A 72,089-nucleotide genomic window follows, 5' to 3' on the forward strand; every position below is an offset into this window, starting at 1 on the left:
GTCCCAAAAAATAAACCTATGGTTGGCATTTCATGTCCATTGTTCCCTCTCATGTAGTCACCTAGTTCATGGATCTGGCTGATTTTTTCCCTCATCTCGTAGAATCGATGATGGAACCTGTTGGACGGAGTAGATTTCTCGTATACAACTGATGGGCCACATGGAGCTTGGGTGTTTTATGCCTACCGTAGACTTCTTGCAGAGGATTCCGCTCCGAAACAATCCTTCTACCCTTAGATTTCCTCTTTCGGTTTCCGCCCATTGTAACGGTTTAACGGTTTAGGGCGTGTTTGGTCCGTAGAATAAAATGCTATTGAATTGCATGTTTTGAAATACAATGGTATTTTAGACATTCAATTACATGTTTGTGATAAAATTCTTGCTGAGGGAAACACTACATTAACTAAAATCCTATTTGGTAGATCATAGAATTATAATCGATCCAAATCACAACAATGATCCGTGTAAATGATCTTATATGGGTGGATGGCATAAATAAATGCATGCATCAATGTGGAGGCCACATGTGCAATGAATTTCAAAATCCTTGGAAATCTCACATCCAACCAAAAGCAATTCCATAAAACAAATGCAATTAGGTGCATCCAACTATTATAATAGGTTAGCCAAACCATATGGATATCACCAAACACAAAAATAGTCAAATCCACCCATGAGGTGGGCCACACATACATTTTGGATTAGATCGATGATGTTAGTTGTTTTCTACAGCGTGGCCCACACAATGACCAATCATTTTACTTCTACGGTGGGGATCTGTTTGTTATCCCAACTAGTACTTGCATGCTCTGTAACAAATACAACTTATATTTTAAAATCTAGCCATACTGACTCGAAAAAATTCAAGTAATTAAAAAAAAATGTAGTTTTAACTTATTGACTATATAATTATGTATTTAAAAGTTTAAATAACTTATTAATTATAATAAATATATTTAAAATTTATTTTTCCTGTCTGGGGGTGCACCCTGTGAACCATGTCATCAACCAACAATCACGGGAGTAGGTTCATTAGGACAGTTAACGGTCCTCAGGCCTATTCAAGTTTTTATATTTGCTAGGTTCAAGCTTCATCCATTGACTTCCTTAAGGCACATGTGCGTTGAATTTAGACCGTTGGATTGTTTTTACCTAAAATTTCAAATTTTTTTTTTTTACAGGCGGTATTCAATTGCATCATTGGGGGATCAACACTCGTATGGACTTACCTAATGAATGATCAAAATCTTTGACATGTGTGCATTGTATACCTGGATCTTAGACATGCTTTCCACACCCTCACCTAGGGCTCCTTCACTCATTCATGGCCCTACATTATATTTATACCATTATGCCTTTTGTTTCCTAATTAAAAATATGAAAATAATTTTAGAATAAAAGTCTAATTTAACGTGTTAAAATTGTTAATCTTGCGGAATAAAAGGAAGAATGGTCTACCACAGGTTATCTTAAGTACTTTCTCTATGGTCAAGGTGGCAAACTACCATATTAGATGTATTTCTATGAAATTTCTCTCAAGTCAGAAATAAATGCATACACTAAATAATACTAGTGGTGCTTGAAAGGAAGGAGTTGCACCTCAAAAATTACACCAATTGTCATTACATGAGAGGTGATTCAAAGCCAAAACTCCATGGGCCCCACCATAATGTGTTATATCCACTCTGTTTATTCAATAGTTCATATCATTTTAGTGAATGGCCCAAAAATAAGGCAGATTCAAAGCTCAAGTAGACCACATTGCAGAAAACAGTGGGGATCAATTGAACGAGTACCATTTAAATGTTCTTTCTGTGGTGTGTCCACTTCGGCTCTGGATCTATCTCATTTTTGGAATAATGTTTTGTGGATAAAACACCGACATTATGGTGGGATCCACCAAGTCTATCTCAATTTTGGAACCTAAAAGGTGTCGCTGTCAACATTATACAGTCTCATTTCTAACCTAAATACTTATGGTAAGTAATTAATGCTGGAAAGGGTTAAATACATGACATTTTTTATGAAATGCATCATTTCAAATAGAAGTCCTTGGGATGCATGACCTCTCCACTTGAGAATACCAATCTCTCTCTCTCTCTCTCTCTCTCTCTCTCTCTCTCTCTCTCTCTCTCTCTCTTTGTTAGCTTGTTAGTACACCCCACTGTGAGATCACACTTCACTGTTAGCCACCCTCACTAGGGATCGATACCAAGACCTCAGTGTTGAAACGAGGTATCTTTCACTCAATCTACCACTTGAGCTATGGATCAGGGTGTAGAAGTGTGCATCTCTCTGCCGAGAACTCAAGTTCCAGTGGACCGAGCGTTATTTGGAAGCCTTTAGCAACTTTAAGCTCCATAGAAGGGATGCGGATTACATACCAACACTGCCAATAGCGACTCACTATTAGACTGTTCTCTGGCTTCAACAATAATGTTTGTGTTTTATCAACCACGATCCATCCATTTTTCCATCTCATTTTACACACCAAAAATGAGATAGATCCAAATCTTATAAGAGAGACCACACCACAAGAAACATTGACGATTGAACATCCACCAATAAAAACTTACTGGGGTCTAGGAAAGTTTTGTATTATGTTGATATTTGTATTTTCCCTTCATCTAGGTCTGGATGACCAAATCAAAAGGTTGAATGGTAAATAAACATTACAATGGGCCCTTGCAAGTTATTAATGACAACATTCAATTACCAGTGGTGTGGTACACCTAAGATTTGGATCTGACTCATTTTTTGTATCATGCCTTGAAATAATAATCCAAAATGGATGAATGTCATAAATAAAACACACATCATGGTGGGGCCCAAGAGGTACCGTCCAATGACAACCTGACTGGCAGTATTAAAATGCAATCCACGTCACCACGGAAGACCTAAGGAGTCCTTCGCATTTATAGACTCTTTACTTACAAACTCATAAGTTTTGTAGGAATATGGGCTCCAGTGTGCCGGTGGTCCGTGGGTTCTGGTAAACCCTTAACAGCTAAAATTCCCTAAAAAGGATGAATTTTGAAAATGAATTCTTAAGGTAAAGAATACTATACATATAAAAATTTCTTTTGTTACAATCAACATTCATAAAACTTAGGTAAATGATTTTATGCATGGAAAGAACCTATGATTATTTAAATAGGAGAAGGCAACATTATAAATATGGATAACTATAATAATTATCTTTTCGAACACTTGATGTAGACCGGGCCGTGAACACTTTCATGTCCAAGATGGATCAGAGAAGGCCCGATCAGAAGCAGAAGCCATCAAAACCGTTAGAACCTTAAAACAGACAGATCTCACAAATTGGAATGACTTACTTAATGAACCATATCTGATTTTGGGGTAGGACAAGCTACTTTAGCCAACCAACCCGACTATGCGTGGTTACCCATGCCTAATTTGCGAGATTCCATCCCATCAACGGTCAAATTCCCTGTTTAGTTCCATTTTTATTATAAATAGTAAATTTTAGTTTGATTATAACTCTTCATCTGTTGGTCTTTAGGAGTTGTGTCTAACATGAAAAGTGTTTAGAAAAATTAGAAGAATAACGTGGTTAAACCACATAGGACACTTACTATAAAAAGTAAATTTATTATTTATAGCAAGTTTCGAATTTTAGGGAGTTTTAGTTATAGTCAGCTTCTGATTTCTCTCCCATATTACTTGGTATGAACTCGTTTATTTGATGAATCAATCAAAATTTGAATTTATTTGAATTTATTTTTATTTTTTTGTTTTCTTTCCTCGTAGATTCAAGAAGTCTTTGTAAGGAGTCCAGAGAAGCTCCTTAGATTCAGAGTAGTTATTCTCGAGGAAGACGGTGATCGTCCTCATTACGTTCATCCCTGCGTCAACACTTTAGTGGAAAAATAAGGTGTTATTTGAGGCTTGAGTGTAAAACTTAATTGTATAATTGAGAATGATCACACTATGCGTCGAAGATGGAGATCAACTTGATTAAATAATAAAAAAAATAAAATAGTGTGCGTAATTGGAAAGCCATTGCAAAGTGGGTTATCGAGATCTTCTACACCTTAAACCCTTTAGAGAAAATTAATTAAATAAAGCAGCTTCACATGTGTATAGATTTAGATGCTTAACCCTGTATAAATAATTACAAGCGAGATGAGTTTGTAACTATTGAAGCTCCTCTTCCTCAAAGGCCATTGTACATGAATTCGAGTTTGATCACAACTCTAGTGGAGTCCACCAATATATCTGATCACAATATTCAACCTTAAGTAGATCTAAATTGTTAATTAATTAAGCCTACCTTATAGAACTCTTACAACAAGTAGAAACTTCATGTTTATTAGACAATGTTCATCTTGTACATGTGCAAGAAAATCATGACCACCGATGAGGCTAAAAATTACTTTGTAGAATATAGTAATTTTTTTTTAAAATTCCAAATGAAAAAAAATTCCAAATGACCATTGTTCTCTATTAAGAAATTTGATTTATTTTCCCCATGCCCTAAAATAAACTGCAAACATTCAATAAAGGAAACATTAATAAGATAATAAGACCAACTTACTCTTATATCCATTTTTTCATGCCCTGGGTCATGTGACCTAGTTGCCGTCCATTCAATATCGCTATACATTGTCGATGGTGCAGACCACCTACCTAATGACAATCAGTGGTCATAGATGGCTCACCTACAATCACTAGTGAATTGACAATTGTAGAAAGGATGGCTCACCTACAATCGCAATTGATGCTTTTTTCTATAAATGATATTATTCACTTCAAAATATTCAAATGTTTTCAAAACTAGGATCGATATTGTTATGGAAGTCTCCATCCTTTTGCTAAAGTATAAATTACATATGCACAGCTGTACATTTACAACTATAAATATTATAGATAGTTATAAGTTATATTTACATAGGTGGTTCACTTGTTCTATATACTCGGTGCCATTCTCAGTGAAATAAATATAATACATTTCTCTAAAATGTAAACGAAGGTGCCGATGCCAATATTCATAGTTAATTTATGTGTTTTTCATATCTATTTTTTCTTTTCTCTATAAATTTAAAATTTACTTCATTTTTTTTTTGCTCATCCTATATAAAAATATTTTAAAAAGCTGAAAAACTTGGACATTCCTTAATCCAGGGTAGCCGACCTAATGGGTGGAATGCCTTAGTTTGTTGGCTGGGAAATAGCATGATGGGACCCACCCAACAGACAGTTGGGAATTATCACACAATTAGGGCTCCATAGAGCTCACCATGATATTTGTGTTTTATTGAAGTTGTCCATTTATTTTGAATGATCATTTTAAGGCATGAGCCAATGCGTAGATATAAGGCCCCAGTAGACTCTACATAGGAAGCAATGGTGACAATGACTTTTAGGGCTTACCATTGATGTCTACTTCTCATCCAACCTATTCACAAGTTTATATAGGTTTGGATGAGTGGAAAACATAAGTATCCACTTGATCTAAAACTTCTGTGGCCCTCAAAAGGTTTTCAGCTATACCCATTTAATCTCACTATTTCTAGTGGTGTGGTTCACTTGAGCATTTGATCAGGATCATTTTTTTCGATAGTCACCTAAAATGATTTTTAAAAATGGATGGACAACAACGATTAAAAAAAAAATAAAATACATACATCCCCTATACAATAAGCAATATATAAATTTTAAATGGCCCATACCCAACATGGTCCGGCTTTTAGGTTGGGATGAGGACATTATGGGTGGGCCCATCTCAGTCCAAGCCCCTTTGGCTGGGGCTCGAGCGAGGTCCTTTATTCATGAGCTGGAATTGAGCAGGCCTCGCCGGGCCTTGACCCGTTCCATTCGCCAACCTAGTTATTGTTGAGCCACACGTGTGAAAATGACATGCTTGCTCCGCAACGTTTACTAGCTCGCTCGATGATCTCTGCACCAAATATCGCCATAATATCAGGAGAAATATACTAAACGATATAATTGCATCATTGTGAGATTCTCCAAATCTAGATAGATTTTAAAATATCGCGTCTCTCTTTATATTAACTTAAAAAATAAAAATTAGAATTTTTTTAATAAAAATGTATATTAATTTTTATTTATTTATTTCTGCTGATATTTTCCAATAATACTCTAAAAAATATAATAATTTGAAAATCTCCCGATAAATTGACGAGAACGAGATTTGTGACATTACGGTTTTTGTCGACATACCACGGTAGCATATGGTCCGGCTCTAGGTTAGTTTTGCTGACGAAGAGCCACGTGGAATCTCATCAGATCCACGCAATTCATCCAGTACACTTTTTCCCCATAGAATCCAAAATATTATGATGACCCAAGACTCAGGTGGGCCACACCATATAAACAGTTGGGATGAATGGGTGCCATTAGTTGTACAGGTCCCACCATGGTATTCATTTTCCATCCAATCCATTCATTTGAAACTCCTGAATTTAGAGTCTTAGGCATATTTTCATGGTGTGGCCCACTTGATTTTGAATCACCCTGATTTTTGAGATTAAAGCCAATTCAAGGGGTGGTATAGCTGATGGACGGGTTGGATTTCACACGCGTTAAGCCTTTCATCGACTCTAGAGCCAGTAACCCTGGCACGTGCCTAGGCGAGGTAAGCAAGCGTTTTCTCCCTGAGAGTTACTGAAAAAAGCGTTTTCCTTTTTTAGAACTCCGAATGCGAGAAAATGGGACGAGTAATAAAAAATAGGGGCAAATTCGTAATTTTACGAACGGCTCGACTTGAAATTTGAACGGCTTCATTTAACCCGCTCAAGCGCGCGGTTGGGAGTGGGCCCCAGTGTGCTAAAGCGGAGAAAATTGGGAATCCCGGGCAGGACTGCCCGCTGCCCGTGCTGCCCGTTGAGTGGATGAAAGAGCGTTCCTTACTCTATAAATAGAAGAGCCGTCCTATGAAACGCAGTTTGCCGCTTTGGCTACTGAAAGCCGGGTGCGAAGGTTAAGCTTCTTCTCTTTTCCTTCTCCCCTCTTTCTCTTTATTTTTTTCTTTATTTTTTTTCTCCAAATGGAGATATACAAAAAGAAATTCTGTCCATTTTTATTATTTGATGTAATTCAAGACCTGATGCATAATTCGATTTTTATTTTTTATTTTTTTATTTTTATTTTGTAATTAGTGTTGGAAAATCGCTGAGTTGACTCGACTCGTGAATCGCTCGAGTCATCACCGACGTTTAATCAATACTTGTAATTGATTTTCTTTTAGATCGGCTACGTGACTCGGGCGAGTCATTGGAAACTCGGTGTATTTATATTTTATTTTTTAAATAATTTAATTATATAGATCTCACTCTCTCATTATGATTATATATTTCCATTTTCATTGGTAGCCTTTTACTTTATTTCGTTTATTTATTTATTTTTGGCGAGTCATGTAACGATCTGACTCGCCCGAGTCTTGTTATTTGACTCGATCCAGTCGTTTTTCTTTCCTGCTGGACCGTAGCCTTTCCCGTCCGTCGCGTATCTGTCGTGATGAACGGACACAATCAGGGATTTCCGTCAGATCTGGTAAAATGCCTTCCCGTTCTCTTGCCGAAAGAGAAGATGTTGGTTACAGATCTCTCGGTTGCAGATCTCGACACTCATCATCTGTGCGTGTAGAGGAGGGTCTGGCAGCTTGATAGTTGATAGAGACTCGCAGAATATGTTTCTCTCACTGCATCACTATGTGATGATCCAGACCGTTCATCTAGAAGTTCCTACGCCAAATTGCTGGTTTCGAAAAAAAAAAAAACCTACTGATCTGATCTCCTCGCCATCTACAGGACGGTGATGTAGGGACTGCTTTTCTGAGCCTTAGCTTTATATTGTATGGATGGTTTTATCTCTAAAAGCATAAACGAGTTGTCTATCGAAGAGATGGGCCTCAGATGGACGGTCTAGATCGTCACGCGGTGGGGCAGGAGAGAGCATCTATTCTAGATCCGACTTTATAAAAGTGTGTCAGATTTAGAATATTTTCTTTTCTTTTTTTAATTTTATTTTTAAATTAAAAGAAAGTGGAATAAGATTCTAATCCCGCGTGTGGTCCACGCGCTTAGAACCGTTCAAGTGGCAGTCCCACTCTACGTGGGCCATGGAATGGTCAAGATGTTTCTTGACAGAGGGTTTTTTTTTTTTTAAATTCCCTGCCTATCCTTGCTTCTTGAAGATTCCGAGCATCGTTTGCGTGTCGCAGTCGTAGCTGAAATCAGACTATTTGTACAAACTCGCGGGTTGATTTCAGCTATCCAGACCATTGATCTGATGGTGTCCACACTAGATAAGAGCCGTGCCCTAAAGTTCCCCCATAAATCCTAACCATCCAATTTTTTTCGCCATTTATGAGTTCGAATGGTTAACGATGTCTCTAGAGGGGATTTTTGGGTTGTGGTCCATCGATAGTGTCTTCCATCAGATCGTCAACCGTCCGGATCACTGAGCCATGTGTCCCACCGATAAAAACTGAAAGCCCGAGGACTGGTCAAGGCTCGTAGAATTCCACCTGTGAATGCATCGGCGCAGTACAAAGTGGATTCTGGCGATCTCAGCCGTTGGTTTGATGAGCTTCTCGGTGGATGTATCATGCTCCGAAAACCTCCCAGATCGGATAATCCCCACCATCCTATACTGACCTTTCGTGTACGGCCACTTCTGTCTTGCCGTCATGTCAAGCAATTATATAGAGTATGCAGCTCTTTTCAAAGGTGGCCCACACCATCAGGATCAACGGTCAACTGGTGGCGATTGTCCAAAGGGTTTCAGTGTCACAGTAAATGGAAGTTAGGGGATGCGAGGCCTTCTTTTTTCAAAAGTGTCAAAAGTTTCTCAGTCGAGAGCTTCTCTAACCATATATGTGGGGCAATCACATCCTATCATGTTATAAATTGAATGGTCTGTTGGTTGGGATCCTCCAAATCTCACTATAGAATTGATGTGGTGGAATTTAATCGGGCCACGTGCTGCTGCTGTCAGAGATGTTTATCTCTGGAGTTTCGTACCCTGACCAGGGGAGAATTTGAATGTGATCGGGCCATGTGCGGTTGTTAGAGACGATGGCATAACATAAAAGGTAGAATTCGAATTTGATTGTCATCTCTTACAATAGCACATGTGATCCAATCAAATACGTCAACAATATGCTTTCTATAGATGGTGGGTCCCACCTTCTACGTGGAGTAGCCACTCCACGTATTAAAAGGTGGGTTGAAATGGCTGTTTCCACTCATCAGCTGCATTTTATGCCACTCCACGTATTAAAAGGTGGGTTGAAATGGCTGTTTCCACTCATCAGCTGCATTTTATCTTTCATCTTGATAAAAATGAATGCGGATTCTCTCCCTGCCTTAAGCATGAAAATCTTGCTTTCTTGCTTCATAATTGTCAGCACTGCTGCATTGAATGTAGCGTGTGGTGTGGTCCAATTAGATTGCTTGTGGCAAGCAGAGGATCCAGATTCAATGAAAATATATTACAGCAAATGTTCAAATTCAATACATGAAAATGGTTCTTCTACTTCCACCTTTCAAGAAAAAAAAAGAGGTTCTTCCACTCCAGTAGATTTCTGAGTCTCTCCTCTGTCTACGCCATGGTTCACCAGATGAACGGTCTGGATTACTAAACCATGGGCCTTGCTTGCAGAAAGATACCATTTTCTCAGTGTATTTCATTCCACCACTTTCTCATTGGAATTTGCCTTCATGTGCAGGACATATATCCTTGTATCTCTTTCCTTCCAGCAGCTACCTCATGGCTTCTCCCTTTGTTGTTGCTGCTGCACAAGCATGCAAGGACCGCAACAAGAACAATGCTTCGTTCCGCAGCATGAAGCGATCCTGGTCATCGAATGAGTCATCATATGGCTCCAGCGCTGCGACGAAATCCTGCGTCTGTGCTCCTGCCACGCACGCCGGATCTTTCAAATGCAGGCTCCACAGGGTAAATTCTCAAGGCCCTTCATCTCCTCCGGCTCCACAGCCCGCTGTCTCGTCGTCTTCCACAAGGACTGTCGAGGCGCAATAAAATGGACAATGAAAATGTTACTATCGCAAGAATGCCCTTTGTATTTCTCTACTATATGAAAATCTCCCTCTGATATAGTATGTGGAGGAGACTTTTCTTCTTCTTCTTGCTTTCTCTTCTTTTTCCTCTACTACCCCTCTTTTCCTTGGGCTTGTTACTTTTTTGCCTTTTGAGTCCTTGGTTTGCTGTCTGTAACCGGAAAGTGTGAGTGGCAGTCAGTGTAATTGAAGTATATGGATGTGTGCTGTTTTGGAAGATCCTTTAGCATTTGAAGAATAGTCATGGGAATGGGCATTAGGTGTTCTCCCTTCAAACAATGCACCTGCTGTTTCATTAAATTGTATGCATACAACGAACCCATGGTGCATTTTAGATGGCAATGTGACTACAATGTTGTTGAATTGTATATATAAAATGAACCCATGGCCATTTTCGGTGGGATCTGAAACTCATATGTTTGTGCAAAAGCTAATAGATATTCAGATATTTTGATGGCTTGAGCGCATAGCACATTCTAATTTCCTATTAATCAATTGATGGTTAAATGGTTGGTTTGGCGGGAATTTTATTCTGTAAATATGATTTTTGTGGCAATGGATGCAATTGAGAATCTTACCACTCCTTTTACTTTACTCTTGGTTGTTTCAGGTGTGGAATTAAGTTTGATTTTGATGGTATGTTCCCGTATGTGCAAATGTTGTGCGAAGATTCGAGGCGTTTTTCAAAATTTCACCCAAAAATTTGGTACGTGTGTGCTACTTTATTCATCATTGATGTCTAACTTTAATGTATGACATGCATAAAAAATCTAGAATTCTTGTTCACCATAATTATCTATTTGAGGTATTATACAATGCGTGCTGGTGAAGCATTTTTCATTATGATCATGATTTTAGTTTTAACAAGTGGGGCCTTTGGTTTATTGCCCCAAAGTCATGCTATGATGCGTCTCACCATGGATAGGTCGTGTGCAAAAATCTTCCAAATTGAAAGGAGTCCTAACTATAGAATATTTCCTACATGCTCAATCAGCTGGGTTTTGGTTTCAGTTGTGCATGAGCTCGGCCCATTTCTTGGTGATTACGAATGAATTTCCCTAAGGTTTCTTTATAAGTAGTCAAGGGTTGTAGAAAGGGGATCACTTTTTCTCTCTTTCTTTTTTGTCATAGTTTTGAGGCCCTTAGTAGAAACATTGGACCAGCCAAAATATCAAGGTTTAATTGTTGTCTTGGAGTTTGAGTGGAGCATGCCTACTTTTGGATCTTTGCCCTAGTTTACTAACAACATGCTTCTCATTTGTGAGGTGGATCAATTGTGCAACAAGGAGAAGAGATTTAGGGAAAATGTTTTGTTAGGAGCAAATGACTCCCTAACCTATTTTATTGAAAGAGTTTTTACAAAAAAGGGTTTGGTGTCTTGAGGGTGCACCAAAATGAACATGTATCTCTCTCCCTCTCTAACAGTGACACAGAGAGCCCAGACAAGTCATGAAGAGGGTGAGAGAGATGTTGGGAGAGTGCCCTATGCTCTGAAAACTTTGGAGATCCTCGATTGATGCTGAGCCCTTGCTCGATTGAGGAGGCCAACTCCAGGGAAAATAGTCCACTCAAGAAGCTAGTAAAGTCGAAGAGTTGGGTTGGAGTTGGAGATATATGACCATCCCTTTTGCAATAAAAGGGTGTTTGGTCTCTCCTTTCTTTCTCACATCACAATCAAAGCTCAGATTGCATTCTGCTCCACACATTTCCAATATATCTGTATTATCAACTCGTGCATATATATATATATATATATATTTCGTCTCCTTTTTCATTTCAATCGCCTACTTGGAGTTATTTGACTTTGCGAAGTAAGGCTAAGATCTTTTTTATTCTTGCCTACCCGACCCCATGCGGGTTATGCAAAGCATAACAAGATATATAAATGTCAAAATTTTGATGAATCCCTTGAAAATCATTGAATCCTGTAAAATAGAGACCGTACGCTGTGCATGGGCAGAAGAGGTTGCCCAACCCCTTCCTCTTCTGACACCGACCCCTTCCTCTTCCGACACCGAGGCCCTTAGAATCGATGATTTCGGATCAACTGTTGGAGTCATTTGAGTTGGAGAATTTCATGATTCCCTGACCTGTAAGTGATTCTTCGGTTTCTAGCCAGTCGCAGATCTGGAAATTTATTTGGCTAGTGTTGACTCCAAAAATTGAACGCATTTTTACACCTGAGTCAATTCCACACCCATTTGCGCAATTGATAACTAGAAGTGAAAGCGATCGTCGATCACTTGCATGGCGGGAGCGTTCACAGAATTATATGCCTCTAAGGTCCCTTAGAGTTTTGTTTCCAAATGAATTTGGGGAGAATACCAGTCTTCAGTGTGATACATGCTAGTTGTCAAAACATTCTCGAACTACTTATCCAATTAGTCAAAAAATGAAGGTATTGCTTCCTTTTGTTTTGTTTGTTCTGATTTGTGTAGCCTCTCACCAATTACTTTTGTTTCTAGATTTAGTTACTTAATTTTGTTTATGTAGGTTTTCTGGTGTTTTAAGTTATCGTCTAGGCGAAAGATGACATGTAGAAAAGTTATTTGTTGGGGATTCATATATGTGAATGGGAACTTGGGAAGTGACTTCCTTTTCCAGGGCTTTTGGTTTCAGGCCTTGTAGATTTCTATCGACTTACCTAGCCCCCCCCTTTGATGAACAAGTCGACAAAACAATAGTGGGACAGAGTGGTGGAAATCTGGTTAAAGACTCTATGACTTGTACCGACTCTTTCAGGCTTGATGTCGAGTTAGGACTTGCCTGAGTTGGTACTGAATTGGCCGGACTTGCCTATAGGGAGGATGACACTTTGTGGCTGGTCTATTTAGCAACCCTCATAGTATAGGTCTTCTAGTAGGGTTGTCAATTGGTCAGGTCCTAGAGTACCATATTTGGGCCAACGAGGTTTAGGGTGGGCCAGGTCTGGGTCCTTTTGAGTCCTCGTCTTGTTTTGAGGGACCTAGACCCAGATCACGATCTGGTCTAGGTATCCTTCGAGTACTTGTTTTCAAGTCAGATCAACTAAATAAGGGCATTTTACATGATTAGGCACACTCTATGGATGGATTAGATTGCACACACATGAGCCACTTTGACACACGTTGCATCATCCTTGTATTGTATTTTATTCTCCAAATAGGCATATACCTAGTCGAAAATCCAAGTCTATTCTTCCTCCTGGCTTAAGATAAAGTAATAAGTGGAAAAATGTGAAAAAGAAACCAAAAAAACAGAAAAGAAAAAAGAAAAATTGATCCATTGATGTGTCTTGACCTGTTACAAGCTTACAGGGGGTTTAATGGAAATGATATGGGTTGTTACATCCGCAATTGCACCTGAGATAGTGACACACCCCCATCACGTCTAGGCAGACCGATATGTATACAGTGTTGGTTTTGATGTCATACTGGATTATTATTATTTTTTTAAAATTTTTTATAATCTTGGTTGGGAATTTTCAAACGTGAGGAATTTTGGTGTGTAAGGCATCACTGTGAACCCATAATATCATCATCTTGAATGACTATACCATGGCCCCAGTTGTGCAAATTCAAAGCCTGAAAGCGTATTGTGCAAACATCCAGCCCAAGCATTCTATAATACCTTTATCCATATATGCTCTATTCTTTTCTTTTCTTTTGTGTGGTATTTCGAATTTATTTGTTATGTGTTTATGCCAAGTAGTAGGATTCAATATTGCAATGTGGATTCGGACTTGTTTTTGGCATGGGTTTTGTTCACATCCATGGAAGGTTGTTTTATGATGCATGGTTGTAGGTTTATGCATTGATTTTGGTGCAATCTTGACTGTTTGTTTGGCTTTCAATTTTGGTGGTTGTTCTCTAAAAAATGTCAAGGAAATGTAGATACCATTGAGGGCTGTGATAAGCCTAGAGTAGCTTTGGTGGTGAGACTTCAGGAACCTCTTCAAGGCTTTAGATAGTCCTGAATTTAGTGAATATATTAGCATGAATATGATCAGGACTATCTAATAGTTCTGGGTATGTAGGGACTCATATGGAGTTAGGTTGATATATATAAAAAAGGTTATGGTAGAAAACTATTTCACTTTTTTTTTTTTTTTTTTTTCTGTTTCTGTTTCTCTACGTCAGATCATATTTATCAAAGTGATTTTTTGATTGCTGGTGAAATTTTTGTTTAAAAAGTGAAAATGAATTCTAACCGTAGTTGCCTGGTCCTCCTAACCAGTTGATGCTCCTGCTTCGAATCACACTTTAGACTCACTCTCTAGCTCCTGCTTCCTAGCTGTTTATACTTTTTAATTTTTTTAAGTTGATGATCCATGTGACGCTTAGCTACAGTCCAACAATCCATTAAGGTAATGGTTGCACATTACAAACGACAAATACATGCCTGTAAACTTGTTCCTCAGCTTGAACATGTGTTAAGGATTAACTTCTCTAAGTCTAAAGACATGCTTAACAGCAACTTCTGTAGACGAGGATAGGGCCTTAACCTCACTGATGATAAAGCACCCTTTCTAAGGGACAACATGTGCTGGAAGCAACCACTGACTTTCAACTTCAACCACTTGTGTGGGGGAGAAGACAATCTATTTAATGTTTTTAGGCTTCCTATTTTGGTCCATTAAGGACAAGGCACCGATTCCTCAAAAAGTCCAAGAGAGTGATGCCTTTGAACTCTTTGGAAACAAGACCCCAACCATTCAGGGTTAACTTAATATTTACCTATTGTGACCATTACGGTGCAATGGATTATCAAAGATTCTCCTTTTGCACACCATTTAGATGCTATTTGTAATTACATGGGGAGTATCCTTAAAAGAATTGTGTCCCTACCATCCCTGGATTAGCTCCCTAATATTCAGTAGGATCACTCAATTATCGACTCCAACCTCCAATGTTAGGAAAAGATTATAAATTGTCTCTGTCACCCTCTGGCATAAGAAGCTGGTATTATGTATCGATATGTTCCTTTCTTGAGACAGTCCATTACCTTATTTTTCTGTTGTTGTCAGGTCAGTCCATTACCTTATGTTTCCGTTTTTGTCAGGTCCAACAAAAAGATTTGGGACAACCATAGGAAATTGTTGGAAGGGGATATTTGCCGAAATTCCTTGGCAACAACCTTGCCATTTCCAATTTGAAATGTTACTTTTTGTTACACAGCTTTTGCCACCCCTCCGCTGACATCTTCAAACTTGGATATGACTTTCCAAATAAAAGGGCTTCCTAACTCTCTTCAGCCCCTCTGAACCCTCCCCCCTTTCCTTTTGGCCTTGTTTCTGAGTAATGACTTTCTCGATAAAGCCCCTTGATCCCTTTTGAAGCACCACCATCATTTAGAAGAAAAGAACTTAATTCATTTTAAGGGTTCTATCAATTCCACTGCCTCCTTCCAATTTGGGTTTTGGAGTGTCCTTTTCAGTTAATCATGAAAATTTTGGCCGCCTTCCACAAGAAATCCTGCTGAAGCTCTTGATTGGAATTTGAAACAAGACAAGTAATACCTAGGAAGGTTGTGGTGGATGAAAATAATATGACCTTTGAGAGATTTGAAGCTGCTAATCTCTTTTCAAATCTTTAAGACCCTTGTAGTTAGCTCTGATGCATCTGGGCCACTCATCCGTCAAGTGGGTCCTTTCCAAGGTGCTAACCTCTTCTCAAACCCTTAAAGACTCTCCTCTTCTCTAATCTTTAAGCCCTTTGGCTCAGCTCAATGGTTTTAAATATCATCTGATACAACTTGGTATCATCCAATTTGTATTGGTTTTGATTTGAAAGGAAAATAGTCACCAGACTGGTACAGGAATGAAACTGGATTGTAATTGATTTGTCACTTGTGTGGGACTGAAATGAATGAATTGGGGTAAGACAAACCGGTTCCAGTCTTTAAGTGAGTCACACTTCGAAATTGGGCAGATATGTCAGATGGGTCCCACGAGGTGGACAATTGAAGATCAAGCCATCGATTTTATTTCATGCACATATTAGGCCCCATTTGAGGATCCTGGTCAAAAGATATAATAAATCCAACCATCCATAATTAAGATTTGGACCATCCTACTGTCTAAATTGGTGCAAGTAAGGTTTTGCATAAGATCAAGGTTCTGGTGATACATCTGGACCTAAATCAGTGTTCTGATTGTACTCTGGGTCCATAGTCCATGGACATTATTGTTTAATTAGTTGCTAGAGTTACTCATTACATGTTGAGCCAGTTAACCTTAGTATTGCATCACTTATTTATAGGTCACTTTTTCGAGCATTAAAAGCTTTTCGAATCACACGAAATTGGTCCCTTTTCATTATGTCGTCTTCAGGGGAAAGAAAGAAAAAAGAAAAAAAACTGATGACTATAGAAGCAAAAAAGGGTAGGTTAGAAATCATGTGCTCAATACAACAAAAACTCCTCTTGCCAGGAAATGTTAAAAGCCCTCTTGGGTATGTGAAGAAAAGAACTGCACGACTTTGTCTAATTTATGACTTGTTACACATCTTTCAGAAACATCTTGGTCGATAGACTCCATGCAATACAACCATTTCTCTTTTCCAATCAAGAACTTTTTTCTACCCTTCTCAACTACCAATCGATATTATCATAATACCCTTAAAAAAACTCGAATATTGTCGTACCTCAATTACAAACTCAAATCAAACCAACAAATTCAAAGAATCTACTAAACTCATGAGTCAAATAAACCAGAATAATCCAAGTAGCCCTTTTTCGTTAATGACCAACTGTAGACACCTCACCTAAAACGAGGACAAGCCACTCTTGAGCTTTAGCTTGACTTCAATAAATTATCTCCAATTAATTTAGAAATCATTGAAAATCCAAACGGATTGAACTAGGAGTATACTCAGCACGTCCCGGAGACAACCAATGGACCCGATCATCTAGCACCAAATCTACTAGTGATTCGATCACGATCGTGCATTCGAACTCTAAAACCCCAGAAACTCTCTGTACGTGACAACTGATGTGCGAAAAATGATAAAATGAACTCTCTCTACCCTTGAATCACTTTCTGTACTTCTTAGTCTTCCCAAATAATGTTGTATTGAGGCGTGAGAGGTCATATCTTCAAGATTGAGGAAAGTACGGTTTTCTTTGTCCACAAAGTGGCCATGATATTATTGAAAGCAAATTCTGACTGATAAAGATGATTTATGATTCATTGGAAATGTGGTAAAATGATCTTCCTAATGAATTTAAGTTTTCTCCAATTGAAAATGTGGTTAATGATCTTCCTAATGAATTTAAGTTTTCTCCAATTCGGGTTATGATGAGGAAGATCCGGCCTGTTTATCAAAACCACGCATTATAGAGCGACTAAAGCCTTAAAAACTTTGGCTGCACTTTAAACTAGTCAAACGAGGTTTGATTGAAGTGATTTTAGTTGCATTGAAAAGCTTATGAAGTGACATTTCCAATGATCCTAAGATCATCGAAAACAAACCACCGGTCAAATTGTAGACAGCCGATTTCATAGACTGGACGATTGTACTTTTAGTAGGTCAAACGGGGTCCGATGGAAGTGATTCTAGTCTTGTTAAGAAACTTATTTGATTATTTTTCCAATGAGACTAAGATTACCGAAAATGGATGGATAACCTACAAGATACAAACATGTAAAAAAGATATATATATATATATATATATATATATATATGTATGTATGTATGTATGTATCTAAAGAGAAAACTATTTTGCCTTACATCGCGCAGAGCGAAGTGGCCTCAGGTTAGCAAATAAAGTAAAAATGTAGTGAATAAAATGAAATGTCAACCAGCCTTGCTTCGTAGGATTTAAGATCCTGGGCAGACAAATAAAAGAAGAAAAAATGGAAGATGGATGATAATGCAGAATAAGATGTAAGAAAATGTAGATATAGTTGATGTACTTAGAATGTGTGGAGTGGAATGCGAATTAAATAGAGATAAGCAAACTCTTAGCTTCAATGACTTCTTTAATTGACCGTTTTTGCCTCCTATGTTGGGCAACGTGTTGGCACATTGGAAATCTTTATGACACCTCGAGCAGCACCTCCGGGTGAACTCTAACTCTTGGACCCTCCTTGTATTTTTCTCTCTATTTGCTCTCGTTTTTTTTTTTTCTCTCTCACTATTCGTTTCTCTTTCGTTTTCTCCTTCTCTGTCTCACTTCCCTTGTTCCTCTCTGTATCTATATATTTTCCTTCGCTCATCGGGTTCCTTACATAAGCGTTGGTAGTCGAATTCTGTTGCCGGCCGCAACTCATCGAGTTGCGTTGTGGGCATTCATAGTTTAAAACGTAAGATATAATATATAATATTATATATATATATATATATATATATATATATATATATATATATATATATATATATATATATATATAGTTAAAAAGTGATCATTACTTATATATATATATGTAAGTAATCATTACTTTTTACTATATATAAAAAACGTAATGATTAATTATTATTATTTTTTTTTGCAAATTGTTTAAATGCTTGTATCTTGGTTGTTATCCATCTATTTTCAGTAATCTTAGTCTTGTTGGAAAGATAATCAAATAAACTTCTTAATAAGACTAGATTCATTTCGATTGGACCCCGTTTGACTTGCCGAAAGTACGACCGTCCATTATATGAAATTAGTTATTTATAACGGGAATAAGATTATAAAAAATATATGGATAATGAAAAAGATACAAGCATTTAAACAATTTGCAAAAAAAAGAAAATTCATTAATTAGTATGTTATATATATAAATTTATTATAAAATAAATATATAAAGGTAATGATTATTTTTAAACTTTTATATATAATATATAATATATTATATTTTACATTTTAAACTACGGGCGCTCACAATGCAACCCGAGGCGTTGCGACTGTTGGCAGCAGAATTTGGCTGCCAACGCTTTTATAAGGAACCTAAGAGACAAAGGAATAGATATAGATACAGAGATGAGTAAGTAAAGTAAGTAAGAGAGGAAGAAAACGACGAGAATGAAACAAAGAGTGAGAGAAAAAAACAGAGTAGAAATCGAGAAAAATATAGGGATGATCCGAGGGTTGGAGTTCTCTGTGAACGCCTCCCACATGTGAGCGCGGCGGCGGTGCCCTCACTAGACTTGGTATTGATTACTTAGTGTAGTCAAAGTATGTAATTGACTCGAGTGTGAAAATGCATTTGATTCAGAGTCGTCATTAGTTAAATGAAGATTAAAATCCATGACTGGCTAGAAATCGTAGAATCGCTTAGGGGTCGGGGAATATCTCGATTTCCTAACTCAAATGACTTCTGCGATTGGTCTGTGGTCGTAGATTCTGAGTAAGAGCCTCGACGATAGAAAAGGAAGGGATTAAGCACCCTTTTCCGCTTGCACAATGTGCATTCTCTATTTCATAAAATTTTGCAATTTTTGGGGATTCAACAAAATTTTGGCATTGTTATCTTTGGTCTTGCTTCGTATAACACACAAGGGCCAGACATGCGAAAATAAGATAAAATTATTTAGCCTTACATTGTAGAGCCAAGTAGCCTCAGGTAGGCAAATGAAGTAAAAATGCGGTGAGTATGAGGAGAATGTAGTGGGTGTATGAGGAGAATGTAGCAATGCAATAATGTAAAGAACTCCACAAAGTTAGTCATTCGATCGATCGAGGGTTGAATGGAGATAGAACTTCGACGTTAGTCTACGCGAGAGGCAATGATCAGAACTCTGAGACCTTATACCTTACCTCATAAAGATATTATGTAGAATCAACTAAGGACCTTGATTGAGATGTGAGCATAGAAGGGAGAATCTCTACCCTACTCTTGGTACTTCTCACTAGTGTGTATCAGGGTATCCCAAATCGGTTACGTATCGGCCGTAACGGCTGATACGTAACGGTAACGGTGGGACCCGTTACGCGATATGTGGTCGAAACGGCCGTTACGGAATTCTGTGATCGTAACGGCCGTTACGAACCCGTAACGGCTGTGACGGGCCCTTAAAAAAAAAAAAACTTTCCTTTTTTCCCTTTCTTTTCTTCTTCTTCTTCTCCTTCTTCTTCTTCTTCTCGAGCAGCTGCGGCTACGGCTGCGGCTGCAGCTGCTTCTTCCTGTTCTTCTTCTTCTTCTCTCTCACTCTCTCTCTCTCTCTCAATCTCTTCTTTCCCCCTTTCCCTCTTTTTTTCTTTTCTCTTCTTTCCCTCTTTTTTTTCTGTTCGTTTCCCTCTCTCCCCATTTTTTTTTTAAATACTGCTGTAGGTACGTGTCACGCAAAGACGAGCGCTGACACTCCTCGAGCTCCGAGTTGTACGAACGGTTCAAAGGAGATCAAAGTTATATGGGCTCCACAGTGATGTATTTATTACATCTACACCGTTCATCTATTTTCAGAGATCATTTTAGAGCACCACCCAAAAAATGAATTATATCCAGAGATCATCTGGACCACACCAAAAATAGCAACAGAGATAATGATTTTCACGGTTAAATAATTCGTAGGGCGCACGGTGATGTTTATTTTCCATCCAATCTGATCAGACCCGAGTGGGCCCCACTATGATGTATATTTTTTTATCCATATCGCTCATCCATTTTGCCACATCATTTTAGGTCAGGATTCAAAAAATTAGTAATATCCAAATCTTAGGTGGACCACGCCATAGGAAAAGGTGGTTATAGAATGCTCACCATTAAAATTTTCTTAAAGTCCACTGTAATGTTTATTTTCAATCTAACCTATTAATTGGGTCACATTGACGTGGATGAAGGGAAAACACACATGTCAGCTTGATCTAAAACTTTTCTAGCCCCTAATAAATTTTTAACGGTGAACATTTAATTATTGTTGTTTTTTATGGTGCAATCCACCTGAGCTTTGGATGTGCCTCATTTTTGGGCTCATGCCCTAAAATTATTTGGCAAAATGAATGGATGTTGTGGATATAACACATTCATCACGGGTGGGGCCCAAAAAACTTTGACATGTGTGCTGCACTTTACATCTGAGTCCCTCCTAATTCAAGCCTTAAAAAATTGTACACGAGACATATATTAACTTAAAATTTGACAATTAAATTATGGACTGCAATTGCTAACTCACAATGCCAAAATCAAATTACTTAAATAGTTTTAATTGTTAATTTGTGAGCTTTTATTTTTTAAAATAGGGCCTTTTGATTTTTTTTTTTTTTTATGATTCACTATCCAATAAATGTCCACCAATTTATAAGTGGGATAATGACAATAAATGACATGAATTTGAGGCTGATTTGGAGAATAGATTGGTCCTCCAAGTCAGCCCCAAATTGGTAACGCCATCTACCTGAATTTAATTTCATTTTTTTTAAAGAACTATTGGGAGAAATGATATCAAGTTGTTAAGTATATAAATTACATATTTAAAAAAATTAAATATATGAATTTTGTAGTCAAATTCAAGTTAACTGGTTAAAAAATTAATCAGATAGTCCGATACAACTTCTTACCAAAGAGTGGACCGTTACACCACCATAAACATGTTCCAATTTATAAATGAATGCATATTTGGAATGCTTAGAATATTCCGGATTTAATCAATATTTTTTCATATTTTTTTGGCAAAAAAAAAAAATTGTGCCGTTACGGGCCGTTACGCCTCCGTATCGTTGTTATGCCCCCGTATCCGTATCGGTTTCGGAGGGCACCGTTATGCCAACCGATACCGATACGGGACACCTTGCTGTGTATGGAAGGTTGAGGGCCTGATTAGGCTAAAGATGGGTGTGGCTATTATGTAGGAGAAAAAGAAAATGAGTATGAGTTGGTGGGAGACCTAAGAAAGGAAGAGGCTTTTCACCAAAATTTCAAGGTTTGGTGTAAATGAGAGGGAAGAGGTTGTTTTAATGATTGAGTTGGATGGTAATTTAGTTATTTGTGGCAGGATAAAGATACACATGTCACATTCCTATTAGCTTTTGAATGCTCTTGGATGCATGGCATTCTCTCATTGGTTTGTTAGAATGGTGTGCTTGGTAATTTTCGAGATTTTTATAGATAAAGGTGTAGAAATGATATTTTGTATTTTTAAAGGAAAAAAGCAATGAGAAGGATACATAAGGGTAGGTGAATGATAAATAAAATGAAAAGAAAAGGGAAAAATAACCTTTTAAAGATTTTTAAAGAAATTATAAAGAAGATGGTTTGATAGGTAGGTGAATGATAAATGAAAATGGGAAAGAGACGTCATAATGATGCTGAAGTGAAAAGAGGAAATTTCATTTTTGCATCTTCTACAACCTCATTGCTGACACTTGGGATGGCTTAATAATATGTAGGGGACACATGATGGATGGCTTTTGATGGTAGGATGTTGTCTTGGTCAGGAGATCTAATTTGTGTGGGTTAGATGTCCTAAAGGCTAAGGATGTTTGTGAGGAATCATTCTTGATTTGATCCGGTCCAACCAAAAGTTTGTGACTTGGTTGCTAGGTGGGTTGTATACAGTTCCCCCACTTTGGCAATGGTCGTGTGCAACCAAATGCTAAAGCATTGGACACCCCATTGTTCATTTCTTGCATTGTGTATTGGTAAAATTTGGTTTAAGCATTTGTGTTGGTTTTACGTTCAATGAAATGTGGCTAATGGACCTCCATGGATTGAATGGGTGAGGTAGATGCCTTGTGCATCGTGCGACCCTGCAGAGATTCGTCTAACATTCATTGGGTATAAAAGGGCTCAGTGAACACTCATTTCATTCTACGATTGTGTGGGGACTCATCTACGAGCCCAAGCAGGCAATGATTAGTTGTAATGCGAGTTTTCTTTCGTTGTTGGAACTTTTGATTTGAGCACTTTGCCAGCATAATCATCCATCGGGAGAAGTGAATTATTGGACTGAATCGAAGTATTTGAATTACTTGAATACAAGATTTCTAAACATTGTGAGGTGCAATTGACGAACACTACCAATTCAAATAGCAATCACACTTGCTTACTTGAAAATTTAGAAAAATTCCAGTTGGAAAGATCGAATTTGGGTTGATGCTGTGCCATCGCTTACCGAGTATGGGAGTCTTGGTGGCTCGGACAATGATCAAAGACCTCCAGGTGTTGTGCCATCGCTCACCCAGTATGGGAGACTTGGTGCCTCAGACAATGTTGTGCCATCGCTCACCAAGTATTGGTGCCTTGGACTGTGTTGTGCCATCGCTCATCGAGTATGGGAGACTTGGTGCCTCGGACAATGATCAAAGACCTCCACTTGTCCCCAGCATACCTGTAGGCCATCCTAAGTGTCAACAATAGGGTTGTAACAAGAGCATAAATGGAATTTGTGTTTTTTCCCCTTTTCCCTTTTTTCCCTTTTTCATATCATTACCTTATCACAACCTTTAAAAGACTATTTTCTTTTTCATTCACTTACCCTCATACATCCTTGTCATTGTTTTTCCTTATCTGTTTAAGAGCATTCAAGATCTAATAGGAATGTGGCATGTGCATTTTCAATCTTAATACTCACAAATAACCAAAATGCCATCTAGCTCAACTATAAAAGGGCTATCCCTTCTCATTTTCATTAAGTATTGAAAATTTGGTGAGAAGATTTCTCTTTTTCTTATGTTCCCCACTATGTTTTACCTATTTTCCATTTCCTGTGACACAGTCATACCAATCTTTAGCATAGCCACTAGCTCAACTATTCCATTCCCATTTACAAATTGAGAAGGATTAAGAGTTTGAGGTGAGTTATCACCCATTCTTCGTTGTACTAAGAACTTGCTCCTTCAACCCCATTTGCCTAAGGCTCACCCCTGTAACTATTGGGCTTATGCACTTCACTCATTGAAGAAGATTGCCTCTATAGGGGTCTTTGCCCACATGGAAGTGCGGCAGAGGTTGAAGAGATTGAACATGGGAATAAGAAGCAAGCTCGCCTTCCTTTTTTTTTTATTTTTTTTATTTTTTTTTTATTTTTATCATTTTGATAGAGGGGGATGGAGAAAACAGGCTCCAATTTTCCAGTTGAAAAGATGGGTTCCCTTTTCATCTAGATAGAGAGTGAAGAGCTAAAATCTTCTTTCATCCTGTAGAGAAAGCGTTGAGATTCTTCCTTCTTCGTTTACATCTCGAATTGAGGCCCTTTATTGATTGTATAGGATATCTTTATGGAGTGGGGTAGGAGATCTAGGAGCTCCAATCATCTTTTTTTGCATGGATTGTTGAAGTTCTTTCTCCATTTGCATCTATAACCCTTGATTGATTTGGTGGCTTGCTTTAGGAAATTTCTTTATATTTCTTTGTTATATTGCTACATTTTTTTCTCATACATTCCTTTTTACATTATTTTATTTTATGTATTTATTTGTCTTGAGCTATAAATCATAATATTGATCTAAAATCGCAACAAACATGAATCCTGTAAGTAGCAATTGTACATGTATATGGGTAGAGGCGCCTCACACCTTCCTTTGTAATTGAGGTTCTTGTTGGAATTTGTGGACATTAGACCAAGTGTAGTTTTTTGATAAAAATCATTAATGTTGTTGCTTGTGTTACCTTGGTTATATGGTTTTTAGCTTGTTGTAGATTTTGAGATTTTTGGCTAGTAGAGACTCCGTTTTCCTTTATCATCTCTATTGATGTTTTGCTGACAGATTTGCCAGTTTGTTTCTTGGACTCACAACTCCACTGGAGATGGGGGCAGAAATTAAAATTCTGCTTGCCATGCTTGACTTGAAAACACGAGATTTAAGACTTCTTAGGAAATATTACTCTAGACCGTAAATCAGGGCAACCATCAAGCACTATCATTCCTCCATGCACTATCATTCTCGCATATCATGTCATGTAGGAGCATTTGGGCTCATAAGGGAGCACCTCTGGTCTTGTCGTCAGGAAGGCCTCTTGGAAGGCACCGCTCTAAGCTTGCACCAAATATCTGTCTGTTTGGGCCAAGAGCTATATAACTTAGGGAATTCGTTGAAGTAGGGAATTCGTTGAAGTTGAGAATCCTTAGTTGCATGCATACTCACATGCCTCTTGGTATTGTCAATTGGAAGCAATAAATTAACTTATTGGCAAAAGGAAACTGCTAAAGTGTGTATCACCACCATTGGGTCTAAAGGTGGTCCGCACATTCGTCGTTTTCAAAGGACCAAGATCACCATATGAAGCCCAATACTTAACGCGCTCACAAGCTACCATGTTAAACCAAGAGAATGAACTTACGTTGAACTTGGCTCACAAGACCACACAACCAAATCGCACCTCAATAGCTCCCCTCCCTTGCTGACATGAGCCAAAACATCAAAAGGCTAGAGGATATGACAATAATTCTTCCAAGCTGAGACCACACCTCTAAGCAGTAGCACGCAAATCCAATTGTCGAGTGCTCCTCTTAGTGGTCTCATTCAAATGCCTCCACTTCTCAACCTCTTGTCCACTTCCACCCAAAATGAGGAAGTAGATCACTATGAATATGAAGAGATTTAAATGGCAATTTAAGGGGTGAAGAGGCCCCAATCCACTTCCTCAAAAATTGAGTGACTTTGAGATTAATTTCAAGAGCAAGTCTGGGAGTTGGGAGATGTAAATAACTTGCAAAAGCAACAAGGGGTAAATCTCCCACCTGCAAAGTTTTGTAACTCGTGTCCTTTTCCAAACTCTTGGGTACCCAAAAAATTCAAGGTACCAGATAGAAATATGATGGTGAGGTTGGCCAACAACTCACCTTAGAGCCTTCTGTGGGGAACCGCACATGTTAGCAGTTGATGAATGGGGCATTGATTCACTTTTTCCAAAAGAGTTTACAAGGACACTAACTGAATGGTACCCATTACTTGACTATCACAAAATTAAGACTTGGGAACTGTTACCTTGAGCCTTTGTTGACCAGTATTCAAACCACCTGAATAGGCACCTAAAAGAGTGGATTTTGATTATGAGACTTTTCCAGCATACATCAGATGTATGAGTGCCATGGTTGCTTGGATGAAAACATTGATAGAGGAGGAGCAAATCTCTATGGTAGTGCACCTCACGATTCCCAACATTGTGGGGTACCTCAGCTCCCATCCCTATGGGAATTTTGTTACGCTCATCTGCACTGGAGTCCAAGTCAAAGTAGGAATCATGACTAGCACTGTAGCCCCATAGCCACACTAGGTCAATCCAATGAGAAAGAGAAGAGTTGACGGATAACTCATTGGAAATGGTATTGGAATGGGAATGGACCCTCTCAACATTCAACTGAGGTAAATGCTATAATCTCGACAACCCAATTTGCTTTGCCCCACAATATTGTTAGCAGCATGCAGGAACAAACCACTAGTATCAAAATCAAACAAGGCAAGCGATGATGGGCAGAGAGCGTAGGGTGTTGAGTTGTTGACACTGCATTGCCTAACCCCATAGCGAGTTCTTGGCCATGTTGATCCAAAGACATGCCACTGCCCTGTTATAGCCTACGCCTTCGTTGGATCCCCTACTCAAAAAGTTATGGGAGAATTTTCCGCCTATCATGAATCCCATAGATAGACAACGAAATGATGTTTTAGCTTAAAACACACAATCCCGTATCTAATTAAATGAGGAAAAAAGTATGATCACCCCTTCGACAACTGACAATATGCTGCAGAACCCCTTGCTGCAACATCGGGGAGGTTCGAGCTCTTTGGGCAACCCTACTATCGATGTGATTGAAGCTGAGCCTGCCCACATAAATCCATCTAAATTCATTTTTCACCCGTCCATCCATAAACACCGTCTCTTCTAGTTCCACCTTGGTATTGCCCTGGGAATTCCCATCTTCTTGCAAGGGGCATCTTGGGTTGTTGTGACACCTAATCAGCACACCACTCTCCAAGGAGGAAGTGTATCTTCTCTCCCCACACCACATGCCCTAGCTTTGTTAGGGCTCCATCCCATGCAGCCTATAATCCTTCAAGGGAGAGACTTCATCTCTTCTCATGTTGCATACCATATCTTTGTTTTGCTAGGCTCATTGCCCATTGTGATTTGGGGGGCTAGGCTCATTGTTCATGCCCTAAAGCCGTGACTGTCCAATTTTGCATTTTCATATGAAGACATACTGAGAAGGATGAGACTAAATTTGATGCTAATGGTGAAATTTAGATATTTGGACCTTGTGAAAGTAAGGAACCATGGCATATATGTTTGGAACAGATTCCATTTTGCGAGATTTGAAAAAGCACTACCTAGTTGAAAGATTCTATCCATCTGTTGTTTCTCAATACATTTCTTTAGACAAGGACTGTTTTTTCCCTTTCTTGATGGTAAACCTTTCTCAGAATATGGAATGTGAATCAAACCATGTTTGAATTGAGGATGACTTCCAACTGCTTCACATTAGCATTCCCGTCAACATTATGAAAGGTTGCAAAATATTTTCGTTCATGGATGCCTTCTCCATGTATAACCAAATCAAGATGGAGGATTGAGGGAACACATCTTTTGTCACCGCATGTGGAATTTGCTGCTGCTGACTTGTTGCATTTAGGCTGGAGAATGCCGAATCTACATATTAGCGAGCCTTGCCAGATTTATCCCCGACGTGATGAACAAGTAGATGGAAGTGTATGTGGGGACAACATGATTGTCAAATTTCGAAGTATCAAGGGACACTTCAAAAGTATAAAGAAGCTCTTTGATCAATTAGAAAGGTACAGAAGCTCTGTTTGTTCCATAGATGCAGGATTGAGTTGCTTGTGCTCTGAATATAGGGTTTGCAGACCAAAAAAAGTTGGTTCGGGCATCTTTGGACAGTTTTGCATTCGGTTTATCATTCGTAATTTATTATGCTAAAGTTGCAAATACACCAAACATTTAGAGAGGAATGCAAGTTAACATCACTTAGATAAGGCTGTGGAGGCTATTCATGTCTTCATGGTGCAGGATGTTTTCTGAAGGCATCGTGAGGGCTGCACTTGCAGGCCAAACTCCAACTGCTCCTGGTGTTCTTCTAGGATGGGTAGCATCTTAGGCAGCCTGCACATGTACCCTGGCTCATCGAACAACCCCCCATCCTCATGCATCCAATAGCTTGCTCTTCCTCGAAGGTTTGCTTGCTAGCCTGCATTTCACCATGCATCTTTTTTTGTAGCTACATCTTCAGCATTGTCATCATCAAGAAGAAAATCAACATTGTTAGAATCTATTCTTTCGATTCTTGTAATCTGCTTATTCATCTTCTTTTCTTCTATTTGTCATTTCTTGTAACATGTTGATTGCACTATTTGAGTATTACTTCCGTACAAACATTTTCTCATTCAATCTCATCACTGCACTTGAATAAACTTACCACAATAGTCACACTTCACCTTGTGTTTATAATCCCCAACTTTCTCCCCATGCTGCCACCCAATGTCTTCTGGGCACTATTTGATAGGAGGCAGTTTTGTAAACAACCAAAGGCTTTTACGAAGGTGATCATCGATTAACACATGTAAAATTAGCATGGTAATGATCGTTTTAGATTACAGCTCAGAAGACAATATATCATTAAAAAATGTTGCTGATTTGTTACAATGGTATGCATGATGAACTGATACAATTCCAGATTTGAACCGATTTATTGGGTAAACCATGGTGGATTGGCCCATCTTGAATGGCCGGTTTGTATCTGGGATCTGGGACATGTTAGTTTATCATATTATGAGATCTAAATCTATAAGTCGTGAAAAAAAAAAAGAGACTGTTCACCACTATTCAATCCATGTGTCAGTTGTCACAATAATTCACATACAACAATAGGACCGTTACATTACAAATCACAGGGTAATCCTATGCCAACTTGAATTCTCATAAGCATGGCAAGCTGATTCATTTTGAGACTTGAACTGATTTATTAGGTATCCATAAGTGGATGGGGTCATCTTGGATGATCTATTCTGATCCAGAATCTGCACATATATGAATCTGAGTATAAATGTCTAATAGTTTTTTTTTTTTTTAAAACAAATAATTACTTACTTTTGGAAGAGGTAATTAGAGAAAAAATATATAACATGAAAAAAACCAAATAAATGTTTTCAATTTTATTTTTAAGTCTTTTTATAGGAATGCTGGTAGATCATTGTTCGGGCCAAATACATGGATTTACCATCTTTTATTGCCAAAGAATTGATAAAAAGAAGCGAAATGAAGGTTCTGGGAAAAAAAAAAAAACCACCATTTGAATGCTCGTCTGATCAGTGTGGCTCATTGGGAATTGTACGTATTGAGTTGAGTTGGGGATGGTTAAAATGGTAAATAGTCAACTATACAAATTCAACCAACAAATGGCCACTAATAAGAGGTTAGGACTGTCCAATCAATCTGATTTTGGGAATGAATTAACAACGGAGAGCGGACCATTGAGTGTATGTGTGAGAACCATCTCACTCTGCTAGTCCCCAGTTTCAATAACATGATACAATGCATGAATCACATGGGAATTGTGTGGCATGTGGTATGCCCGCATCTTTGCACAGATGCATGAGTTTTCAGTTCTGAAAAGTGGAGCCATGGTTTGGTAACGCAGACCATTGCTCTGTTGTGAGCCCACAATCGTGGGCTATTCCTAACAAATATCCTTGACAGGGAGCCCACAATCATGGGCTATTCCTAACAAATATCCTTGACAAGACAACCTTAACCTTTAGATTTGTGGCCTACAGATGGGCAGTTCAGAAGAGATGCAACGAATGTCCATGTTCAGCTGGAAAAAAAGGGTCCTAATAGTGGTTACTCGGATTTTCCAATCTAGGAGATTTTTGGGCATCCTCCATCAATGGTGGGAATCAATTAATTAATGGCGACCATGGACCCCACTTGCTAGAACTGAAAACCCTTGTATACCATGCAAAGATTGGCCACTTAACATATAATTCTTCAGAAGAGATACAACAAAGGTCCACAGTCAACTGTATACCGTGCTATCTTGTATTTTCCAATCTAGAAGATTTTCTTTTGGCATCCTCCAATGGGAATCAATAAATCCAATGTCAACCATGGGCCCCACTTGCTGGACATGAATACCCATGTATATTGTGCAAATATGGGCCACTTTAGTGTGTAATTCTTCTACCATGTGAACCAACATTTAAACTTCTTCGATTACAAATATACAAGTGGCTGAGCCTATTTGAAGCTTTGAATTTGTCTGTGGTAATTTAGGAAATGTCAATGGTCTTCGAAACTCTTTCTTTGGTTTCATTGCACAGATAACACAGGAGCTCATTAGTTAGAAGTGGTCCCAAACCTTATGCCCTCTCATTTCTTTCGGTTCTGCTGTTATGTAATCCAACCAGCTTTACTTTTCCCATTGATATTGCATCTACCATGTGAATTTGTCCTCTATCACAGTAGTACACTTCCATTTGGGCCCATATCTGAATTCCATTGTAGTTAAAAATACAGTTGTGGAGAACATTCTGACTCCAAAAAGAATTTTTATAGACACAGTTACAACTATGATATCACACATTGCAACTGACTCAGCTTTGGCAATTTCCTGAACCCACAGAACTCGCATTTCACTACAAATTCAGTATAGAGCTGCCATTGAGAAAAGTGTTGGCAGAAGTGGGAAAAGTAAGGAAAGATGAAGGTGAAATCAGACTCTGTTTCCCAGCTTTGCAAGAGAAGATCTTCAATACCAGATAGGTGGATTCGTTGCTTATGCTAATGTCATGCTTTACCACATTGTATTGGCAGCCGTTGAAAGCAAATCCATGACCATTCACCAATGAAAACAGCCGAGGTCTGAGGGAGCAACATGCACATCCCCTCTATTCATGTAACAGAGAACCAGGCAACTGCACGAATTGACAATCAACCAGTAATTTTCTAACAAGGTGAGGGGTTGCAGACAACGAAGGACCATGATCACAGATGAAATGGCAGATGTTCTTGCATCGGTTAGTTTGTAATATGAATGGGTGCAATGGGAGACTGGACAATCTGACGTGATTTTTACCACATTGTCTTCACACTAATCAGTCTCATCCATCTAATGCAGAAAGACAATTTTCCTGTGGCTGTGGTTCCTTTTTTTTTTTTTTGCATGTTCATTAGAAACTACAGCAATGGGAGATGACAATATCTGGGCATTTGTGTATGTCAGGTAAGTAAAGGGTCCTTTCTTGTGAATAGACTGTAATCCTGGCAGAACTCGATGGGGATGAGAAGATGGTTTGTGTAAGATGATATGATTTTCTTATTTTAACTGAAGAGAACTCGAGTCCATTGGGTGGCGAAATGCTGCACTGGCCCATTGATTTTCGGTTCACTAGTCATGTTTGATCCAGTAATCAAGGCTCATGGTCCTGCTGTGGGGTCAAAATTTGTAGTGCCGTTAATAAATTGGCTGTGCCTGGATGTAGGTTTTGCAAAATTTTAATTTAAACATGACAACGGTGTTAATGGGCTGTCTTTGCCTGCCTGATTGAGTGGATGGACCCACATGGTCTTTGAATGGGGTCATCAAGATGGGAGTGGCCCACTTTTTTACATGGCTCAGAGGTGCCACACACATTGGCATGTCTTGAAGTTGTACATGTGAGTGGGCTTAGCAAAAACTGTCATATTGTCAGTGGGCCAACTAGGTCTCGTTGAGCGGAAAGCTTAAGACCTTGGGATGGTTTAAGCGATGTTGGATCGTGGGCCCATGTGGACTATAGATCGTTAGTTTTCACATATCAATCCCATTTCTAGATTAGGCATGCATTTGGATGTAGTCTAGTTATAAAATCGCTACATTATGATTATTAGGAGGCATTGCTTAGTTTTTTCTTCGTAATTCTTTAATCTGTGGATGTGGTATCGAACACTTTCTTTAGTTGGAAGGCTCCATGAAGATGCCCTGGCCTGAAAATGGGCCACACATTACATGGATCACTTGTAAATGTAAACCGTTGGGCACTTCTTAAATTTTTTTTTTTCAAATTCTTTTACCAGTACATGAGTAGCTCCGCAAAAGACTGGATCGGCCTAAATATTGGGAATTTCCTAAGCTTGCAAAACCCATTTTTTCAACAATGTAACCAGCACCATTAATTAGGGCAGATCCGGACCTGCAAATAGAAAGTGAATGCTATGCAAGAATGTATCAGATTCTTCTTTTGTCTTCCCCTACAAAAAAGAGCAACCTCAGCTTGACCAAGAGATGCAAGTGCCTGCTCTTGGTGAGACCATTGGTGCCCTGATTAGCTTAGCTCCGACCACGGATAATTTGATATTAGAGAAGCCTTTCAACTCGAAGAAGGGAGAATTGGAAGAATCGTGCATTCCAAGGCTACTCAAAACCTCTTTTAACCAAATCTCTTTTGGAACTAGTGGAAGCACATAGAGAGGAATTAAACAAAGTAGTTATGATCTTACAAGCAAATTCAACATAGGACCCTGAATTTATGTGGAAAAACCTTTGCAGGAAAAAATTATGGCACAAAGCAATAATGCAATATAAATAACAAAGTTACAAGAGATGAAACCTTACTGATTCAAAGACCTAAGAGAAAAATCCTAACTTTTTCTCTCTCCAAAATCCTCTCAAACCCTTAAGCACGTCTTGAATTAACCCTAATCCCAATTACACCCATATATTTAAGCAAAACTGGAAATAAAAACAAATCATGTAAAAATGTGCAAAACTGTGCGATCCGTCGACCCGTCGAGTCGACCAGTCAAAACGCTTCAATTGGTTGGGTCGACCAATCAACTAGAGTTTTTGACTTGTTAAAAACTCCAAAAAATTGTCTAGAGAGTTTTGCCAAAAAAATTAAATATTTTCAATAACTTTCTACTTGTCAATTAGTCAATGATCCCTATTTCAACATAGATTTGAAGCATTCAATTTTCAACAATCTCTACTATAACTTTAATATTTATGCTGCAATACGCCTTATTTGATCCTTCATCTCTATTTATTATTCATTATAGCTCCATAACATCATTTCTCTTGCACACTACGTCTTCACTCTATCTTTGCCAGACCTAGAGAAATCGCACTTCTTTTCATGAACCACATTTGTAAACATATTAACCAAATTCATGCTTATGTGGATATTTTCAAGAGTCACGCCTCATTTCTCAAGCACCTGTTGAATAAAATGATGACGCATGTCAATATGTTTAGTTTTAGAATAGTAAACTAAGTTTTTTGCCAAATCAATCGCTCTTTCGTTATCACAATTAATCGGCACGACCTCCTACCGAAGCCCCCACTGATTTATTATACCCTTTAGACAAACTGCTTCATTGAATGCTTCTGTCATTGCCATATATTCAGCTTCAATTGTGGAAAGAGCCACCACAGACTGAAGCTTTGACATCTAACTGGTCACTTCACCTGCTAATACAAATAAGTAGCTGAAAGTTGACGTTCTATTATTCACACTGCTCGTGTAATCTAAATCCACATAGCTTATTAAATTGTCTCTTGATTTTTCAAATACCAAGACATAGTCCTCCATACCTTGAATAATTCGAAGTAACTGTTTCACTACCTCCTAGTGTTACTTGCAAGGGTTAGACATGTATTTGCTAACAGCACCCACCACATGTGAAATATCTGGTCTTGTATATTAAGCTGCTAACCGCACTCGAATAAGGGACATGAGAAATAAATTGTTTTTCTTCATCCATTTCACTATACTACTAAGAAAAAAGTCGAAAATGAGCTGCATGAAGAACGTTGACGGGCTTTGCCTTATCCATCTCATATTTCACCAATACCTTCTCAAGGATTCAGCTTAAGATAACCATATTATGTTATTCTTCTTGTCTATATGTATGTCAATGCCGAAAACCCTCTTTGCAGCCTCTAAATATTTCATCTTAAATGTCCTTGATAGCTGAGCCTTGAGTATGTTAATCTCAGACATGTTATCATTGGCAATAAACATGTTATCAACATACAATACCAAGATAACGAACTTCCCATCACTTAGTGTCTTGAAATAGACATAATGATCATACTCACTCCTGGTAAATTCCTAACTCATCATGAAATAATCAAATTTCTTATACCAAGGCCTAAGTGACTGTTTTCAAGCTGTACAACGACTTCTTTAACCTACAAACCTTGTTCTCTGCTCCTTGTATTTCAAATCATTTCGGTTGCTTCATGTAAATCTATTATTTTAATTTCCTATGGAGGAAAACAGTCTTCATATCTATCTATTCCAACTCGAGATTGTACTAAGCAACCAACGCCAATACTAATCTGACAGATATTTGCTTCACCGCATGCGCGGAGATCTCAATGAAGTTGACACATTTTCTCTGAGCATATCCTTTCGCTACCAACTTTATCTTGTACCTATCATGTTTCTTTCTGAAAATCTACTGGCACCTGATCGCTTTACGGCCTACAGGAAGCTCTACAATCTTCCGTGTCTTCTTCTTGTACAAAGAGTTCATCTCGTCCTGCATCGCTATTTTCCACTTTTCGGCATCTACGTTGTTAATAGAGCCAGACACAAACCAAGCCAACTGTAAAGCTCTACTCAGATTGGTTTGAAAAGGCTCAGCTTGGATTGGTTCGAATAGAAGTTCAAACTAAATCAAGTCTCGGTGTTAAGATCATTTAAAAAACAAACCAAGCTCAAATCAGGGCAGTATCGGCTGAGCTCATCTTGATATAGCTCAGTTTGATTCGGCTTCATTTAGCTTGTAGATTGTATGTACATTGTTTCCTATCTTGTGATCAACTTGAGCGTTTGATATGATTCGATTTTGGGATCATGTCCTAAAATAATATGTAAAAATGGATGGATGCGTGTGGATAATACATATACATGACGACGTGGATAATACATAATACCTATACATGAATGCACATTGTTTCTTGTGGTTTGGTCCACTTGAGCTTTAGATATGATTTGATTTCAGTTCATGTCCTAAAATGATATGTAAAAATGGATGGACGATGTGGATAATACATAAACATGATGGTGGGCCCACAAAGTTTACAAAGTATGCTAAAGCAGGATTCGAATAGCCTTTTTCTCTCTCCAAAACCGTCTCAAACCCTTAAACACGTCTAGCATTAACCCTGATCCCAATTACACTCATATATTTAAGCAAAATCGGACACTACAAGAAAATGGGGCTTTAGCCTCGATTCAAAACTATGGCTAAAAAGGTTAAAAACTGAGGCTAAAGCCTTTAGCCTCAGTTATCCAAACCGAGGTTGAAACCCCCGTGGCTAAAGGCTTTAGCCTAGCAACTGAGGCTAAAATGACTTTTATAGCCTTAGTTCTTCAAGTGAGGCTAAAAGAACCCCTTTAGCTTTAGTTTTCTTGAAATGAGGCTAAATCAAAATTTTAGCCTCCATTGTTTCCAACTGAGACTAAATCCAAATTTTAGCCTTAGTTGCCTTCAATTGAAGCTAAATCTATTTTTAACCTCGGTTCTCAACAATTGAGGCTAAAGTCTTTAACCACGGGAGTTGTAGTCTCAGTTTAGGTAATTGAGGCAAAACTGAGACTAAAGATAGAGTTAGTCGTGTTTCTTTCATTGTACCTGCCTGACAAACATCCTGAATCATTAGCTCCCATGATTTGATTAATTAAAAAACCAAGCATTACAATTGTCATTAACAATGCTCAATTCTCCAAAAAATGAAAGTAGTCCATAGCAATTGAGTAAAAATCATCAAACAAAGATCCAAAATTGAGTTTCATAAAACGTTTGGTACATTGACTTAATATCACCAAAAAAAAATCTATTGCAATGTATTATATTTTGTCATTAAAGGATTTGTCGCAGGCTAGAAAAGAAACATCTACTGGTGATTATGAAATGGGCCATATTTAGAACATTACCACCAGCACAAAACGCATTTCCTTTCCTCTGCAACCATTTGAAACACAACAATTAAAAACATGCCAGACAAAATTTTAGCAAAGAAAAAAAAAAAATTCTAGTCATTTTCCTAACTTAACATTATGATATTAATGGTATGTGATGAAGAATTTAACCATCAAAAATGAAAAAGCATTCAAAACTATTCATCAACATGCCCCAATAACAACAAAAACAACAAGAACTATAAAAAATGTTAACAATTGTTTTGTGGAATTGATGGTGCTTTGCCATCCAAATAACACAAAAGCTCACATCATGACCAGCCATAGGTTGAGAACTCTGTTTTTTGGTTGGCGGCCCAAGCATGGAAACATGAAATCCTCCATCCATGGGTTATACCCTAATGACCTGAGCAATATTAAACATAACTTCCAAGTATAAAGAAGAATGGAAAATGAAATCCACACTCTTCTTCTTCACTCTATCAAAGAGAAAACTCAATAGGCAGGAATTCATTACAAATTCTTAATTTTTTTTTTAGAATTTTCAATTATTTGAAATTTCTCAATTTTTTAAAAATTTCCAATTTTTTTCAAGATTCTCCAAATTCAAAATTCTTATTTTTTTTTTTTCAAAAATTTCAAAATTCTTAATTTTTTTAAAATTCTCAGTTTTTTAAAAAATTCATACTTTTTCATAATTATCATTTTTTTAATCTTAATTTTTCAAAAAAAAGTTAATTCTTAATTTTTTAAAAGTTCTCAAATTTTTAAAAAATTCTTAGTTCTTAGAAAATTCAAAATTCAAATCTTTTTCAAAACTCTCAAATTTTTTTTTTAAAATTCTCAATTTTTTCACAATTGTATCAATTTTTTCAAAAATTCTTAGTTCTTAGAAAATTCAAAATTCAAATCTTTTTCAAAACTCTTAACTTTTTTTCAAAATTCTAAATTTTTTCACAATTGTCTCAATTTTTTTTCAAAATTCTCAATTTTTTCACAATTGTCAAAAATTTTAAAAATTATTGAGTCTTTCAATATTCTCAATTTTTTTCAATATTCTTAAATATAGACTTTTAGCCTCGGTTCCTATGCAATGGATGCTAAAAAGTAGACTTTTGGCCTCGATTCCTATGCAAGTGAGGCTAAAATGTAGACTTTTAGCCTCGGTTCCTATGCAACTGAGGCTAAAAAGTAGACTTTTGGCCTCGGTTGCATAAGGCTAAAAAGTAGACTTTTGGCCTCGGTTCTTATGCAACTGAGGCTAAAAAGTAGACTTTTAGCCTTGGTTCTTATGCAACTGAGGCTAAAAAGTAGACTTTTCGCTTGGGTTCTATGCAACTGAGGCTAAAAAGTAGACTGTTCGCCTTGGTTCCTATGTAACTGAGGCTAAAAAGTAGACTTTTTAGCCTTAGTTTCTTAGCAACAGAGGCTAAAAAACACATTTAGCCTCTAATTTTTCAATTGAGGCTAAAAAATTATGGCTAAAGGTCTATTTTCTTGTAGTGGGAAATAGATACAAATCTCACAAAATTGTGCAACCTGTCGATTAGTCACGTCGACCGGTTGAAATGCTTCAATCGGTCGGGTCGACCTGTTGACCAAAGTTTCCGACCCGTCGAAAACTCCAAAAATTGTTCAGAGAGTTTTCCCAAAAAATCAAATGTTTTTGATAACCTTCAACATGTTGACTGGTCGATGGCCCTTGTTTTAGCATAGATTTGAGGCATCCGATTCTCAATAATCTCACTATCATGGATTGGAATATCCAAAGTAAATTGGCCAATATGGGTGTATAGTATCTGTATCAGCTCGATATGATAAGCAATACGGAGTTATATCGACCTTACTTAGAAATGGGCAACGTCGGCATGCTTGAATTTGAAAAATCTTCTAAAAAAATTTCTCTATTTATTCCAAGTCATTTTTAAACCATGGAAGAAGTTTAGAAAATCATTTTAGACTAGGTCTAGGCCAATTTCCAGGACCAAAACAAAAAATTTTGAGTGCAATTTGTTGAATGAATATGGAGCATGCCCTTATGGAAAAAAATTACCAAAAGAGTAAATCATCACTTTTTCTTTTTTCTTTTTTTTTTTTTTAATGATGGGCGCCAAATTATATTGTATTTGTGTTCAATTAGATCCCATTTGGCTGACTTTAAACAGGTCAAACTCATGGAGAGCATTCTCATAAAAAAAAAAAAGGTCTAATAAAACATTATATGCATGTATAAAAAAAAATAAAATGATAGATTTTTAAATCTCTTCAGTGCCCTTGTATTTTTCTTAATTATTTAGTTTAAAACAATCCAATTAATACAAGCCCATTCAATTCGATATGCGAGCTGGTACTAATTCATGATGCCCGCATCATATTGTTTTTCAACTGGGCCATTACAACCTTTGATACTGATATCAGAACCATGCCACTGACAAAAAACAAGAAGCCAAATCTTAGGGCATTAGCCAACCTTAATACCATAGTTAATCACCTCCTCTTTTGACAAGAATATTGATCTAATTGGCTCTAGATGAGGAGACTGGTCCCAAAGGAGACATATGCAGCAATGCAGCTACTAGTTGAACTCTGTAAGAAAAGGGACCATCCGTATAATCTTCATCCAACCAGCTCTCTTCTTATCCAAGGAACATCAATTAATGAGAGTTCAATTTTCTCATACATAATATTGAAATGAGAAGGAATGTAAAATGGGATTTTCTTTCCCAAATGGAAGGACAATTGTGCTTTTGGCTCACCCACTTAAGGTTAAATTACAGATTTAAGGATGCGGTTGAGGTCCACATGTTTTAACATGGGACCCATTGATTCACCCTAAGGCTAGCTAGTAGTGGCTGAGACGGTCCATCAAGTGGTTCCCTAATTGGGCCTAACACACAAAAAAAAAAGGATGTTTAATTGAAGTTTTTTAACCATTGAGCTTTTGTTTTAACTAATAAAATTATTTTATTGTACTTGATGGATATTTGGGTGTTGAGCTCTTGTGGTATATCTCTTAGGCCCGCATTAGCTTATGGGCAAGACTGAATAGCACTTGGCAGTGGAGGGATTTAGTTAGTGCATAGATAAGGTAACTTTACAAACTTATTTTAGTCAAAATCCAGCCCTATTTTCAGTGCAAAATGTGAAAGTTATCTGCTCAAAATTTTCCTATGAAATTATTCAAGTCTATAATGTTCTAAATTAGATAGTGTTCTAGCATCAATAATATGGAACTTTCTCAAAAAACTTGCATGGAACCAACCATGCAAAGCTGGGTGTTTCTTTTCTTTCTTTCTTCTTTCTTCCTCTTCTTCCTACTTTCTTTTCCTTTTTTTCCCCCCTTTTTCTTTTTTGCTAATATTATGCAAAGCTGAGTATGAAACATCAGTACAGTAAAACAGTGTTCAATTCTGCTTTTTATGAAAGGTGAAGATATCAGTCAAGATATCCATCAATGAGGGTGTTGCCAAGTGGCTTGAATGATGCAGCCTTGTTTGGTAGACGCATAAACTGAGTTTATCCCATTTTAGTTAACAATAATTATGTACTAGATATCAGCATCCCTAACACATAACTACCATTAATTAAAATGAGATACACTCATTTTTCTGCGTTGACCAAACAAAGCCTAAGATTTCCAGTGGAAGGTTTTGCAGAGTTCAGTATAGATTTGAGATAAGCCCAACAATTTTATTTTATTTCATTCAAAAAATGGACATGCATTGAGTATGAAGGCCTCTTGATCCAATCCACACTTCTCTTGATTTTAATGGTTCTATTGGCAAGAGATTCATATATGGAATTTTCTTAACTGGAGTTATCATGATTTGCCTTCCAATCTTCAGCATTGTTTGGAGACACTAATGTTTTTCTAGTCTCCTCACAAATGCACTCCCTTCTCCAACCACACAAATATCACCAGCATGGCAGGTATGTAGGTTTAAATCACTGCAGAAACCAGCCATAGAGCCACTGGAACTGAGCAAGGCTACAAAAAACAGCCTCGTACATGACAGATTTCAAAACCATCACAAAAAACAGCCTCACACATGACAGATTTCACATTATTTTTTTTTCTTTCAAAAAATGGATATGCATTGAGTATGAAGGCCTCTTGATCCAATCCACACTTCTCTTAATTTTAATGGTTCTATTGGCAAGAGATTCACATATGGAATTTTCTTAACTGGAGTTATCATGATTTGCCTTCCAATCTTCAGCATTGTTTGGAGACACTAATGTTTTTCTAGTCTCCTCACAAATGCACTCCCTTCTCCAACCACACAAATATCACCAGCATGGCAGGTATGTAGGTTTAAATCACTGCAGAAACCAGCCATAGAGCCACTGGAACTGAAAGGCTACAAAAAACAGCCTCATACATGACAGATTTCAAAACCATCACATCCACATAGAATTACCTCTACTAGAAATAAAATTTCATTCTCTTTGAGTAGATGCTAGACTGCAAGTAAACTAGAAAACTTGAGATAATAACTCACAGAATTACCACTAGTAAATAAAAAGCATAAATAAAGCACACAAACATTTTCTCAGTTTTAGGCTGCATCTGGATATAATATTGAATTGAGTTGGGATAAACTCCTCAAATGGAATGCAAATGACCAAATTGCAGTTACCTCTTGTGAGTCTTCTGTTGATCTCATTCCTTCTTATTTTTTTCATAGCTTCCTTCATATGGGGATTAAACAACTCTTCATCCTTTATCATTCTGCTTGCTATGGCGACTCGACGAGGCTATATGAGAAAGGGTAGATGTCCAAAATAGGTTCTTCAAATGGATATGCACAAACCTCCTTCAACATTCCAGTAGCAAGATTGTACAACAAAATACTTCCTTTATACATTAAATACACAATCCCAAAATCATCGTTAAAAGCACGAGGTGAAAAGAATTTGGAATGCCCCATGAACATCTTCCTCAACGTTGGAGCCATAAGGATAGCACTATGCTTCAGCTGCCACTCAAAGATATGTTGATCGCGATTATAGTTTCGATCTTCCATGTGGAGGACCCATATGTTAATTCCATGTTCATCGCATTCACAATAGTGCAAAAACCCTTCTGAGTCCCAAATGCACATCTTGTATGTGTACCTATACGTTTTATGCGTTGGAAGTTTGATGAGCTTACAGTAATCATCCTCTAAATGGTAGATCAATATGTAATTCCCCCATATCCAATGAATAGCTCCTTTCAAAGAAACAGAGTGGGCATGGGGCACATTATAAATGTAAGAAAAACGTGGAATTTCCAGCTCTATTTCTTTCCATTGGCAAGTTTGAGAAGAATAGATCTCCATATCAAAACTGTCAATACGACCATTGTAAAAGAAGCGTATTACTTTGTAATTCTTCCCATTAGAAGCCAAGGAGGCGTGAGCCGTCAACATGCCAAAGCGAGAATGGGGAAGCTGCAGTGTATGCTTGGTAGTGGGATTATATACATATAACCTCTCTAACCAACCCTTTTTAAGGAGAAGCAAGCCATTGCGAGAATCAAGAATCAAACACTTCTTCTCTGAAGAGAAGCCAAGGGAGTGATTGAGAAAGGCGCTTCCCTCCTTATCAACTCGAAAAAAAGTCGTTTGGATAGTGTTATCGAATCGAGAAATGCATTGGCAAAGAAACCCTACATCCGTTGTTTTTGGCAATACACGGTAAGAAATTAGAGCATACCATCCTTTGGATACACACTTGAATCTGGAAAGAGTCTTCTTCGGAAAGCGTGAGAGTATGTCCACCAAAATGTCTTCACAGAAAATGCCATCTTCCATCTCTTCCTCTATCTAGCAAGGAGAAGAGGGTTTGTACAAATGCAAAGACGGGAATCTATTACTGAAAGGAGAAGGAGAAATAAAAACCTGGAAATGGAAATCCCAAATCGTGATTTCCTAAAGCCTGCAGAAATGTGAATCAAAAACACCTTTTCTAGGCATTGGATCTGAGATGGATGGAGAGAACCAGCAACTTATTTTTCTTGTATTTCTTTATTTCATGCGATGGAGGAATCGGTTCCAGGCAGGGTTTGATTGAGAAAAGAAAAGTTAACAATGGAATGAATCCAGCAAGCCGTAAACGCCTAACTCGCGTTGCAGCGAATCTTTAAGAAGGCAAGACGTTTTGGAAGTGGGAAACTGACTGTACTGACCTCGCAGGTTGGGCAAATTACCTAGAAAGCTACGAGATTCCATATATCCTAAGAGTAGCCTTATGCTAAGCTTTTGAAAATTACTTGGACCAAAATGCCTTTGTCCTTGTTTTAGTAGTTGGTTGTACCATTTTCTAGGGAATAAGAAGTTATGTCATATTTAATATCAATAAATTGTTGTGTACGGGACCTTTATTTTGTGCATGGGCAAAGACGAAACTCGTGGGGCTCGCATTGATGTATGTGTATAATCCATCTCGCCCATCCTTTTTACTGTGTCATTTTAGTTCTAAGGCCCAAATATCAACCTTATCTAGAGCTCGTATGGGCCACATAATAGAAAATAATGGTGGCAATGAAACCCACTGTTAAAACTTTTCAGGCTCACTATGATGTTTGTTTGAAGTGGACATTACCCAAGTCAGGACTTTTTAGGTCCACGACGAGCAAGTTGACAAGGTAGATGGAACGGATCACCCCATTGTAGGCCTTACGCTATTGTACCAATGGTTGTCCTCTCATTTGGTAGTAAAAGAAGTAAACATGTAACTACCGTGACCTATATCACATGAGAACAACAACCCATATAACGTGATAACTACGACCCATGCAACCACGACCCATATAACATGACAACTACGACCCATGACAATTACGACTCTTATCACATTACAACCACGACGTATATAATATGACAACCACAACCCATATCACACGAAAACCACAACCCATTTAACATAAGAACCACGACCCATATCACACGAAAACCACGACTCATAAAACATGAGAACCACGACCCATATAACACGAGAACCATGATCCATATAACATGAAAACCAGAGCTATCCTGTGGTGTGTTCCACCTTAGATTTATATCCATCTCATTTTTATTTTTGGGATCAAGCCATAAAATGATCTGTAAAACACAGATGAACGGTATTCTGACTAGAGAAGTGAGAGTGCAACTTTAGAAAACGATCGTGGTTGTCATGTTATAGGGGTAGGGGTTTTCTTGTAAATGGGTCGTGGTTTGCATGAGTTGTAGTTTTCATGTTGCAAGGGTCATGATTTGCATGAGTTGTAGTTTCCATGTTGCAAGGGTCATGAATGTCATGAGGTATGGGTCGTGGTTGTCATGTTATATGGGTCGTGGCTGTTGCATGTTCACCACCACCCATATAACATGACAACTATAACCCATGATAACCACGACCCATATAACATGACAACCACGAGCTATAACTCTTATCAGGTTATATGGGTCGTGGTTGTCATGCACAGAGTTTTTGATCAGGCTAAAACAAGACATTCTCAACAGAGTTATTCAGCTCGCTGGGTGCCCATTGAAGAAAATTGTTATTAATATTATATTGTTAATTGAGTCGTGGTTGTCATGTTATATGAGTCGTGGTTGTTACTACATATGAGTCGTGGTTTCCCATGGAGTCGTCATTGTTATGTTATATGGGTCGTAGTTTTCAAGGGTTGTTGTTTTCATTTTAGGGCCAAGGCCTATAAAATGAAGACTACGACCCATATAACACGACAACCACGACCCTTATCTCATGACAACCACGACCCATGACAACTATGACCCGTATCACATTACAACCACGACCCCTACCACATTACAACAACCTGATGCGACTTATGCTACTATACAGATATCGTTTGCACGACTATGGTATGACTTGCACTAACTTGGTGACTACATGGTATAAACATACATAAGATCCTTACTATCCATCAGATGAAACAATCTATTTATACTGTGGATACTAAATTTCATTCAAATATAAATCTTAAATGGACCATAGCGTGGAGAATGAAGTAGAATTCTGAGTAAAATTTTCAATCTCAATTGTTTCCCATGGAATAGCCCGCCTGACGTTTTTCAAATATGAGATGACTATTGATAGACTGCAGGAGCAGAAAATGTAGGCTATATGGGTCGTGGTTGTCAGGTTATATAGATTGTTGTTGTTATGTTATATGGGTTATGGTTGTCATGCTAAATGGGTTGTGGTTGTGATCTTATATGGGTCGTGTTTGTCATTTCCTGCTCCCAGATTGCATGACAATCATGACCTATATATGCACACATGAGATCCTTACCATCCATCAAAGGTAGAAAAGTAACGTGTCTTTCATATCAAAACTAGCTTGGCATTTTTTGAATATGAGATGACTATTGATAGATTGCAGGAGCAGGAAATGCAGGCTATATGGGTCGTGGTTTGAATAGGTCGTAGTTGTTATGTTGCATAGGTTGTGATTGTCATGTTATATGGGTCGTGCTTGTCATGTTATATGGGTTATAGTTGTCGTGGATCGTATTTATCATGTTATGTGGGTCGTGGTTGTCATGTTATATGTGTTATAGTTATCATAGATCGTAGTTATCATGTTATGTGGGTTGTGGTTGTCATGTTATATGGGTTGTAGTTATTATGGATCGTAGTTATCATTTTATGTGGGTCATGGTTGTCATGTAATATGGGTTGTAGTTGTCATGGATCGTAGTTATCATGTTATGTGAATCATGGTTGTCATGTTATATGGGTTTTAGTTGTCATGGATCGTAGTTATCATGTTATGTGGATCGTGGTTGTCATGTTATAATATGAGTTGTAGTTATCATGGATTGTAGTTATCATGTTATGTGGGTCGTGGTTGTCATGTTATATGGGTTGTAGTTGTCATGGATCGTAGTTATTATGTTATATGGGTTATGGTTGTCATGTTATATGGGTCTTGGTTATGATGTTATATGGGTCGTGGTTGTCATGTTACATGTGTCGTAGTTGCCATATAAGTCGTAGTTGCTATGTTATATGGGTCGTGGTTGTGGTTTACAATGTGTTCACTTCCTTTTCTACCAAACCATTGGTACCATAACTTAAGGCCCCCACAATGAGGTGGATGCCTTACTCCTAAAATGACACGGTATAGATTATGGACGCCATGAATTATAAATGACATGGATTCCTTACCCTTAAAATGACACAGCCAAAAGGATGGGCGGCATGGATTATGGATGGCATGGATGAAACACATAAGCACTGAGCACCAGCTATTGCCTGGTGGTGGGGGGAGTAGCCGATCCGTCACTTTCTCGGGAGAGTAGCTACTCTATCACTCCAGGACTGTATGACTTTTGAACCAAGGACAAGGGCATTTTGGTCCAAGTAATTTTCTAAAGCTTGTCAGAAGACCACTCTTAGGATATATGCAATGTCGTAGCTTTCTAGGTAATTTTCCCAAACTTCGAGGTCAGTACTGTCCATTTCCCTTTGAAATATTTAGGTAATCGCATGTCCAACGAGTTGGACTATATGATTAGGTCCATAAGCATTTAAGCACATTGAAATATTGTTAAGAAACACCGGTTCAGCTATACATCAAGTTCGATCAGCATGGAAACTCATAATTAATTTCATTTAATAAAGCTAAAGTGAGAAGATAAAAAGGGTCCTCGGTTTCAATTTATGCCAAATCTATTAAGACCATCATTCAGATCACTCCTTGTTAGGTCCAAGATTCAAAAAAATAAGCCTTATTTGTGATTAAGGTGGACCACTCAATTAAAAAATAGTGTATAAGGCAAAGCTCATCCATTCCAAAGTATTTTCCTCGGTGTGACCCACATGAATCACTAATTAGCCTAATTTTTGTGCTGAAGATCATATTTTAGTTTGACATCCAATGGTTAGAGTGGATTCAATATAATAATCACAATGGAACTGTATAAATCAAAAGTGGATGTCTCTCTCCCCAACTGTTTCCATTATTGTGGTGGATTATGGGATGGTCCCTCTTTTTTTTTTTTTTATTATTATTTTAAAAGCTCTAAGGCGAACATGGAATTACACATCTAATGGTTGAAATAGATCTTGCATATATATATATATATATATATATATATATCATGTTGTCTAATAAAAAATCCAGGAGCATCAGTAAAATTCCCTTACAACCAAACATATCCATAGTGTGCCCAAGCTAGGCAAATGGGTCAATTACTCAATTGCTCAAACTGTTGAACCAATGGAACCAAAGCCTAAAGTATGTTTTGGATTGGAATATCATGAGCATTTAATTGTTAGCCTTTTCTTTCCATATTATGCTTGTTTTACTTTCTGTTGATAGTCTTGTTGGAGGACCAGGAAAGTACACAGAGAGGAATCAAGTGAAGTAATTCAATCGCACCAAGCAAGTACAATGCAAAAACAACAATTTTAATGTGGAAAAATCCTTTCGGGAAAAAACCACGGCACAAAACGATAGTAAACACTATGAAAGTAGAAATTAGAAGAAATAGAGAGAATACCTGATTCAAACAAGCCTCGAATCTCCCTTACAAGCCCTTTCAAACCCTAGAAACGAATTAGAAAGCTTAAGATGCTTCCTAATCCTGATTATATTTTTATATATAGCATCTAGGAGAATCTCAATCAAAATCAGAAACAAATTTCACAGATGCACAACTCTACGTAAATTTGTGCATATATTCGATGGTACATTCGATAGGACTTTAATGGTATTGATTAAACCGTCGATGACATTAAACCCACTTTGATGTCATCAAACTAATACCAAAATGTTCCAGCGACTAAATATGAAAATTTGAATTTTATTAATGACATCGACCAGGCCTTCGATAACATCGAATGACCTTCGATGTCATCAAAAAAAGGTCCTAAAGTGTCAAGCAACTAATTTGAATTATTCCGAATATTTCTGATGGCATCGAGCCAATTTAGATGACATTGAAACTGTCATCGACGGGCTGTTGAATTTACAGATTTAAGACAGATATCAACAAGTCTATTTAGAATCCATTAATTATCAACAAGTCTATTTAGAATCCATTAATTGAAGGGTTATGATATTTCAGCCTAAGAGAGATTCCATGGGCAATTGGAGCCCCATCAGACAGTGATTTCAATCACAATAAAAAAAAAAAAAAGAAAAAGAAAAAAAAGAGGCCCCACTTGCATGGACTGGGGAATCAAGAAAACAAAAAACAAAAAACTGGAGCTTTGTTAGAGTATGTCTGGATCATCGACGGGCTGTTGAATTTACAGATTTAAGACAGATATCAACAAGTCTATTTAGAATCTATTAATTATCAACAAGTCTATTTAGAATCCATTAATTGAAGGGTTATGATATTTTAGCCTAAGAGAGATTCCACGGGCAATTGGAGCCCCATCAGACAGTGATTTCGATCACAAAAAAAAAAAGAAAAAGAAAAAAAAGAGGCCCCACTTGCATGGACTGGGGAATCAGGAAAACCAAAAACAAAAAACTGGAGCTTTGTAAGAGTATGTCCGGATATACTACTGTATATACATGCATTGGAAATTTAACCTTTGGATTTTGGTAATCTTTCAATCATTCAAACCGTTTGTATGATGGTCCTCACCTTGGATGGATGATGGATAAAAGAAAGTATTCTTACATTATAATAGTTAAATCCTTGATCATTTGACTTTTACCTTATCAATATGAGTGGTCTCCTCAACCTTTGAATAATTAAAGGATTCAAATATTTCAACCCCATGACTTTTTGGATATCCTATCTCAGTGGAGGTCCATCAGATAAACAATCATAGAAAAGGACCACAATCTAATGGCTAAAGTCCTGACCTATCTTACTCCAGAAATCAGGCGTGTATTCAAGACCTCAAGAACTCTTTTTATTCTTTCAAAGCACGAGCCTTTGTCTGCATGCACTAATAAATACACTAGTAATATATGCAACTAAAATCAAGCCATCCAAAAATGTGGGTCTCCTCTTTTCTGGGTATGTTAAAGTAATACTCATTTAGTTTCCTAACCGGCAGATTGGTTGACATCAATGGACAGTTAATAAAGAGCCCAAATTCAGAATTAAAACATCTGTTAATATATCAAAACTTGAAATCATTTAATACACCAGATTTAATGTTCATGGATCCATGCGAATTGAAGTGTTTAATTTGAGATGTAAGTGCAAGTGTTTTAAGGGTTGGAATCCCTACAACCTGTTATATGCATGATGTTGGACGGGTAAAGGGCAAGTCCATGGATGACCATGATCGCACAAATTCAGGCTGGAGGGGTCTTGATTAGGCACAAATAGCTTACACATGTACTATAATTTTGGACAGCTATAACTTTGTAATAGATTATCCATTTTGTGCATAAAATATATTATTAGAAAGCTTTCAACAAGCTCCACGCTTCACCAACCTCCCAGGTTAGTTTCCCTTTAAATGGTTGCACAAAATTTAATAGTTTTGTGTTTCAAATTAAATTAGAATTTTAAGTTAAAATCTTTTATTTCTAATTAGTTCTTTTGTTTTTTTAGAGTTTTAAGAGTTTGACTATATTTCATAGTCATTGTTTTAGTCATATAAAGTTTTTATTTTATTTTATTTATTAAAGGTGTGTGCAGGATTAAACATATTTTTATTATTTTTAATAAATTTTATTATCTTTAAAACACATCATATTTTTAGTCAAATGAGAAATCAAGAGTTCTTTTGTTCATAAGCGTATAAAATAGTTTGGGTCCTTACTCTTACTCCGGTGTTAGACTCTCAGGAGTTTCAACACTTAGTTGAGGGTTTGAATACCCATAGGTGGTGATATTCCACTACAGTGTGAGTGTGTGGTGGTGTGTGTGCATGTGGTTAAAAATAAATAAATAAATAAATAAAAGCATATAAAATAGTAATCAATAATATTAATTTTATTTTTTAGTTTTAAATATTTCTCTTTTTATAAATTTAATGGCTAATTTTGAAAAAGAGATTGTGATCAATCATATTTTTCATATTTTATTCAAGCACCTTACATTATTTAGTATTAGATCCACTACATTAACTGGATCCTTACTCCTGCTCGGGTCCTGCTCGGGTGGTAGACTCTTAGGAGTTTCAACACCCGGTCAAGGGTTTGAATATCCATAGGTGGTGAAATCCCACTTAGGTGTGAGTGTGCGGGGTGTGTGTGTGTGCGCGTGTATAAAAATAAAAAAATAAAAATAAAAAAGATCCACTACATTAAAGCAAGCGGAACAACACCAATTCCTCATACATATGGTATTGTATGTTTGACATCCACTCCATCCATAAGATGTGCCTCTTAATAATATTGACTGGAGACAAAAATCAGCCCAATCCACAACTTAGGTGGGCCTAACCACATGTAATAATCACAGGGCATGCCATCCATGGGTTTACACGTGGACAACGCTATAGCATACAGGTATACTTGATCCGCTATCTTCATCAAGTGGACCTTCGCAAGACCTAAAGGCAGTAAAAAAATCAGCCTCCACACCTAATGAAGTTAGAGATTTTACAAGTATTTTTACATTTTCCACATGAGACCACCAGAGTTTTAGATGGAGCTGATTTTAGGTTGCATAGTGAACATGAAATGGCACATTATTATTTATTTATTTATTTTACACACGTACACACACCCCACACACTCACACTGGTGGAATTTCACCACCTATGGTCAAGGGTAGCCTTGACCGGGAGTTGAAACTCCTGGGAGTCTATCACCCGAGCAAAAGCAAGTACCCGTGAAAAGGCACATATGATGCCAAAAATAGGTTTGGGTTGGAGCTGACCAAATTCGGGAGAAGTCTGATGTGAAAATAATAAAAATGAATTTGGATGAGGTGGAGCCCGTTTAGGTTCGAGGACGGGAATTTGGGTTGGGTTATTGTCGGACACCTTGCGTTGAAATTTGGGTCGGGTTGAACTGCGGCTTGGGTCCTTTTGGTTCGGCTCAGGTGGTCTATCGACTCTTTCGAGAATAAGTGGTCGGTGCTCTGTGGGCCCCACCATGATGTATGTGTTTCATCCATGCCGTTCATCCATTTTTATGAATCATTTTAGATTTTGTGCCAAAAATGAGAGGGGTATAAATCTCAGGTGGACCACACCACAGGAAAACAATAGTGATTGGATATCCACCATTAAAATCCTCCTAAGGCCCACTGTACTGTTTATTTGAGATCCAATCTGTTGATTAGATCATACAGACCTAGATGAAGGGAAAAAACAAAGATCAGCTTGAACCAAAACTTTTATGCATCTCATTTTTAACGGTCTACGTTCATTCAACACTGTTTCCTTTAATGTGGTCCATCTGAGATTGGGATTACCTCGTTTTTATTTTCATAGCATTAAATTATCTAGAAAAATAGATAGATGGCATGGATGAAACATATACATCATGGTGGGGCCCACGGAGCAACGACCAGCAGCCACTGTGTGGTGGCAGGCGGGAGTAGCCAATCCGTTAGGGAGTGGAAAATGTCGACATGTACAGCCGGCAAAACATATCTTCGGATGGCGGCAGGACCCACACCTATCTTATCTTTTAAAAAAACGTAATTATATGGTCCTGCGCACCAGCTACTGGAGCTGAGCATGGAGTCTGGTCCATTGACTGGGTTAGGGCTGATCCGATTCAGTTACGAAATAGGCTTGACCCGAACTCGACCCGACTCGAACCAAGTCCATCATGCTTGACCCGATCCAAGTCCGGGTCTGGCCTGGACTTATCCGGACCGGGTCCGACCCAGTCACAAGTACCGAGTTAGGTTAAGTTGGCACTGAGTCGGATCAGGTGTAGCAGGTATTCATAAGCTGAAATCACCACTCAAAACCTAGATTCATTTGTCAGAATTTTAGTCTTTTCATCAGCTACAGGGCACCTCAGATCTAAAATATTATATTCAAGTTTCTTTTTTTCCTTTTCTTTTATTTTTATTTTTTTTAAAGATATATGTACAAGTCAAGTCAGTACCAAGTTGGATTTTGGGTCAACTCGAGTCAAGTTACTAAGTAACTCGAAATCAACTTGGTTTGAGTTTGGATTGGACAAAGTCAACTCGATTCAAATTGGCTCGCACATTTGATTCGGATCGAATTGGGTCTGAACAAATTGGACAAATCGAGTTTGCGTGTGTCCAGAGGTCCCGTGCCCAGCTCTACCAGCCACTGTGCAGTTATCATCCAAACAATTGGTATGATGAGACTCACAGTTGACGTAGGATTCCCCGAAAATGATCAACATCAAAAGTCACATTCCTTCATCCAACGGGACACAATTACGGTTAGATAGGTGGTACGTACCATGGGTAAATAGCTCTATGATCGTAATGTCCGTTCAAACGTTTTGCGTACTCAGTAAATTCTGTGGGACCCACCGTGATTTATCTATTTTATCCTCTCCGTCTGTCCATTTTGCCAGATATTTCTAAGGCTTGATCCCATAAATAGAGCATATCTAAACTCGAGTGGACCACACCATAGAAGTTTTGGATCAAGCCGATATTTGTGTTTTCTTTTCGTCTGCGTGATATTATGAACATGTGATGTTGGATGGCAAATAAATATCACTGTAGGCCTTAGGAAGGTTTCAACGGTAGATATCATTGTTCCCACTTTTTTCCAGTGGTGTGGTCTGCTTAAGCTTTGGACATGCTTCACTTTTGGGCTCAATCACTAAAACATGCTGGAAAAACAGATGGACGGTGTGGATAAACCATATACATTCACTGTGGGCCGAACAGATTTTACTCAGTAAGGTAAAGCATACTAATTCAGTATGCAAAAAGGCAATACTAAACACGCACACATACCCCACACACTCACGCCTTGGTGGAATTTCACCACCTGTGGATACTCGAACCCGTGACTGGGTATTGAAACCCCTAGAGAGTCTACCACCGGAGCAAGAGTAAGGATCCTGTTCGTGTACTTTAATCTAGTGTAGTTTTTAGGTGTACTCCATCCATTTCAAGGCCCACGGTATATACGGTTTGAACCATTGAAAAAATAGAATAAAATAAAGAGTACCGAGCTCCACGTCAAAGTGCGCTTAACAATGTCGCCAACGGACAATCCTTTGCCGGTGCTAACTAAAGTTAGCGGGCGCTGGCAAAGTGTCCCCATAAATAGAAAAAGAACCCTACCACCCTTCTCTCCCCACCCCCAAGCTCTCGTTAACTCCCCACCCCCAAATTTGGCTGAACTATCTCTCTCTCTCTTGTTTTTGGATGTCCTCTCTCTCTATCTCTCTCATTTTTGGATGTCTTAAATCTATTTAGTAATAGGGTCTATCCATGCCATTCGATACCATCGAACAACTGCTCGGTCCCATTGAAGATATGTAGAATTTCTCTGGTTTGTTGATGGGCTAATTGGGTGTCATTTCGATGCCATCGAAAACTGATTCGATAACATTAAAGATTAAGTTTAATGCCATCGAAGAAGGTTCGATGCAATTGATAAAATCCAATTTTTCATGTTTTGTCTTTGGACAGCTTTGGTGTTATTTCGATGACATCAAAGCGGGTTTAATGCCATTAAAGGTTAAGTTCGATGACATCGAAGTCCTATATGTGTCATCGAACGTATGCGTAGAATTGCGGATCTGCATAATTTGTTTCTGATTTTGATTGTGATTCTTCCAAAAGCTATATATATGGGTGTAATCGGAATTGACATGCATCTAAGGCTTTCTAATTCGTTCTAGGGTTTCAAGGGTATAGCTTGGGATTGATTTGAGGTTGTTCAAATCAGGTAATCTCTCTTTTCTGATAATTTCTTCTTTCATAGTGATTATCTGTAGCTTTGTGTCATGATTTTTTTTTTCGAAAGGGTTTTTCCACATAAATTCGATGTCTTTGTGATTGTGTTTGGTTGCTGTGATTGGATTACATCACTAGATTCTACTTTATGTGCTTTTGCGGTCCCCCGACAAGTGGTATCAGATATAACATAGAGAATGAAGTAGAATTCTGAGTAAAATTTCTAATCTCAATTGTTTCCCATGGAATAGCCCGCTTGACATTTTTCGAATATAAGATGACTATTAATAGACTGCAGGAGGAGGAAATGTAGGCTATATGGGTTATGGTTGTCAGGTTATATGGGTCGTGGTTGTCAGGTTATATGGGTCATGGTTATCAGGTTATATGGGTTGTGGTTGTCATGTTAAATGGGTCGTAGTTCTGATCTTATATGGGTCGTGGTTGTCATTTCTTGTTCCCAGTTTGCATGACAACCATGACCCATGCATGTACACATAAGATCTTTACCGTCCATCAAAGTTAGAAAAGTAACGTGCCTTTCCATACCAAAGCTAGCTTGACATTTTTTGAATATGAGATAACTATTGATAGACTGTAGGAGTAGAAAATGCAGGCTATATGGGTCGTGGTTTGAATGGGTTGTAGTTGTCATGTTGTATAAGTTGTGATTGTCATGTTATATGGATTGTGGTTGTCATGTTATATGGGTTGTAGTTGTCATAGATCGTACTTATCATGTTATGTGGGTCGTGGTTGTCATGTTATATTGGTTGTAGTTATCATGGATCGTAGTTATCATGTTATGTGGGTCGTGGTTGTCATGTAATATGGGTTGTATTTGTCATGGATTGTAGTTATCATGTTATGTGGATCATGGTTGTCATGTTATATGGGTTTTAGTTGTCATGGATCGTAGCTATCATGTTATGTGGGTCGTGGTTGTTATGTTATAATATGGGTTGTAGTTGTCATGGATTGTAGTTATCATGCTATGTAGGTCGTGGTTGTCATGTTATATGGGTTGTAGTTGTCATGGATCGTAGTTATCATGTTACATGTTATGTGGGTCGTGGTTGTTATGTTATATGGGTCTTGGTTGTGATGTTATATGGGTCATGGTTGTCATGTTATATGTGTCGTAGTTGCCATATGGGTCATAGTTGTCATGTTATATAGGTCGTGGTTGTCATGTTGCCTGGATCGTGGTTGTGGTATACAACGTGTTCCCTTCCTTTTCTACCAAACCATTGGTACCATAACTTAAGGCCTATAGTGGGGTGAATACCTTACTCCTAAAATGACACGACATGGATTATGGACGCCATGAATTATGGACGACATGGATTCCTTACCCTTAAAATGACACGGCCAAAAGGATGGGTGGCATGGATTATGGACGGAATGGATGAAACACATAAGCACCGAGCATCAGCCATTGCCTGGTGGCAGGGGGAATAGCCAATTCGTCACTTGGGGAATAGCCAATCCGTCACTTTCTCAAGAGAGTAGTCGTTCCATCACTCTAGGACTGTATGACTTCTGAACCAAGGACGGGCATTTTGGTCCAAGTAATTTTCGAAAGCTTGTCAGAAGACCACTCTTAGGATATATGCAATGTCGTAGATTTCTAAGTAATTTGCCCAAACTTCGAGGTCAGTACGGTCAATTTCCCTTTGAAATATTAAGGTACTCTCATGTCCAACGAGTTGGACTGTATGATTAGGTCCATCGGTTTAGCTATACATCAAGTTTGATCAGCATGGAAGCTCGCAATTAATTTCATTTAATAAAGCTAAAGTGAGAAGATAAAAAAAGTCCTCGGCTTGAATTTATGCCAAATCTATTAAGACCATCATTCACACCACTCCTTGTTAGGTCCAAGATCCAAAAAAATAAGCCTTATTTGTGATAAAGGTGGACCACTCAATTAAAAATAGTGTATAAGGCAAAGCTCATCCCTTCCAAAGTATTTTTCTTGGTGTGATCCACACGAATCACTAATTAGCGTAATTTTTGTGCCCAAGATCATATTTTGGTTTGGCATCCAATGGTTAGGGTGGATTCAATATAATAATAACAATGGAACTGTATAAATCAAAAGTGGATGTCTCTCTCCCCAACTGTTTCCATTATTGTGGTGGATTATAGGATGGTCCTTTTTAAAAATAATTAAAAAAAAAGCTCTAAGGCGAACATGGAATTACACATCTACTAGTTGAAGTAGATTTTGCATATATATCATGTGGGTTGATCAAAAATCAAGTAGCGTCGGTAAAATTCCCTAACAACCAAACATATCCGTAGTGTGCCCATGCTAGGCAAATGGGTCCATTACTCAATTGCTCAAACTGTTGAACCGATGGAACCAAAGCCTAAAGTATGTAACGGATTAGAATATCATGAGTATTTAATTGTCATCCTTTTCTTTCCATATTATGCTTAACAATAATTTTAACGTGGAAAAACCCTTTCAGGAAAAAACCATGGCACAAAACGACAGTTAACCACTATGAAAGCATAAATTAGAAGAAATAGAGAGAATAACTGATTCGAAGAAGCCTCGAATCTCCCTTACAAGCCCTTTCAAACCCTAGGAACATATTAGGAAGCTTAAGATGCTTCCCAATCCTTATTATATTTCTATATATAGCATCTAGGAGAATCTTAATCAAAATCAGAAACAAATTTCACAAATGCATAACTCTATGTAAATTTGTGCATACATTTGATGGTACATTTGATAAGACTTTAATGGCATCGATTAAACAGTCGATGGCATTGAACCACTTCGACGTCATCGAACTAATACCAAAACGTTCCAGCGACTAAACATGAAAATCTGAATTTTATCGATGACATCGACTAGGCCTTCGATAACATCAAACGACCTTCGATGTCATCGAAAAAAAGTCCTAAAATGTCCAACAACTAATTCGAATTATTCCAAATATTTTTGATGGCATCGAACCAATTTCGATGGCATTGAAACTGTCATCGACGGGTTGTTGAATTTACAGATTTAAGACATATATCGACAAGTCTATTTAGAATCCATTATTTGAAGGGTCATGATATTTCAGCCTAAGAGAGATTCCACGGGCAATTGGAGCCCCATCAGACAGTGATTTTGATCACAAAAAAAAAAAAAAAAAAGGAAAAAAAAAAAAAGAAGAAGGCCCCACTTGCATGGACTGGGGAATCAGGAAAACAAAAAACAAAAAACTGGAGCTTTGTTAGAGTATGCCCGGATGTATCACTGTATATGCATGCATTGGAAATTTAACCTTTGGATTTTGGTCATCTTTCAATCATTCAAACCGTTTGTATGATGGTCCTCACCTTGGATGGAGGATGGATAAAAGAAAGTATTCTTACATTATAATAGTTAAATGCTTGATCATTTGACTTTTACCTTATCAATATGAATGGTCTCCTCAACCTTTGAATAATTAAAGGATTCAAATATTTCAACCCCATGACTTTTTGGATATCCTATCTCAGTGGAGGTCCATCAGATGAACAATCATAGAAAAGGACCACAATCTAATGGCTAAAGTCCTGACCTATCTTACTCCAGAAACCAGGCGTGTATTCAAGACCTCAAGAACTCTTTTTATTCTTTCAGAGTACGAGCCTTTGCCTGCATGCACTAATAAATATACTAGTAATATATGCAACTAAAATCAAACCATCCAAAAATGTGGGTCTCCTCTTTTCTGGGTATGTTAAAGTAATACTCATTTAGTTTCCTAACCAGCAGATTGGTTGACATCAATGGACAGTTAATAAACAGCCCAAATTCAGAATTAAAACTTCTGTTAATATATCAAAACTTGAAATCATTTAATAAACCAGATTTAATGTTCATGGATCCATGCGTTTGAAGTGTTTAATTTGAGATGTAAGTGCAAGTGTTTTAAGGGTTGGAATCCCTACAATCTTTTTTTTTTTTTTTAACACACGCACACACACTACGCCACGCACTCACGCTGGTGGAATTTCACCACCTATGGGTACTCAAACCCTTGACCGGGAGTTGAAACTCCTGAGAGTCTACCACTACAACCTGTTATATGCATGATGTTGGACGGGTAAAGGGCAAGTCCATGGATGACCATGATCGCACAAATTCAGGCTGGAGGGGTCTTGATTAGGCAAAAATAGCTTACACATGTACTATAATTTTGGACAGCTATAACTTTGTAATAGATTATATATCCATTTTGTGCATAAACTATATTATTAGAAAGCTTTCAACAAGCTCTACGCTTCACCAACCTCCAAGGTTAGTTTCCCTTTAAATGGTTGTACAAAATTTAATAGTTTTATGTGTCAAATTAAATTAGAATTTTAAGTTAAAATCTTTTATTTCTAAGAAGTTCTTTTGTTTTTTAGAGTTTTAAGAGTTTGACTATATTTCAGAGTCATTGTTTTAGTCATATAAAGTTTTTTTTTTAAAAGGTGTGTGCAGGATTAAACATATTTTTATTATTTTTAATAAATTTTATTATCTCTGAAACGCATCATATTTTTTTAGTCAAATGAGAAATCAAGAGTTCTTTTGTTTATAAGCATAAAAAATAGTAATCAATAATATTAATTTTATTTTTTAGCTTTAAGTATTTCTCTTTTTATAAATTTAATGGCTAATTTTGAAAAAGAGATTGTGATCAATCATATTTCTCATATTGTATTCAAGCACCTTACATTATTTAGTATTAGATCCACTACATTAACTGGATCCTTACTCCTGCTCCGGTGGTAGACTCTTAGGAGTTTCAACACCGGGTCAAGGGTTTGAGTATCTATAGGTGGTGAAATACCACTTAGGTGTGAGCGTGTGGGGTGTGTGTACGTGTGTTATAAAAATAAAAATAATATATATATACACACATGCGCGCGCACACACACACACATTTACGCAAGCGGAACAACACCAACTCCTCATACACATTGTATTGTATGTTTGACATCCACTCCATCCATAAGATGTGCCTCTTAATATTATCAACTGGAGACAAAAATCAGCCCAATCCACAACTTAGGTGGGCCTAACCACATGTAATAATCACAGGGCATGCCAACCATGGGTTTACACGTGGACAACACTATAGTATATAGGTATACTTGATCCGCTATGTTCATCAAGTGCACCTTCTCAAGTCCTAAAGGCAGTAAAAAAATCAGCCTTATCCAAAACTCGAGTGGGCCACACCTATTGAAGTTAACGATTTTACAAGTATTTTCACATTTTCTACATGATGTGGACCACCAGAGTTTTAGATGGAGCTGATTTTAGGTTGCATAGTGAAATGAAAAAGCACATATGAAGCCGAAAATAGGTTTGGGTTGGAGCTGAGCAAATTCAGGAGAGGTCGATGTGAAATTAATCAAAATGAATTTGGAAAAGGTGGAGCCCGTTTAGGTCCGAGGACGGGAATTTGGGTTGGGTTATTGTCGGACACCTTGGGTTGAAATTCGGGTCGGGTTGAACTGCGGCTTGGGTCCTTTGGTTCGGCTCAGGTGGTCCATCGACTCTATCGAGAATAAGTGGTCGGTGCTCTGTGGGCCCACCATGATGTATGTGTTTCATCCATGCCGTTCATCCATTTTTATGGATCATTTTAGGTTTTTAACCCAATAATGAGAGGGATATAAATCTCAGGTGGACCACACCACAGGAAAACAATAGTGATTGGATATCCACCATTAAAATCCTCCTAAGGCCCACTGTACTGTTTATTTGAGATCCAATCTGTTGATTAGGTGAAGGGAAAAAACAAAGATCAGCTTGAACCGAAACTTTCATGCATCCCATTTTTAATGGTCGACGTTCATTCAACACTGTTTCCTTTAATGTGGTCCATTTGAGATCGGGATATACCTTGTTTTTGGTCTCACACTATAAAATTATCTAGAAAAATAGATGGATGGCATGGATGAAACACATACATCATGGTGGGCCCTCAGAGCAACGACCAGCAGTCACTGGCTGGTGGCAGGGGGAGTAGCCAATCCGTTAGGGAGTGGAAAATGTCGACATGTACAGCTGGCAAAACGTAGCTTCGGATGGCAGCAGGACCCACACCTATCTTATCTTTTAAAAAAACGTAATCATATGGTCCTGCGCACCAGCTACTGGAGCTGGGCATGGAGTCCAGTCCACTGACTGGGTTACGGCTGACCCTATTCAGTTATAAAATAGGCTTGGCCCGAACTCGGCCAGACTCGGAACCAAGTCTATCATGCTTGACCCGATCTGAGTCCGGATCTGGCCTGGACTTATCTAGACCGGGTCTCACCCAGTCACAAGTACCGAGTTGGGTTGACTTGGCACTGAGTTGGACCGGGTGCAGCGGGTATTCAATGGCTGAAATCACCGCTCAAAACCTAGAATCACTTGTCGGAATTGTAGTCTCTCCATCAGCTACAGGGTGTCTCAGATCTAAAATATTAAATTTAAGTATTTTTTAAAGAAACATATATGTACAAGTCGAGTCAATACCAAGTTGGATTTCAGGTCCTGTCGTGTCAAGTTATTGAGTAACTCGAACTCAATTTGGTTTGAGTTTGGATTGGATGAAGTCAACTCGATTCAGATCCACTAGCACACTCGGTTCGGATCGAATTGGATATGAACAAATCGGACAGGTCGAGTTTGCGTGAGTCCAGTGGTCCCGTGCCCAGCTCTACCAGCCACCGTACAATTTATCACATAATTTATATTTGGATCATCCAAACCATTGATACGATGAGACTCACAGTTGATGTAGGATTCCCTGAAAATGATCAACATCAAAAGTCACATTCCTTCATCCAACGGACACAATTACGGTTAGATAGGTGGTATGTATCATGGGTAAATAGCTCTATGATCGAAATGTCCGTGGAAATGGATTGTGTACTCAGTAAACTCTGTGGGACCCACCGTGATTTATGTATTTTATCCTCTCTGTCCATCCATTTTGCTAGACATTTCTAGAGCTTGATCCCAAAACTAGAGCATATCTAAACTCAAGTGGACCACACCATAGAAGTTTTGGATCAAGCCGATATTTGTGTTTACTTTTCATCCACGTCTGTGTGAAATTATGAACATGTGATGTTGGATGGCAAATAAATATCACTGTAGGCCCTAGGAAGGTTTCAACGGTAGAAATCATTGTTCCCACTTGCTTCCAGTGGTGTGGTCTGCTTAAGCTTTGGACATGCTTCACTTTTGAGCTCAATCACTAAAACGTGCTGGAAAAACAGATGGACGGTGTGGATAAACCACATACATTCACTGTGGGCCGAACAGATTTTACTCAGTAAGGTAAAGCATGCTAACTCAGTACGCAATCCGATTTCAATGTTCGTATACATCTTTATTTTTTTTTATTTTTTATTTTTTTACACACGCACACATACCCCGCACACTCACGCATTAGTGGTATTTGACCACCTATGGATGCTCGAACCCGTGACCGTGACCGGGTGAGACGCGGATTGCGTCCTACCCCCTCTGGAGCCCACCGTGATGTAAGTGTTTTATCCACGCCGTTCATCATTTTTCTCATATCATTTTAAGGTACAATAATAAAAATGAAGCAGGTCCAAAAATCCAGTGGACCACACCAAAGGAAGCTGCAGTGTTAATGACATCCACCGTTGAAACCTTTTTAAGGGCCACCATGTTGTTTTTCTTACCATCCAACCTATTAATAAGGTCATTTAGATGTGGATGAAGTGAAAACACAAATATCAGCTTGATCCAAAACTTCTCAAGCTCCCAAAAAGTTTTTAATGGTGGACATTCAATCCCCACTTTGTGGTTCATATAAGACATGTACCTGCCTCATTTTTTGGCTCATATCTTAAAATAATATGAGAAAAACGATTAACGGCATGGATAAAACAGTTACATCACGGTGGGATCCAGAGAGCCCTGCCCGGATGGATTACCGTCCGGCAGGGGTAACGACGCAATCCGCGTCCTGACCAGGTGTTGAAACTCGTAGACTAAGAGTCTACCACTGGAGCAAGAGTAAGGATCCTGTTCGTATACTTTAATCTGGTGTAGTTTTTGGGTTTACTCCATCCATTTCAAGGCCCACGATATATACGATTTGGACCATTGTAAAAATAAAATAAAACAAAAGAGTACCGAGCTCCACGTTAGAGTGCGCTTAATAATGTTGCTAGCAGACAACCCTTTGCCAGCGCTAACTAAAGTTGGTGTCTCTCGCTCTTGTTTTTGGATGTCTTAAATCTATTCAGTAACAGGGCCTATCAATGCCATTCAATACTATCGAGCGTTGTTCGATGCCATCGAACAGCTACTCAATCCCATTGAAGATATTCAGAATTTCTTTGGTTGGTTGGGCTAATTGGGCGTCATTTCGATGCCATCGAAAACTGATTCAATGACATCAAAGATTAAGTTTAATGTCATTGAAGATGATTCGATGCAATCAAGAAAATTCGATTTTTCATGTTTTGTCTTTGGACAGCTTTGGTGTTATTTCGATGACATCAAAGCGGGTTTGATGCCATTGAAGGTTAAGTTCGATGACATAGAAGTCCTATTGAATGTGTCATCGAACGTATGCGTAGAATTGCGGATCTGCAGAATTTGCTTCCGATTTTGATTGTGATTCTTGCAAAAGCTATATATAAGGGTGTAATCGGGATTGACATATATCTAAGGCTTTCTAATTCGTTCTAGGGTTTCAAGGGTATAGTTTGGGATTGATTTGAAGTTGTTCAAATCAGGTAATCTCTTTTCTCTGATAATTTCTTCTTTCATAGTGATTATCTGTAGCTTTATGCCACTGAAAGGGTTTTTCCACATAAATAAGATGTCTTTGTGATTGTGTTTGGTTGCTGTGATTGGATTACATCACTAGATTCTACTCTATGTGCTTTCGCGGTCTCCTAACAAGTGGTATTAGATATAACGTTAGGGCACAGGCTTGAATCCGAAAGTAAGTATCAATGGCTACCAATCCTAAATACGATGTTGAGAAGTACTATGAGAAAAACAATTTTGAATTATGGAAGGTCAAGATGAATATTGACTTATTAGTTCAGTTAGGATATGATCAAGTTCTTGAGAAGTGACCGGAATCTATGGACGATGATGAATAGAATAAATTGAATAAGATAGTGAAAACCTCCTTCCAATTGTGCTTAATGGATGAAGTTTTCTATAAGCGTAAACCTACATGATAAGATGACCAACTACTAGTATGAGATTTAAGAGAATTCAGAATCTAACAGTTGAATTCTCTGTGTGGGCTGCCCAAGGTGAGGAAATTGGTTAACCTGAAGTGAACTGATTAAATAAGTTTAGGTAGATGCGATCAATGAGCTAATTGAGCTATGTAATTAGGTATTTGCCAACCAATTGATCTCGAGGTAACATATCGAAATTCACATCACCAGATTTTAGGTGAGTGATCCTAACATGTTTCTTCTTTATTATAATTAAAATAGTCATCTCATTGTTTTATTAGTTACGATTCTGTGTATCAAGTATTTTATTGAATCTGCTTAAAACTAAAATTCCATGTGCTGCTATGTATATATGTGAAAATTGTTAAGATGATGCATCAGTCATTCTTATGCATCCATTACCATTTATCACATAACCATGCTGAGTACCTGGGAGTACTCCCTGGATGACTTGTGAGTACTTACAATACCGAGTGACCTAGGGGACCATCTCTGGATGCCCACAATATGTGAAATCCTACTAAGATGGTGGAAGCATACCCCAAAAAGGAGAGATGTGAATTGATGAGATTCAACTCAAGCAAGTAGATTAATCAACCCACTTGATGCATTCACACATCCATATATCTGATAACATTCACGCATTCCTATTTTAATTATAATGTGTATAAACTATGATGAATTCACTCACTGGGCCTAGCCAGTTGACGTATTGTTGATGAAAAATCGTACAAATTTGGAGGACGATTCACAAGGGCAATGACCCTATCTTAATGAAAACGAGCTGAATGTGTTAAATTAGTAGCATATCTACCTGAATTAAGATTAGTTTTGTTTTTTGAGCCAAACTTTAGTTGGTCAGTTGAGAAATATTGTATATTTTACAACATGTTAATTAATGGTTTCAGCCCCATAAAAGCCGTAACACTCCATTACTGAACGGGCCAATACAAGTTTTTTGGATTTTTTTTTTTTAAATAAAAAAATAAAATAAAATACCATAACGTCCATTATCAAACCTCATATTATAAAGGTGTTATGGCCACAGTTACCGTCACAGAATAGCTTGGTCACTAGTGATGTGATATAGGAAAGTGGTATGTAAAAATGGATTTCTTTGGCAAAGAGAGGGGTAAACTATGGGCTTCACCAAGTTAAATTACCTAAAAACCCTTTCTACTCATTTGGGAGTTTGTAAATGAAGGGAAATGAAAAATGGAATTGGTGGGAAATGAATTGGGAGTAAATAGCTTACCCAGTGGTGTTTGGATGAGAGCTTACCCAGTGGTGTTTGGATGAGAGTAAATAAATTTCATTTGAAATCCAACTACTTTGTTTGGATGGGAGGAATTGGAATGCATTGGAATTTTTCAATAAATTCATATAATATATTCAATATATATGTGATATCCCAAATTATTATACACATGTGATATTTAATAGAATGATCGTAATAAGCTTTTGAAATATATACTTTAGCAGAATATGAGGAAATTTTGAGCCATGGGTGGGCCACAAATGTAAGGATCATGAACTTGCCAACATTTTTTAACCGTATATTTAGATGAACAGCCTTTGGATAGTTTGGATCCATCTATTGGTGTAATTTTAGTGACGTAGCCGATAATTGGATTGTTTGAGAGTATCTTCAGCATGCATGTGTATGGCGAACATGTGTGACACCTCTGTTTACTCAGTGCAACTCTCCAAGGAAGCTCAAAAAGGCATTTCACCCCCATTTACTTTCAAATCCTTTCATGCAGCTCAGTCATAAGCCTGATGTTTAATGAGCTATGAAGATAAATTCAGGGCTCTGGAGTTTAATGAGCTAGGCCGCAAGGTTTGGAAATGAGAGATTGGGCTGGTAGAGCTGGTTTTTGTTGTCCTGAGCATAGTTCTAAAACCAGGCAACTAGAATCAAAACTCGGCAAAGTCAACTCAACTCTAACTCAACTCGGGAAGATTTGTAAACGATGACTCTTGAGTTGAGCTGTTTATCGCATTGTGAAACGAATCAAACAGTTTAAAATATCAAGAATTCCTGTTTTGGCAAAACAGGATCCCTAAAGCTGGAAAAGGCTATGATGATGATGATCTGCAATACGGGCAAAGAAACTTATCACTGTTTGCATGTGAAATGACAATATACATGCTGTGGATACTGATATTTTTATGCCTTGTAATGATAACAGCTTTATATATATATATATATATGGAAAAGGTACTATGCGGTCGAGCCCATGGGAACTTCCCATGAGGTCGAGCTGTGTGGGCCCCACCGTGTTGCTTGTCAAACATCTACCCCATCAGTCAGATGCACCATTCCATGGTGGGCCTAGGTTTCAAAAATCAAGTCAATCCATGACTTGTGTGGGCCACACCACATACAGAAGTTGAGAGGGGCTACCCTCCATTAAAAAATTCATAATCATTTGGTGGGCCCACCAAGATGTGGTTTGCAAATCCAGCCCATCCATTATGTGTGTCCCACTTGGATGAGGGTTAAGGCCAAGTTTCAGACGCATCCAAATTTCATGTGGGCCCCACCAAGTGCTTTTATATGTTTTAGGCATGTCTTCACATGCTTTTAGATGGTATGGCCCACTTGAGTTCCATATGCGGCTGATTTTTGGGATATCCCATAATTTAAAGGGGACCCATCAAATGCACGGTGTTGATGGTCGACAAGCATCATGGTGGGGCCCACACAGCTCGACCTCATGGGAAGTTCCCATGAGCACGACCGCATAGTACCTTTTCTCATATATATATATATATATATATATATATATATATATATATATATATATATATATATAATAAAAGAGAAAAGAAGAAGGATGTAAGAAGCAAGGACTGGAAAATTGCATATGTTCATAAGTTGATTAACAAGAATCAGAAATAACTGTAATGGTTGGAGGAATATGCGATTAAGGAGCAATTACAGACTCCGCTCAACAACAAACAGTGTTAGCTGATGTGTAGGATTCCACATTCCATACTTGTGGGGACATGTTTCAATAATCCACACTGTTTACATGATGGACTACGACATGGATGGAGGACACCCAAAGACTCCCACATTAGAGAAATTCAAGTAGTTGATCATTGAACTATTTTCTTTTGGATATCGAGCATCTCCTTAACCATTGTTTAGCATCTCCCAATCTTGAAGGTTTTCAAGCAAACTATCTCATCACACCAATGATTTGGATCACCAACCCATGCCCCCACATGTATGAATCATGGGCGTATGCAAAGTGTACGTTTGTTGACGAGGACAACCCATATAGGTCATCAGGTGTTGAGAGGGAAGGGGCAGGGCATGCAAAGAAGGATGGCTGGCAGGAATACTGGACCAAAGCAACTGATATGAGGTGGGGTGAAAGGAGAGAGTGATCAATACAGCATCACAGAATGGAAAAAGAAAAATCTCTTGAAATACTTCTCATCCAATCCATTCAATCCATTCAAGACTAACCAATGTTAGACACTAATGAATCAAAGCAGGATAAGGATTTCACACTCGCCTTCTCAAATGAAGCAGAGAGAGGGAGGTCTCCTTCGGAAGCATCGACTGATAGGCAAGACCCAATCTTGAAGGTTTTCAATGCAAATGATCTCATCAGCCTGATTGTTTAGATCACCAAGCCATGCCCCACATGTATGAATCATGGGCCTAAGCAAACTGTACATTTGTTGATGAGGATGACCCATATAGTTCCCAAGGGTTGAGAGGGAAAGAGTAGGGGTGCAAATGATGCAGGTCAACCCAATAATAGATGGGCCTGGGTCCAAAACAACACCCATTATAAAACGGGTAAGGTCTGGAACATCTCAAAATCGACCTGACCCACCTTGTACCTGACTTTTAAATGGGTTAGATTTGGACTAACCATAATCTCAGTCTAGATCCAACCTTAAATCCCTCGAACTAAGGTAATTACTTGGCTTTAAAAAAAAAACTACCTAACAAAAACATGTAGTTGGTCACTTAACAGAAAGTCTATATTAAACAGGAGACTAGAAATTAGACCCAAACTTGGCGCTCAGCGGATCTAGAAATGATGGAAACCCAGCTCATTTGAACTTGGACCCGATCTAGACCAGACTAATATATTAATGGGAAGATTTGAATGAAATATAGACCAAATAAATAAATGGATTAGCATGGACCTTCCCCCACTCATCGTGAAGGAGAAGATTTGAATGACAAGGATCTGAATTAGGCTGGGGTTTAAGAGTTATAAAGCAAATTTCAAGAATAGGTGAGTAGGTTTTGTTTTGGGTGGTCAGATTCAGATTCTGCATAAAGTTGAAGGGAAATTAGAAGGATAAAAAAGACAACAGCAAACAGAAAATCTACGAGTAAAAGTACATTCTGAGTCATGGTACTGGATTGGAATATAGACATCGATTTGAGACATGGCAGTGGGGAACATGTTGGCTTCAAAACTCTTCATGTTGAACATTGAAATAGGTGATGCATTTCTGTGATGAAAGTGAGAATTTTCATTTTTCTGGTTGAAGCAAAATTTTAGTTGATTTACAACATTGCATGTTCCTTCAATATTTGCGAAGAACTAAACAAATCAACAGAAGCAGGCAGGCATAAACAGCAATATGAGAGAAATTATGTCTTCAAAGACACCACAAAGTGGCGCATGATTGCTGGGGTGTCCAGTGTTGTGATTTTATTTGTTTTTTGATAAAAAAACATGTGAAGACATAATGGAGCCACTCCTATTCCAGAAGCATCTATTATTCCTTTCCCCCCAAATAACCCAAAGACCTGCCAGCCAAGGTGTTCCAAAACGGTAATGGTAGTCATAATGGCCACCACCATCATCGTTATGATACGGGCCGTAACGCCCATATATATATATATAAACAACTGTTTTAGGGCCGTTACGACCCCGTAACGGTTATGATTATATATATAGGGAAATGCTCACCTGCGCACCAGTTCGCATGGAACTAGTGCGAACTTTTTTGAGAACCCATCATACGTGATGTGGATCCAAAATCTGAACCGTTCATGTGAAGCAGCACCTCGTGAAACCCCCTGGGCCCAAGTTTTACTTTGATCTAAAACTTTGATGGGCCATGAAAAATGAAAACATTTTCCTCCCTTGATTTGCATTTCTCTTTGCTATGGCCCACCAGAATTTTAGATCAGAGTGAAAATTTGTCACATGGGGTTTCATGGGATTCCGCATCACATAGACTGTTCAGATTAGACACCCATGACATGTGTGCAAAGGTGCGTATGTGCGTAGGTGCGCGGGTGAGCATGACTCTATATATATAACAATTGCAACAACAAGTTCAGAAGAAGTGTTTCCTATTCTTGGATTGGCAACTCTACCTTAAGACTCCTACACCTGCCTCAAAATGCCACCTCTATGAACTGATTTTGATGACAGAACCAACAGCTAGATTCACGATGAAGGATGGCATAGACCTCAAGATCATGTTTCTTAAGGCATGGTTTGGATGCACTTTTGAATTCAATTCCAACAAGAAGTTCAGAAGAAGTGAAAATAATGAAGATGTAACAACCTTAATATTCATATCAAGTGACTAGATTCCAAATTGCAATTATAGTAATTTCAAGTTGGACCTAAAAGGAACAAAACTACAATTTGAGGCATATATAATTCCTTGTTTCCTCTCGATTGAACTGAACGTTCACAAATCAATTCATATGTACATTGAAACCCATCCTACGTGTTTCTTCTTCCTACATTATTTCTTTTTCTTTTAAAATGATGCCGGTTTCTGAGAAAAATATCCAAATCACTTTCATTCCCATTGGTTTACATTTTTTCCATTAATTTCCTTTCATTTTGGATAAAGATGAAAAGCCATTAGATGGACCGAAAAGATCAAGCTAAGTAATGAAATTTCACATTGGAAGTTGGGAGGATGAATTCACAGCTCTAAAGTTGAGGACAGCCAGTTTCCAGGGTTTGGAAATGAGAGACCAAGCTGGTAGAGCTGGTTTTTTGTTGTCCTGAGATGAGCTGTTTACATAAATGGAGGTTCACAAGGAGGCAAGCTAGAGAAGGGTCAAGGAATAGTTCTTGAGTTCCTGGTTTCAAGTACAGAGAGAAGATTCAGAGGATTGAGAAAAAAGAGAGTTCAGTGAAATGTTTCTTGGGCATGCAGTAGTTGTGAAAGAATAGACTCAGGCTAGAATAGAGGGAGGGATGAAGGTGACAGTTCTTTTAGATTCTTAAAGACCAGGGGAATAACACATGGTTCAAAATAGCAATGGATATATACCTCTTTCCACACATCAATCAGATCTTTCTTTTTTGTATGTATCGACAATAAATATCGACCAATACTTTCATTTTTACCACAAGAATTCCCAAAACAGAATCCTAAAACCGACGCCACATAGCTGGAAAAGGCTATATGATGATTATGACAACAATCATGATCTATAATATGGACAATGAAACCATCAATATTTGCATGGGAAATGACAACATATAGTGAGTATTGTCAGATATGTACAAATACAAAATCATATCTGGAGCAAGAAAAAAAATGCATTTATATTAATACTTTTTTGCATTGTAATGATAACTACTTCAGTAATAGAAATAAAAAATAAAAATAGAACTATGGTGTGGGGGTCTGGAGTCAGAAATGATTGATATGGGAGGAATGTGGGATAGAGGAGCAATTATAGGCTCCTGCCTAGCCAATGTAGTATTTGCTGATGTGCAAGATTCCATACATGTGGAGACTTGTTTCAATAATCCACATTGTTCATATGATGGGCCTCACTGTTGAAGGACACCCAAAGAACCACATTGGAAAACTAAAATCATTGATTATTGAACGATTCTCTCTTGAATATGGTCCATCTCCTTAACCATCATTGAGGATCTCCCAATCTTGAACGTTATCGACGCATATTATCTCATCAGACCAATGATTTGGATCACCAAGCCATGTCCCCACATGTATGAATCATGGGCTAAAAGAAAACTCTGAATTTGTTGATGATGAGGACCCATATTCCTCAGGGTTGATAGGGAAGGGGCCAAGGTGTAAATGGGTCAGGTCAACCTGAAAATAAATTGGTTCTAGGTTCGAAATGTCACCCTGATTATCAAATGGGTCAGGTCTAGAACCTCTCAAAATTGGCCTAACCAACTTCTTACCTGACTTCTAAATGGGTCAGATCTTGACCACCTGAAAATGGCCCAATCTGATCTCATTCCAGAATCCTAGATCTGACCTTAAACCCCTTGAACTATGGTAATTAAGGAAAATTATTTAAATGTAAAAACCTACCAAACAAAAACGTTTACTTGGGTGCTTAACAGGAAATCTATATTGAGCAGGGAACTAGAAATTAGACCAACCCAACTTAAACCCCACCAAAAGCAGGTGCTTAGAGGATCTAGAACTGACCCAAACCCAGCTGATTTGGACTTGGACCCAATCCAGACCTGACTTATATATTAGGACCACCCAAAAATGACCTGACCTGATCCCAATCTAGATCCTACCTTAAATCCCTTGAACCAATGTAATTAAGGCGATTAACTAAATGTTAAAACATGCACTTGGGTATTCAACAGGAAGTCTATATTCAGCAGGGAAAAATAAAATAGACCAACCCAACTTAGACCAAATCCAAAGATTCCAAACCCGGCATTTAGACGAAGGATCTAGAACTGACCCACACTCGGCTTATTTGGACTTGGACCCTGATCTAGACCTGACTTATATATTAATGGAAAGGGTTTGGAGCTGAAAAATATAGACCCAATAATTAGACAGTTATGGATCCCACCCTCCCAGGGAGGGTCATCAAGAAGGTGAAGGCCTGAATGAATAGGATGTTAATTAGGCTGGGTCGAGGTCAGTGGGTTTTGTTTTGGGTATTTGGATTCAGATTCTGGGTTGGGTTGAAGAAATTTTATGAGTAGAAGTGATGATTCATTGTGAGAGCTTGCCTCTGGATTGGAATATAAGCAGCAATCAGAGACATGGAAATCTGTGATGTGTTTCCATGAGAAGTGGAATGAAAGTTATGAATTTTGGTTCTAGTATAAGAGATATAGACTATAGAGTGAAAAATCAATGAAATCAGACTGTGGGGAACATAGCAGAAAGCATTGACTGTTCAACATCAGACATCAAATTTTAGTCAATTTGGAACATTCCATGACCTTTCAATATAGTGACGAACTAAACAAATTAAAAGGCATATGAAAACACTCTTAACATACATTTTATTTTTATTTTTTATTTTTTTTAAAAAAAACACCTTCAGATGCTACCTCAATCAATAAGATAAAAACATAACTCTGATAAGATCTTACCAAGGAGGTGAAGATCTTATCAATAAGATCTTATCAAAGAGGCAAGGCCCAGAGACAATAAAACCCACAAGGAAAATGAGCTCAATATTAAGGATGCCCATCCAATCAACATGAATTCAACTTCCTTACAGCCCAAATTCTTCTATCCTGCCTTGACTAGTCATCAGTGGGTTCTTTCAAACCCTCCAGCTCCTCATCCTCTCGCAAGTTCCTTGAAAAGGCTGGGAGAAAAACTATTTGCACACCCACCTATGCAATCAACAACTCTTAACAGTTAACACCTTTGAAGATGGCATATAGACGGGAGTTTAATAATAAAAAATGGAAACCAAAGCTTTTTATGCCTTTCCTTTCTCACCATTCCAACCTCCAGCCAACAGTAATAATGGTTTTCTTTCGTTATTTGTTTAAGTTTATTTTTTATTTTTTAAAAAAGATAACAGAGACTCGTGAAAACAAGAAAGAGAGTTTTTTTTTAATACTTTGGCAATGTGTGCTTATTGATACATAGGCACTCATAAACTTGTACGCATGGCACATTATAACTCAACATAAACTGTTCAGATTTTTGGACCCACTGAAGGTGGGTCCTAAAGGGGAAAAAAAGATGAGATCGTTTAAACTATTCTCATCTCCGATCCAGGGTCACCTGTTTATCAACTGGCATACTCTACCAGCGTATCAAAGATCTTCTTCAAAATGCAAAAGCAAGGCTGGTTCCTAGGGCCCAGTAGAATCGCTTAAATTTACATGGTATTCACCTCTGTGCAAAAAACTATTCACCTGCATGGTAAATTTTACTCAACTGCATAAAGAGCTAGCTATTTACCTGCATGTGAAAAGTTATCCACCTGAGTGTAAAACACTATTTATCTCATGTAGAGTTATTCACCTACAGCCCACTTTCGTCTTGTGTGTATGCCATCCAATCGGTGCATTAGGTCAATCCCACCATGGTCATAGGATGTCCCCAAACTTTGATTTTTATTTTATTTTTTTCCATTTCTTTTTTAGTTTATGTTTTTATTTCTTACGTTTTGCTTATATATTTTGTGTGATAAACATATAAAAAATTTTAAAAAATAAAATAAAATTTCACCACCTGGTCAACCCGCCGAGTTCTGAGTTGACCCTACCCAGTGACAGTCTTAAGCCCAAGTTCAAGTTCAAGTCCAAGCCTGGGTTGGTGAGCTATACTGTGACCCTTGTCACATGAAGTCCAGTTTTACTAGTCTAGCCTACTAATGAGACCCACAAGAAACTGAGACAGAGACAAAATATACTGGCTAGGATGATAAGCCACTTTGATGTGAATGATGCAGCACACAAGAGAGAGTATCACCCCTTCCACACACACGAACCTTCTCTCCATTCTCTTAATCACCAGTCCCCACAACCTTTTGTGAAGCTTTCCCACAACCTTTTACCAAGTATGTAGAGGGATGCCACAAGGCCTTATCCAAATAGACTCCTTAGCCATCTGGACCTTTGCATGCCGCATCTCGAGTTTTCTAAACGTTATAAAATGTGTCCCAAACTTCAAAAACATAATGCAAATCCCTTCTATTTCCCAACTGGATCCAAGGCTTTGATGAATCCATCCTTGTCACAGAGACATTTAGCAAGTCAACCAAATCAATTTCTCCATTTAATCGGCCACATCCACAACCATCTACTCCTCACTCGGTTGTGTTACAAAAAGGTTTGATTCAATGTTCCTACACTCTCTTCTGCCACTTCACAGTTCATAATCACCAGTTTCTTTCCTTCTCACAATTCAATCCACGCTTGCACGCCCTCCCAACCAGCCTGCTTCAACATGGGATCTCTATATGATTTTTGTTCCGTCCAACTTTGTTTTCTGCATGCTCATGGCAATTGGCAATGTCACTTTGCTCTTATAT

General features: G+C 38.0%; 3 protein-coding genes across 16 annotated transcripts in view; 1 reads left to right on the forward strand and 2 right to left on the reverse strand.

The window, feature by feature from the left end:
* The first annotated feature begins 6,811 nt into the window (after positions 1 to 6,811).
* Positions 6,812 to 31,335, forward strand: LOC131246487 (uncharacterized). 14 transcript variants are annotated; one of them, XR_009171403.1, is made up of 5 exons: positions 6,812 to 6,966; positions 9,719 to 9,948; positions 10,681 to 10,776; positions 27,336 to 28,103; positions 30,433 to 31,262. XR_009171403.1 is itself a non-coding variant. In XM_058246663.1 (5 exons), exons 2-5 carry the CDS (start codon positions 9,933 to 9,935, stop codon positions 30,630 to 30,632), a joined length of 357 nt encoding a protein of 118 aa, XP_058102646.1. In that variant the 5' UTR covers positions 6,812 to 6,966; positions 9,719 to 9,932; the 3' UTR covers positions 30,633 to 31,335. The 14 variants fall into 14 exon arrangements, 8 of the variants coding, with proteins under 8 accessions (XP_058102646.1, XP_058102645.1, XP_058102651.1 ...); XR_009171404.1 differs by having other exon boundaries at positions 30,445 to 31,262; XR_009171405.1 differs by having other exon boundaries at positions 30,551 to 31,262.
* Positions 31,336 to 40,576: 9,241 nt separating this feature from the next.
* LOC131247120 (F-box protein At5g07610-like) lies at positions 40,577 to 41,635 on the reverse strand. The gene has a single exon (XM_058247559.1). The coding sequence runs from the start codon at positions 41,633 to 41,635 to the stop codon at positions 40,577 to 40,579; it is 1,059 nt and encodes a 352-aa protein (XP_058103542.1).
* Positions 41,636 to 70,238: 28,603 nt separating this feature from the next.
* Positions 70,239 to 72,089, reverse strand: part of LOC131246488 (H/ACA ribonucleoprotein complex subunit 4-like) — a 5,264-nt gene continuing 3,413 nt past the window's right edge. Inside the window, exon 2 of the mRNA XM_058246670.1 lies at positions 70,239 to 70,434. The gene's annotated coding sequence lies outside the window, so the exon portion shown is untranslated. The remainder of the gene's footprint in view (positions 70,435 to 72,089) is intronic.

Source organism: Magnolia sinica, chromosome 5 (genome assembly GCF_029962835.1).
Source record: "Magnolia sinica isolate HGM2019 chromosome 5, MsV1, whole genome shotgun sequence".
Lineage (NCBI taxonomy): Eukaryota > Viridiplantae > Streptophyta > Magnoliopsida > Magnoliales > Magnoliaceae > Magnolia > Magnolia sinica.

Bases quoted from the DNA above. Each gene is read 5' to 3' on its own strand.
- LOC131246487 (XM_058246662.1), top strand. The intron at 10,777-27,544 runs GTACGTGTGTGC...TGTTGCATTTAG, and splicing joins AAATTTCACCCAAAAATTTG to GCTGGAGAATGCCGAATCTA. The intron at 27,708-27,939 runs GTACAGAAGCTC...TTCATGGTGCAG, and splicing joins CTCTTTGATCAATTAGAAAG to GATGTTTTCTGAAGGCATCG.
- LOC131247120 (XM_058247559.1), bottom strand. From the start codon at position 41,635: ATGGAAGATGGCATTTTCTGTGAAGACATTTTGGTGGACATACTCTCA.